At 46.2% G+C, this 72,089-nt stretch overlaps 1 protein-coding gene across 1 annotated transcript; it reads left to right on the forward strand.

The window, feature by feature from the left end:
* Positions 1-7,390: 7,390 nt before the first annotated feature.
* On the forward strand, positions 7,391-33,475 carry LOC146178007 (uncharacterized). Its single transcript, XM_084581666.1, has 4 exons — positions 7,391-8,320; positions 13,177-13,245; positions 14,076-14,165; positions 33,383-33,475. Exons 1-4 carry the CDS (start codon positions 7,391-7,393, stop codon positions 33,473-33,475), a joined length of 1,182 nt encoding a protein of 393 aa, XP_084437792.1.
* The last annotated feature ends 38,614 nt before the right edge of the window (positions 33,476-72,089 follow it).

Here is a 72,089-nt window from a genome sequence, read left to right on the forward strand (position 1 = left end):
AGATCATTCCCAACCCACTGGGGTTGTAGCATGTTTTTAAATAATTTGATTGGCTGCTTCATTTTCGGGGCGGATCACCTAAGGTGACCGCCCTTGGGTCTTTGTTGATGTATGGTATGAAAAAGCGGTCCTCGGACCATGTTCGACAGTCAAGATTGAGGCTCCGTACTTAGCACGTATTTACACCCCCTAGGCTTTAACCGAAACGCTCGGTAGGAATGTAAGGGCCTGTAAAGTGACTTCTCTGTGTGAGAGTCTTCATTTTCTTGTAAGTTACAGTTGTCTGTGTGACTTGTTGTTGTAACTTTGCCTATGCATACTATTTTGCTTCTGTAAATATATATCTCTTCCTGACCATCATCAGATGATCGTCTTCTGCTTCTTCGCTGCCGAATTACCACGTTTGGAGAGGCTTCAGCCCCTCCGAAGATTGGCAACGAACGATCTAAACATCACTCCATCTCACGCGCACCACTGCATCAAAACATTTCTCTCACTGTGCCCCTTGGGTGCGTCACAAGCTTCACCCTTTGAGATGAACTCGCACGAGACGCCGCGACTTGCGTGAGTTCATTCCCAAGCAATCCAGCGTGCCCCGACACATGTAGGAACCTCGCCGGCGATCGTTTTGCAATGACCGAGTAAAGATTTGGGCTTGCGCTCTTTTTCTGCGAGTTGTGCTGGAGCTTGGGACTGTTAGCTTGGTCAAGTCTTTCTTCATGGCAATATTCAGCTTTTGGGGTTATGGTTATATGGTTAGATTTTTACACTGATTGGTACCATTGGTTCCTTATTTGTTGACGCTGTGCCATGGAATTGAAGACTTTCCCTTATAGTTCTCATAATCAGTTTTAGCCAGTTTTCGGCCCTAAGTATGATACACTTGACTATGTTAAGCCTGCTGATTCCATTCCTACCGCAAAAGCTAAGAGATATCCATAAGCTCTTGCATGGGTTGCCATACTAAACTCTTCGAAATCTGATGTCATTTCATATAAATGTCAATCTACATATAAGAAATATACGAGATTGCATGACATTTGTATCAGTTTTGTGGAGAAAATCTCTATGAGGCCACTGCGGCTCGTATTGTTTTACTAGGAATTAGGTGCGGATTTCAACCAATTTTTGTTTGTTCTCGGAGGGCCATGTATAAGGGAAATAAGGCTATAAGAAGCGGCACTTTTCATTATTCAGGGCAAGTGCGAAGCATTAGACTGCATCCACCTTACTGAAAAAAATGTGTGAGGCATAACCTCACATTTTGTGACAAATCTCACTCAATTCACAAAGAAATCACATTTAAGTCGCATATAATTGCATAGCATCTCATAGTTTCTTGTACATCATCATAAATTATGGAAGATATTTTGTGATAACGATGTGCACCGTATGAGAGTGTATGCGATTTGATGAGATTGTGATGTTATTTCCCTGTAGAACTTGGTTTCTGTGTGGTTTTTACGATCGACCTAGGCCACGTATTCACATCAGCACAGCTTGATTAGAGCGGGGCTTTATCTATGTGTGGTGGGCCTCTTATAATTTAGGCGTTTATGACTGTATAGATCAACATGTGAGGAATAATAAAGGGCAAATAATAAAGAAGTAATGATATATCAGCAGAAAAATGACTTTACTTATATGCTAAGGGCACGCAGTGGGAGCAAGTAAGCTGTCGCGTCATATCTTTAAAAGAGAAGCTTGAGTTCTCCGCTAGTTTTGGTATTTTCGAACACAGCCAAAATGACATGTCCTTGATCTCGTACAAGCCGTCTGGCATGTCGAGGGCTGTTTTTAATCGCCTCTTCCGTCGATGTCTGTCTTCAATAACCTGCTATTTACATCCATCGACGAGATGTACTTGACACGGACGAGTCGGTCTTGATACAGAAGATGGACTCCTTTTTGTGTTATGTTCTTTACTTACCGTTGATAAACACAAAAGAAGAGTGTCAGGAGGACAACTTAGACTCTTCAAAAAACAATTGGCACCGTCCAGGAGCACTTCAACGGCCGGATGACTTTATTGGGAGTTATTCTTTCCACTTGGTTCCAAAAAGGTTGGCACTCTCAGAGAATAAAGATTTTGAGGGAATGATAGGTGGTTTTTACTGGTTGCAATGCGATGTTTGGAAATCTGCTCTCGTTGAAGTTTTGATCATGCATAACCAGAAGAACTAGCGTTAACCTCCAGGAATGAGGATATGATTTTCGCTTTCGTGTAGAAAAGGTTGTGTATTTCCAAGGCGGGAACGTGTTCTACCCTGGGCCTGTCGATCGGTCAGAGAGGGCATAGCTGTCTTCTAACATTGCATAGACCATCTAAAGAAAGTGACCATCCTATTTGTGTATGTGTTGATACTGTCTGTTGAAAGTTGTCGGCAGTACCATTCCCAAAATGCATGATGTCTCTTGCGATGCCGAGTCCTCTGTCTAGAAGGAATTGTAGTTTCCTGAATCGAGTCTTCGAGGTTATCAGTATATATGACACCCACGTGAACGACGACCCTAGATAAGAATGGGGCGCTCAGTTATTCATCAATAAAATTCAGGGGAGCTTTATGCTCCAGCAGTCGTTCACCGAAAGTGAAATGACCGTCGATGAAAGGCCGATGCCAGCTCGATGCTTAGTCAGGAAATCTACCCATATGATATTCGTGACAGTCTATTTGTTCTACTTAGTTAAAACTGATCGCGCTTGACTACAGTGTTCTGCAAGAAAGGTTGTGATTAGTATACAACTGGAGAAAATGTCAAAGGAAGTAGCTTTCCTTAGGCACTTTTACTTATGCAGTGTCTTATCGCACAGCCATATGTAAGGAAACATGCTGCGATTAGAATCAGCACTTTATTGTAGCAACACGTTGATTAGATATTTGTTGCATGAGTCGTGAATGTGTTGTAAGCTCTCAATTGACACTGCTTGCAAATATGTTAAAATATTTTGCATGACTTAATTCCTGAAATTCTGCAAGGTTGGGCTCCGAAAACACATCGCATGCCGCTGCTCACTTGCAGTCCGCTCCGAAGAGTTGCATGTTCCCCGAGACTATGAACACAAAACGGGAAAAAAAGAAGAAAAAAGACAAGCACGTGCATGAGAGGGATGATTGAGATCCACATCAAGAATAAAAAAAATGTTATTCGCAACCTGGTTTCAAAAGAGCCTTTCGTAAACGGCAGGAAAAAGAATCTTGCCATAATCTTGAGAACGTGTTCATCTTGTAGCATTTTGTGCGCGTATATTGGCTGCGAATGTTTAATATGCAGGTTATCGGTGTGGTTGTCTTCAATGCCGAACTTTAGAAAACAAAGCAAAATGTTCTGGAACTTGAAAAAAAAAAGCATCAGTGGCTGCTTTTGGTTAGATAGTTCACATCGAATGGCATAATTAGGGTCACTTTAGAAACGTAATTTCCGCCTTAGCAATTTATTATTCACGATCCTTCCGAGTACCGACCACAATCTCAGGAAGAGTAAGCAAGTGCGTGACTCGGCCGTATGTTGGTCTGCCTTAGTGCCGGTGATTTGCACACGAATGCAAAGTGGACCAAGTCCAGCTCAACAACAACGTGCGACTTCGCTCAGCCGACCAGACTGTATTTTTCCTGGCGGGGCGAATGCTTTTAACCCAGGAGCAAGGAGCTAGGCTCTGGTCTAAGGTGATATGAAAGGTAAAGTTGGAATACTTGAGGCAATCAGAAATGCGTTCAGGTCGCTTTAAACCGCTGCAACGTATCCGAGGAAGTGTACAGTACGTAGCTTATGAAAAGAGGATGTCAATGCCAAAAGGGATCGGCATAAACTACAATGTTGATATTGCGGGGAACACACTGAGAAGAAGGCACAGCTTTAGGACAATGAATTTAACTTCGCACGTTTTAGAACACGCCCTTTTGGTAGGATTAAGTGTTTGTGGCACGATGTATCGCTGTTCCTTTTGAACATGCTTTATCTAAGGAGTATGATTGTGCCGGTACTGGATTTGAAGAAAAACACCTTCGGTGGAAATCCGCCTAATGAGGGCCTGTAATAAACGATTGAGAAAATACTAACACCAACCAAAAATATCTATTATAATTCACCACTTCGTGGCAAAACTTGGTCCTTTCAGCAGAAGTGCACTGAAGTGCGAGTCCGCAGTACCAGGAGCGGCCTTCACTTCCCCTTTCTCAACTCGTGGCGGACTCCATTAGAGTGTGCGGATGGTAGTGTTTTCGGTTTCCTTTTCACTGTTGTCGCTGTGAGTCGGATGAACCCTGACTCGACGTGTCGCCTTTTGAAAGTGTTGGTGTCCATGCCCAGATAGATTGGTGGATTTATTAAAAGGAAAGGCAGAGAGGTTGGCCGGAATGATTAAAATCTGGCCTGCAACTCTGCAGTGGGGAAGGGGAGAAGAATGAAGATTATAATGGGTGACGATGTTGTAGAAGACATATGAAATATATATACAGGCACGGCACCTTGTTTTACAACCGTGATTCAAGTCCAGTGGCGAACAAAAAAAGGTAGAGCCCGCACTGCCTGGACACGCTTCTTCTTGTCCTGCCAAGCGCCCAGCAGTAGTTCCTTCGACCGAGTCATCTTGTCCAAAGGCTTCAATGAAGCGGCTAGCACACTCATTGCGCACGCATAGACTAGGCACACCAATAATATATGGTCCACAGTCTCTGGGATGCCACAAATTGAATATTCCGGGGAGTCCACCTGTCCATTTAAATGCAAGTACCAGCTCGTGAAAGCCACCTTTAAACGAAGTTTATGTAGCAAGCATGCCTGATGACGCGTAATATCACGCGGATCCATGCCCAGAGCAATATTGTGGTCGGCACGTTCACATGTTTCGGCGAAGGGGTTGCTTTTGTCAGTCCATTAACGGGACGTCATCAACTATATATATTTCCGGAGTATTTTCGAGTGATCATTTCTCGCAAGCTGAAAAGGCAGCATATATGCGAAAGGAAAATAATTTCAAGAAATTAAGAAAATGTATCTTTTTATTACTCAAGAGAAAGTCTCCAATCATACTCGGAAGCATGAAATATTGTCATATCTCTATTACTTACGAATTAACTCCGGATTTCGACCACAGTGACCTTGGTTACACCGAAAACCGTAGCTACAAAGTACGTGCCGATACGTCCTCCTGGCTTGAATGTACTATACGAAATATTTGTGAAAATGTAGTCCCTATGCACCTCCAATTTTCGGCCTGAACTTAGGGATTAGTTTATGTGTGTTCAATCCAAGCAAACACTGCACACTGGGATAAAGACGAGAGCCTAGCATGCCTCATGCAACACAGAACATTCCATCAGAAGTAGCGGCACAAAAAGTCACATAACTGGACGGAGTCACACGACACATTGCAAGTACAAACATTACATCACTGCGCTGAATTCTGCTTAAGAGCGCAAAAAGCTAAAGTCACTTTACAGGAGTGCTTCACTAACTGCATCGCCATTGTCATTGCTATGATCATCATCATCCACTATTGATACTATCATCATTATCAACTAAATGTACGAGAAATGTCACTAACTGCAGCGTCATTATCATTGCTACTATCATAATTATCACTAACTACATCACCATTGTCATTGTTGCTATCATTCTCATGCAGGCAAGAAGAATTACGATATGTTTCTCACGAGCCCGGCGTGCAGTAGTAGCGCGCGCCGTCAGCTGCGGCGCAGAGATAGGGGTTCGATTCCCGGGGGTAACATAAGGTAAGATGGAGTCCAAAGACAGACTCCGCCCGCACCACTAATGTATCGCGGGCCCCGGTAGTACCAGATATTTTTACTGTGAAAGCAATAATACGCCAGGTTTCGGCCTGTCGCGTAGTCCGTGGCCGCAATCTTGAACGACCTTGAATAACAGTATAAAAGAAGACGAAGAAGAACAACGACAACAACAACAAGAACAACAACAAAAACATTAAAAACAACGCTCGGTCACCAGCAGCTAATGCTTTCGCTCCATATTCGGTTCAGCAGCGCTGAACCTTTCTCAATTTCCTTTTTGGTGCCAGTTTGTGCTGACATTTCGTGCAAACATTTCCGCCGCCAAGAGCTGAGTATGGTTTCGTCTTAAAAGGATAGTAGTAATTGAAGTGGATGAGGGTGTAGTAACCCGTAACAAGAGCTCGTAAAGACCTAATTCCCGTCGTGCGTTGCTGCTCGCTCCAGTGGCTGGCGTCACAGTTGTAGTAGCAGGAAGGCAAGGGCCCTGCTTTGGGCGTATGTCGTTGTTCCACTGGCCGCTTCGGTGGCTGCACAGCAGCAATTCGCCCCTGACGCTTGCTTTCTGTGGCGCGCCATTTGCATTGTAATTAAGGCATCACTAAGGAACCTCCATCAACCGCCAGATTTGATCTCTTGACTGTCAAAATTGCCACCCAACCGCTCTTTGGGCAGCTTAGCGGGCGCTGTCATACCATTTCTCTGCCAACAAGGGATGAACCTCTTGGTTTATATTCGATCGGATTTTGAACTAAACTATGTGCCTCCTGTTGTAAGCTGCAACCACGTTTTTCACTGTGATGAAATCTTCATTAGGCAGACTTGTGCCAGAAAAACAATTAGCAACACGATGGCGGCGCTAGCAGAAATCATGCTCTACGGTCGTGTAACTACGAATTTCCGCGGCATTCGGTGCGCCTCAAATAAAAGTCGGCTAAGAAATATCTACATAAAACGGCCAAAGATGCTAGAGCAGTTTGGAACAACAAAAAAATCAATTGCGCTTGGCTGCACTCTTTCGAGACAAGTGACGGCGTATCTAGCGTTACAACGTGTCCCAAATTTCAGCATCACCCGAGCAGACCTCTGTAGGAAGATAATGTAATTCAAGGCTATAGGGTGATTGCTTTCGTCCACTGTTTTCCTCTGAAGAGGGAACTAATCCTTGAAAAATATGTTAAATAATGTGGTGCTGCTCTTTCATCAATATTTTATATGGATATTTCAATTTAACAGTTAGAAAATATTTAAGTAATATAAATCTCGATGAAACGCGCGATTCTTTAAATACAAGGTAACAAAGTCTTGCACTGTCTGAAGATGCAAAGTTTATCACAGGGGCTCAGTTTAGCCTGTGCTAAATGTACATGACAAGCTATGTGGGAGACACATGTGTTTGTTGTTGGGAAAATATCACAATGCTTGCTCTGTAAACTTATCTAACTGCGGCTAAATTGTGTCTCATATTTTAGGATTGGGATTTTAACAACTAAAATGTTGCTAAGTATTTGCTATTGCTTCAACCAACGTTCTCTTTTCAAATGCTTCATGCAGGCAAAACAGCTACGCAACCATTTGTATCGGCCTTGATGCGCCCTCTTCGGAAACCAAAACCTCCAGACGAACTGACAGAAGGTTCTTTCATGGTGCGGGGCTTCTTGCACCGCGCACGGCTCTGCAGGTTGTTGGGCTGCTTTTACATCAAGAATCTAAATGAAGGAAATCTATCTATGGCAAGAACCACATTAAAGACTCCGTATGTCCTGTATTCATCAGCTTGGGTACTGTTTTGGTTATCATTACAAGGGCTCTTGCTGGAAGAAAAGATCACTAACCTTCTCTCTACGAAGACGTTCACGAAGTTACTTGTGCTCTCAGTCCGTCTTTTTGCACTAGTCAACGCCGTCGTCAACTTCTTGTGCATTACGTTACACTCCAAGAGCCTTCTGCAGTTCTTCAAGACAGCCTCACAATTCGAGCAGACGACAGGCTTCTCTTCTTCGCGTCGGCGTTGTGTACCCAGACACCGGTGGTTCTTCGCATTCCAAAGGCTCGCCTTTTTGGCTGTGCCCTTATCTGCCTTGGGTCTTGTGCTCGCGGGGCTCTTTGAATCACCGTTAAGGAGTGTCAGGAAAGAGTGGAACTTTGCGGTCAAGATGCTTAGCTTGCTGGCCGAATTGGTGTTCATCTTTTACGAGTCCATCATGTACCTCGTTCTGAGTTGCACGTCCGAAGTCCTCGTTCAATACATTAGGGCACAGCTGTGCACTTTCGAGGACTGTCAGCTAGGCTTCAGACGCACGCAGTCCAAAGTCCAAGCGGCCCTGGCGGTGGAAGGAATTCGTAACAATCTGTGCAAGATAAGAGAGATGAAGTCATGTCTGAACGACATCTGGAACCCAGCCATCCTGACGTCCTCCGCCTGTCTCCTGTGGGCGCAATGCATCAGCAACTACTGTTTGTTCGTCGACAGAGCGGCCCGCTTGGACGTGTGGCTCGGGTTCGTTTACAGCTGCTACTGTTTCCTGAGATTTCTCGAGCTCGCGGTCAACAGCCAAGACATGTGCATGGAGGTAAGTGCTTAAAGGGCGGACTTTTCAGACAGAAGCCTCCAGCTGCTACTGGACAAGTGAAATAGTGCTCTTTCCTACATTTCGTTTTTACTTTTTCTTAAGAGGAAGCTATGGCCTGGACTTTAAACCGCGCATTTGCATTCTCTGCTAACGATATTTTAATAACCAGCAACATTTTAATAGAAATTTATGTCATTATTAGTGATCATTCTGCTTTGAGAAAGTGTTTGGTAAAAATAATGAAGTGATTAAAAATTGTTTTTAGGCCACATGGGTAATCAATACGAAGCGCTAGTCCTTGCCACCCAGAGAGCACTTTATTGAGTGAATGTTGTTCAATGCAAGTTTAAAACGAAATCGATTCGGTCAACAAAAGAAAAATAGACACACAAATAGGCTCATAAGTTGTCCGCATCTCTTCAAGAAACAGCCTTGTACTGTTATCCGTTAAATATTCTCACATAAGAAGGTTGCACTGTTAATTATCCTTTCTTATTGCATCTAGAAGCTTATTATAACAGATTTGTGGTAGTGATATTATACGCAAGCTTGCCAGGTTTTTAGATAATGGCTGTCAGAATTTTTTCAATATGCAAGCACGCCTTCAGGAAGTTATCCAATCAGGAGTCACACAGGCATGCAATAATGCAGTGCAATGTAAGGTAAATGAAATAAGCCTTTGCATATCTTGTATGCAGCGAGTCCACCAATTCACCTCGCCATCCTGAGTGGTGAAACGACATTCTGTGCGAGATAATTTAGTGGCCGGGTGTGAACTATACATCTGTCTGAGTTCTGCGCCGTGTACCATGAATGCAGAGAGCGGTCATTAAGGTCTAACGAAATAAATGTTGAGGAATGACGTGTATTATTACTAAAACATTAGAATAATTATTGGGAGGGAAAAATGGCGTCGCACAACGGCGGCGTCATAATACGGCCAGCCAAAAACTGCATCCTTCATAAAGGTGGCGTAATACGAAAACTGCAATGCCAGTTATCAACCTGCCAAAGTGACGTTATTCTCAGACCTTCGTGTCATGGAACGATTAGTACAGAACAAGCAACATGACAAAAGCACTTGTCGAAGAAGCGTCATCATGAAAAATTTTTTGTCTTCATAGAACCGCTTTCCAATGCAGCAACGTCGTCAAAACGTGTCTTCGTAAAACCCACGCTAATTTGGTACCCACATGAAAGATGACATCGAAAACCACCCTCCAATGTGACGTCATCCCACACATGCCAAAGTAATGCATGTTCAAAAAATTCCAGAGATGCACGTGGCCTCTTGTTCAGGAATACCGGACCATGGAACATTTTGGTGGGCCTACATAATTTTGGAAGCCACCTTAGAGTTGGTCGCATTCAAATTAGGTTGGACACCAAATCTGGTCAAACTCGGACGAAGTCATATTTCGCGTGTCTAGGCAGTCAAGTGCTTTTTTTTTTGTAGCCCACTTAGTTTTAGAACACGTCACTAAGTTCGCTATAGTCAAATTCAGACCAAGTTAAATTTGAGGGTCCAGGGGGCCAAATGTCAGACGCGATTCATCCAAATCTGGAATTCCCCGCATGACCATAATCGAATTAGGTAGAGATTAATTTTTGTCTAATTCTGACGAGGCGAAATTTTGGTGGTCGAGGGGAAAAATTATGGCAGGTGACCCATTCAAATTTGGAGGGCACCTTTGAGTTGGCCGTAGGCGTATTAGATTGTACCCCAAATGTCTTCAAATCAAGTTTAGGGTCTCCATAGAGCTAATGTTGAAGGTGCGTACATCCGCTTTATGCGGAGACGTTCTGCGGACACGTTTTACGGACGCGTTCTACAGAGCGTGATTCTGTTCTCTCTACGGTAGGTTCCTCTAAGCAGAAATTTTATGAAAGAGAATGAGAACAAAATAAAAACTCTAATATCGTCGCTTCTGCGTGGGAATGAATTAGTGCTGCGTTTTGAACGTCAAAGAATTCGACTCGAGTCCACTCTGGACATTTTGCAACTCTACTTTTTTTTTAATAAAAAATTACAACATGCAACTGATTACCTACCATATTTCCTCGCGGTGTCCTGCCTTTTGGTTAGCATTATGTAATGATTTACATTGAAAACAGTCGTAACATCAGCGGTTAACGCAGCCGGGAGGCGACATCGTGTTATGGTATATCGAAGATGATACATTTCAATTAAATGCACCGAAATAAATTAACACCTTTCATTGGTGTGTAGTACCTTTCATGTTGCATGCGGGACCCTACTGTTGAGACACCGGATTCACCCTACTGCAGACGCTTTTTTGCACCGATAGCCTATAAATGAGGTTGAGGGTTAGACGGAAACCCGTCTGCTTGTGGATGTACACACATGAAGAGGCAACACACCGGGCAATGAAATGAATGTTAATTGCGAACAAATCTCAAGTGCGGTAGCCGAAAGTCAGGATATTAATTTGTTTGGCCGGTGGCTTGATATTCTTAATGAATTTATTGATATTTACGCATTAAAAGACGTCTTAAAATCCAGCCAGCCAAGAGGGTTCACTGGAGTGAGCAGTATGAAAGAACTAACTGCAAAAGTGGCGTTATCCTGAGAAATGGCGTCGTAAAGCGCTTATCCAGCTGAATGCCACAATCAACTGTATTGTTTAATTTGAGTAGACTTTATTGTTCTAGTCTCCTGGAAACCAGGAGACCTGATTGGCAGTTGCTATGACAGGCGGCACTTGGCAGATGACATAGTCGAGTTCTGATAGGTGCACGCACTTGTGCCGTGATGTGGCCATGTGGCATGGTCGCGGTGACAGGTGCTCTGGAATGTGGCTTTGGCTTGGCCGAACGCTGACTTGTCGACCAGGTATGTGACGTCACGAGACCCCGTGACAAGGACATGCTTACAGCTGTTGAGAACTGTTGCTGTAATAAGGGCTAACAGCCAGCCATGGCAGTAGGTGGCGAAAAATAAACCGAATATAGCCATCAGAATCCTATGAAAGCAACATTTTTTCTCAGACTTTCTCACTCCAATACTGCCCCCCCCCCCCCCCCCCCCCCATTGCTAACACGGTTTCTTCTCTTTATATGTTGAGCTCGTTGCGCCATGTCAAAAACGAAGAAATTGCTTTCGTCTTGCGGCAAATCTGCAGCCCACATTTCTGTTTATGCGACTTTTGTGTATGCTATTTATTTGTTTAAATTTAGAAAACTATGCTTGAACTGCTAATAGAAATATGTCTCTGCTATCTACGCAGGTGGGCTTACAGCGAGATGACATTATGCAGTACACGGTAGCGCTGAATGAATAGACCAATCAACTTTTTATTTTTGATTTAAATGCGCAATAACACATTCTGAAATCGAAGGCTATCAGCAGTATAGGTGTGTCCCGTTTTTAATTTTTTTTTCGGCAGTGTGGCTGGAAATGGGCGCTTCAAAGCTCGTTGAGTCGTATTTCCAGCAGAGCTTCCTGTATGAAGAAAATGTTAGGCGTGTTAACGTCGCCAAAACTTCGTGACCTTCTCCACTGTCAAACACACATAAAAATGTATCTATTTTATGGTCAGGAGACGCCATGAACGGCAGTTTATAAATGTGCAGCGCCCGAAAGCCAACTCAAGAAGCTGCCAAAAATGCGTACTTTTGACGCTCGATAATTCCAACGACGCGGTGGATTGACAAAACGCGGGGCAAACTTTTAATGTTGGCCATGTTTCATTTCTCAATGTCATGTTGCGCCCTAAGTGAAAAAGTGGATAAATAACTTCATAAAATATTCTTGAAATCTCCAAATCGTATCATGTACGTGTTGGTCGTTTTGCTATAAACACCATCTACACAGGCCACACAGATTCATTTACCGTAGGTTTTAAAATACTAGTCTGGGCTTAGTTAAAAAATCACCTTGTCTATCTTAACTTCGAACAAGATTTTCACACCCGATGTTCAGTTTCTTAGGCTTTTTTCAGCTAACATGCTTTACATACAGCCAATTTACACCTGAAGCTTCACACTTCCTTTTTAACACCTCATGTATTGACGTACTTCTTGTTTTGATTGATAGAGGCCACACAAGCTGGAAAAAGTTTTCTTTTTCATCACGGGACAGTCATGCTGAGAATGAGGCATTCGCCAGTAATGATATGCACAAATCGAAATATCCGAAAGATAGCGGATACATTCAGCAAAATAAGGTGAAATATTGGCTGCATGTGACCCGGGCCTTGCTGAGAGAGTCACCTGCGACGAAAACAGAAAAATTGCATACAGAATTTTCTTGCCTGGAGAAACAGTCACGCATGTTGCAGGCGGTGCTCAATGCTTATCAACATTAACTGAAAGAACGCTGGCGGCACGAATGATCCACAGCAAACTTGTATTTCACAAGCGCAATAACGAACATACATACAGTGTTTGCTTGTCTGCTTCAGTCATATAATCTTTTTGATGCATCTCTTGTGTGATTTAATTCCTTTAAGCCAGCGTACATTTTATGGTTATTTTTTATCTGTTGCTGTTACCGTTGTAACCTTTTGCCTTTCCCCTCTCAGGTGTATAATATGAAGGTCGTCTTATTAAACAAAAGTAAGTTCACGTTTCAACAGTGAGGCGCTGCTAGTGCAAGGAATCTGAGGCCATGCTCAGTGTGAGCAGTGTATGCCACACTGGTTAATACTGCGAGGTTCTGTGTATCTGCCATAACATGTAATTTAATTTATAGCAGAGAGCCCAATTTTGCTACCTCTTAGTCATGATAATGCCCGCAAACCATATCCTGTTTCCATTGTTCCATGTTAGGTGGTAGCTCGCATAATTTTAGCCCTTAACTGCTGCACTGCGATACAAGAGAGTGTTCATTCCAGGCGCAGAAAATCAAAGAAGCGGCTAAGACAGTGACCATGAGTGAAGCAACGGATGGCTACTTCCAGCAAGTAAGTACATGTGTATAACTTTTGACCACACTATTTTTACGCTGCTACACTACCGGATTTGTTTTTATGGATGAAGAAACTGAGGGTTCTCATCATTTATCCCTACGTTCGTTCTCACCCTTTGTTATGACGACAGGGACAGAATAATAAAAACAGGAGCTTCCGAAGAATCAAGGCAGTTCTTTATATTGTAAAAAGAACGCAGGAGTTTGATTGAAACATGTCTTTTATTTAGAGCCCTGTGTACGTACTCTTGCTTCAAGAATCTGTGCGGGCAACTGGCCTCACCGCAGTTACTGCGGTCGGGGCGGGTGCTGGTTCATTTGGCGTTCACTGCCATAAAGCATGGCTGGCTCTTTGGCGTACGTGGACAAAATATCCGAGCTTTTACCGAGAATAGCAGTGACCGCGCCGCGAGGGACAGATGAAAGATGCAGTAGATTTGGATGATGCCGATGATTTATGGGTGCGTCAAAAATTATACTAACAAACCGTTAGGCAATAAAACATATTATTTTTTCAACAACGAGTTTATGTCACATGAATCTACGATGTCGTCGAAAGTTTTCAGTCCGAAAAGTGAGTGATTAGAAATCTTATCACGATGTTTACGTCGATGATGCGCAGCACGCATTTCTCGAATTTAGCTGAAAGTTTGGTACGTTCTTTAATGCATCCTCGTGATAAAAAAAAAAAGAACTTCGGCTCAGGCAACTTTAAAGTTCTGTTAAAAATCTTTGACCTATATCTTCGGCTGTATGATTGCCATCGTTATTTGCGCTTTTATTGCTCCTAAATCTGTTCATACCTAATTTTTCTTTGAAATACAGGTCCGATACCTGCATGACACTATCGAGTCTGGAAGCATGTGTCTTAATGGAGCCAGCTTTTTCTGCATTGATAGACCAGTTCTTGTATCGGTGAGTCACTCAATCATACAACATTCGCGTCAGTATATAGTGTTTTGTAAAATAATAATATATCTGTACTTGGTGCTAGGATGTAAGAAAATAATCCGCATTCGACGATCATGGAAAGACGCTGCAAATTATCCTTATAAATCGGAGCACTGAGCGCCACTGAGGAACTGTGTTTTAGATAAAGCCATTATTAAGGGGGCGGCAGAAAGTTAGGTGGGCGGATGAGGTTAAGAAGTTCGCAGGGGTCCAGTGGATGCAGCTAGCACAGAACCAGGTTAATTGGAGAAATATAGGAGATGCCTTCGTCCTGCAGTGGACATAGTCAGGCTGATGAAGATGATGATGATTAAGATGATACTGAAGAATGGATGTCAACATCAAAACAATGATAACTAAAGTCTCCCGCAGCTTCAGCAGTTAGCAGGTGAAGCTGTTGGTTTATCAAAAGGTTGTAACTTCTGCGTTTTTTTCATGTGCGAATAAATATGATGCTGGTTCAAAGCGCTTTCTAACATGTATTCACAATTGCAAAAATACTTATATCGTGATAGCACTTGATCGCATTAAAACCTTGTATGTGTCGCAAAATTTCGTAATTTGTCGAGAAAGGTCACGTGAGCGTATGACGTCAAATTCGTCCCTACCATTCAGCGCTCAACGATCAGGTCACAAAGTCTCATGAGATCATCGGCGATCGGCTGGCGGGATGTGGGGTGTGGGCTTTACAAAAATAAGTGATATGGCCGAGTCAGCCTGTGCTCTGGCACGTGATATGGTCGAGTGGTGTTTTTAGTCAGCGGGTTGTGTGGTATTTGACTCGTGACACGCCAAGTGCTGGTGGCGCTAAGGGTGTGACATCCTGATACCATTGATAAAGAAAGTTTGCAGAAGGCGAGCGGTAGTTTCCGGTCGGATCCGCAGCCGCTTACATACACGTATGTTAAAAATGAAATGAAGTCAATATAAAGAGAGAATGAGCATATCGGGCTGCAAAGAAAAAAACCCTGTAATCGAAGCATTCTTTCTAATGTTCTTGCATTCTACTGTTAAAGTGCTGTTAGCTCCGCAGTAACTTTATTGCACCCACTGTGGTTCTTTTATAGAATCAAATTTGGGACAAGCGTCGCTTGCTTCTGACATGCAGTCTGCAATCTTCTTTGAAAGTTTCTGATGCGTATAAATGTTCGAGGCTCATGCAGCCATGATAGTTCTTGAAACGTTTATAAAAGAGATTTATAGGTACGTATCTTTTGATTGCATAAATATGGAAATTTCCGATCGAAGCCTTGTATAGTTACCCAAACTCAAGCGGAATGTCAGCCAAACAACATTCTTCATTAAAATTGTATGCCTACAGTACCTTCTAATCTCGCACGTTTGACCAGTCTCGGTGAACAGAACTGTTATCTGGCACCAGAACAAACCAAATGAAACCAGAACAAAGCGTGCACGTTTGCAAGAGCGAGAGAGAGAGAGTATATTGAGGTCATAGTTTTGTAGCGGTAGTCAGGCACTCAGCCCGGTCTTGATCTTGTTTTGGGCTGATCCTTAGTCTAGAGTCTGCAGGATGTTGTTACCTTAATAATATTTTGGTTAGGCATAATTGGTTCATGCTTTTCTTAAGGTAACTACCTAGGTCAATCCAAGGAGAAGAGAAGGAATAGCGCCTGTCCTTGCCTCGTCTCTGTGGATTGTCTATTGTCTCTGCGTGCTTGGCTCCCATCCTCAGGGGTTGCTGACTTCCTCGCTAGCAATCACGTCCTCCTCCTGCGCCGCACTGCGAGAGTGTATTTTTCAATACCCAGTACTATCCACAGCTTGCCTAGAAAAAGTATTCAAAGACCTGGAATGGGAACAGTTAACGATAAGGTTTGATGGAGAATATCAGTAATGTGCGATTCGCTGATGACATTGCCTTGATAGGTAACTCAGAAGATAAACTGGAAATAATTATTAATGTCCGAGACAAGAATACCAGAAAGGGAGGCGTGAAAATCATATGCAAAATATTGAGGCAGTGTTCAACCACCTCGGGAGAGAACAACAGTTCACTTAGCTCAAACGTGGAGGCTAACGAAAAGGATTCTACTTAAGTTGAGGACAAAGCAGAGCACGATGGAATGAAAAATCTTGCTGTAACGTTTAGAGACAGCAAGCGCGCAGAGGGGGTAAGAGAAATAAGTCGAGTTAATAACATTTTAGTGGAAATAAAGAAAAAGAAATGGGCGTTGGCAAGGCATGTAAAGCGTAGAGAGGACGACTGATGTTCGATTAGGGTAACAAATTAGATTCGAAGGGAAAGAAAACAACACAGGGAGAGGAAGAAAGTCAGGTGGTCGGATTAGGTTGACGTTTGCAGGGGTCAAGGAGATGCAGCTAGCACAGGGCCGAGTACATGGCATATTCTATCCTTAGCGGGCGGCTTACAAGCACGCTGAGAAAAGAGATGACGCCATGGAACGCACCAGACATACGTACGGCCGGCGGATATGTGGTTGTACCACTGGTTATGTGTACGGCTCCGGTTACGGTGCCAGGCTACGCATTTGCCGCGACGTTTCTTGTTCTACGCGAATGCTCTCGCGATGTTATTCTTGGCATCGACTTCCTTCGTGAGCACGGTGCCACTATAGATCTCTCGAAACGCTTGGTGACGATTTCCTCTAAACCAGCCACCGAAAAGCATGAGTACCGTGGGCCCCGCCGGGGTGGCGCAGTGGTTACGGCGCTCGACTACTGTGCCCAAGGAAGCGGGATCGAATCCCGGCCTCGGCGGCTGCGTTTCGATGGAGGCGAAACGGAGTGGCGTCCGTGTTCTGTGCTATGTCAGTGCACGTTAAAGGACCCTAGGTGGTTGAAATTTCCGGAGTCCTCCCCTACGGCGTCTCTCATAGCCAGAGCCGCTTTGGGACGTTAAAACCAAAAACCAAACCAATGAATACCGTGGGTCCCACTCCATGCTGCGAGTCGCCGATGATAGCCTCACAGTGCCACCACGCGCCAGCATCCTCGCCAGAGTTACCTGCGACGAGCTACATAACGGCCTCCGGGTTGTTGAGCCTAATGTCTCCCTCTCACTCGCCTTGGGAGTTTCTGTGGCAAGAGGTCTTTGTTTCCTTCGTGGAAGAGAGACGGAGGTGCTCGTCACCATTTTCTCCAATGAACATCGACATCTGTTCCGTGGCACTGCGATCGCTTACGTTGACCATCTACAAGAAGTCACCGAATGTTTTGCTTCCGAGGAAGCTACGCCTAGCACCGAATCGGATGAAGCCGTACACGCCGTCGACACCAATTCTAGCCTTTCCTCCGCTGAAAAAGGCAACTCCAGGATCTATTGCTGGAGTTTCGTGCGGGCTTCACGTCTTCGTCTAAAGCGCAGCAAACGTCGGTCATTAAATACCGGATAATAACTCATGAAGGCGCTCGACCTATCCATCAACGGCCCTATCGTGTGTCTCCTCGGGAAAGAGAAGCTATCCAACAGCAAGTCAAAGAGATGCTTGACGATGGCGTCATTCAACCGTCAAGCAGCCCATGGTCGTATGGTCGTCCCTGGTCGTCCTCGTCAAAAAGATGGAACAATGCGTTTCTGTGTTGACTACCAAAAGCTTAACAGTATGACAAAGAAGGATGTCTATCCGCTGCCACGGATCGACGACTCTCTCGGCCGACTTTGCCGTGCCAAGTATTTCTCCTCGATTCACCTCAGAAGTGGTTATTGGCAAATCGAAGTTGATGAGAGGCAGCGTGAAAAAACTGCCTTCGTGACACCAGATGGGCTTTATGAATTCCGCGTCCTTCCATTCGGGCTCTGCTGCGCTCCTGCCATTTTCCAGCGGATGATCGACACTGTGCTCACAGCTCTGAAGTGGCAGACGTGCCTTGTTTATCTCGATGACGTGATAATCTTTCCGCCGTCGTTCACGGAACACCTGCGCCGCCTAAGAACTGTTCTCGAAGCTGTTCGGTCCGCCAACCTTTCTCTCAAGCCTCAGAAGTGTCGCTTCGGGTTCACCGAATTGAAGATCCTTTGCCACATCGTCAGCGCTGACGGCATCCGAGCTGACCCCGAGAAACGTGATGCCGTTGCTGCGTTTCCCATCCCCATCAACAAAAAGCAATCCGACGGTTTTTAGGACTATGCTCCTATTATCGCCGCTTCATTAAACACTTTGCACAGATGGCCAGCCCTCTGACACTACTAACTCGAGATGACGCATCGTTTTGCTGGGGCGCCGAGCAGCAGATGGCTTTCGACGAGTTACGACGCCAGCTCCAGTCACCCCCAATCCTGGCTCATTTTGACGACGACGCCGATACGGAGCTACACACGGATGCGAGCAACGTCGGCCTTGGTGCCGTTCTAGTTCAGCACCAAGACGGGGTCGACAAAGTAATTGCCTACGCCAGCCGTGCACTTTCAAGTGCTGAGTCCAACTATTCTACCACCGAAAAAGAATGTTTGGCGGTAGTATGGGCCGCTGCCGAGTTCCGCCCGTACCTTTATGGCCGATCGTTTCGAGTGATCACTGACAATCACTCGTTGTGTTGGCTGAAAAACTTAAAGGACCCTTGCGGCCGCTTAGCACGTTGGGCATTGCACTTGCAGGAGTTTGATTTCGGCGTTATTTATAAGTCCGGCCGAGAGCACACCGATGCTGATAGCCTGTCCCGCGCTCCCGTCGACCCTCCTCCGTCAGACGCAACCGACGACGATAGCTTCTTGGGAGCAGTCAATACGTCCGACCTCGTTTCCAGACAGCGTGCCGACGCCGAACTGCGACTGATTATCGACCATCTGGAAGGTGAGCACCCTACAATGCCCCGGTATCTTGCTCGGGGGTTGTCGTCATTCTGCCTCCGTAATGAGGTGCTTTATAAGAATTCTACAGCGAGTGCAAAAACATACTTGCTAGTCATACCGGCTGATCTAAAGCACGAAATCCTCCTGGCCTGCCACGACGAACCAACTTCTTGTCACCTTGGCTTTACACGCACCCTAAACCGAGTCCGGCGGAACTATTACTGACCACATCTTACTCCGAGCGTTAGATGGTACGTCCAGACTTGCCGACAATGCCAGCGGCGAAAAAAACCCGCGCTCAAGCCATCCGGTATGTTGCAATCTATTGAACCACTCCTCACCCCTTTCGAACAAGTGGGCATGGACCTTTTAGGCCCATTTTCTTTATCCTTCAACGGAAATAAGTGGATCATAGTCGCCACAGACTACCTGACACGCTACGCTGAAACAAAGGCCCTTGCTCGAGGTACTGCAGGGGAAGTTGCTGACTTCTTTATGAATGAAATTGGCTTAGACATGGTGCACCATCGACCATTATTACTGACCGAGGCAAGGCATTTACAGCTCGGCTACTGCGGGACACCTTAACTATCAGCCATACCGATCATCGCACGACAAAAGCCTATTACCCCCAAACAAATGGCCTAACGGAACGACTCAACGAAACGTTGGCGGACATGATTTCAATGTACGTTGATGCTGAACATTAAACGTGGGACGAGATCCTGCTGTATGTCACCTTCGCCTACAATACGGCGCAGCAGGAAACCCCGCAGTTTACACCATTCCGTCTCGTATATGACAGGGAGGCCCGCACAATGTTGGACGCGATGCTCCCGTGCGGGGATGAAGCTGTCGAACCCGATGCCGCCCATTTCGCGGAACGGGCCGAGCAAGCCCGCCGGCTGGCCGGCTTGCACATCAAGGAGCAGCATGCCACCGACGCTCGATACTATAACCATTGATACAGGGAAGTCCACTTCGAACCAGGGGACCAAGTGTGGGTGTGGACCCCGTGCTTCACAAAGGCTTGTGCGAAAAACTGCTGCACTGGTATTTCGGACCCTATAAAGTCCTGCGCCGCTTAAACTGTGTTAACTACGAAGTTGTTCTAGATGGAAGTGTGAACGTCAGTGTTCGGCGTCAGCGACGTGAAATTGTGCACGTGGTACGCTTAAAGCTGTACTTTTCACGTGACTGAGCGCTGTGTCAACTTGACTTATTGAACAGTTCACCTTACCCCTAATTTTTTTTTCTGTTCTCACCTTGGCATTGGGACAATGTTTCCCTTTCGCGGGGGGTTTAATGCCACGTGCCTAGCGCCGCGCGCCCGCCGTGCTTGGTGCCGACGACGACGAAGCGTTGGTTGGCTCGAGAGGCGCGCTGGTGCTGGACACTGTCACTGCAGCTAGAAGAAAACCTGACTCTCGGGTTTTACCTTCACGGTACCGTGTACCTTCATGGCTCCGTGTCTTGAGTCGTGGCTTGAGTCATGACAATATGAGAGGTGTTCGCCATGCAGTGGGTATAGTCTGGCTGATGATGATTTAGCTATCGCACTCGTATCCTGACACTCTCAGGTTACGTGCTAGAGCGATAGCATAGCCTTTCACCATGGACAATTATTTTTGTATTGCGTCGGATACGTAATAGGTAGTCTAGTAAGATGAGGATGCTGTAACACTGTAGGATACTACGTAGGACACAGGCACAGCTACACGCGCAACACCGACCCAACCGTACTTCTATCACTTCTCTACGCGCTCGTGCCGCCCTCTCGCACTGCGCTTCGCCTTCTTCAGGTTTTCCATAGGGGGGAGGGGGACTGGGAATGCATTAAATTGCCCGATCACACACATATGCGGAAACGCAGACTGCACAGGGAATGGACGATAACAAACGCCACACTTGTCTGGAATGTCCAAACAAAATCTGAATCCAAGTACGGAGAGGCCTTCTGAAGCTCGCGACGTAGCCGCACTTCACGGGATCGCTAAGTAAACGGCTCATTTGTCTGGCCCTTGAAACCTCAGTGGCTGTTGAAGTCGTCGTGATTCTGTGTGCGCTTCATTACCTGCTGGTCACTGGCTCCGATAATTCACCAACGGCGTCACGAGGTCCCTTTGCACCCGCAGAGCACTCGCGAGAGGCTTCATTGATGGTACGCCGATGGCATTGGAACTAATAAGCGTGGCATGGTAGCTAAGTCGGGATCACTGTTCGCGTTTGAGAAATATTGCTTCATGTTTGAAACGTGCTCGGGAAAAATGCGGTGCACACCGCGAGGGCGACGCTCGGGCAGGTCTTCGAGATGGTACGTCACGACACCGAGTGGAGTAACGACATGGTAAGGGCCGCGGTATCGGGGAAAAGGCTTCGTGGAACGGCCAGTTACGCGGATAGTGCGGCGAACGCGGACCAAGACGTCGGGTCAAAAGGAGGGAAGAGGCGGCGCCGCTTCCCTGGCGTCTTGGGCACGCGCATGAGCTTTTAGAAGGTTTCACTCCTCATCGAATCGGGTAATCCGAAGTCGTTAGGCAGCGTTAGACGCCGACAAGTTATGACGAGGCAGGCCGAACTGTACTTTAAGAGAAATAAAGAGTGTCCGACCACGCACAACTGCGAAAGGGGAGATATGCGTTCTTTCCTGCGCCGCAGTATTGATGGCTGAAGCTGCTGACAAAGCGTTCCCAGTTGGTTTGGGATGGAGCTGCGTAGGACGCAAGTATATCCGTCAGGGTGTGATTGACTCGTTCCATAAGGCAGTTGCACTGGGGATGATTGACTGATGTTGGAGAGTACTGAATACCAAAAGAGCAGAAAGCTTGCGCCAACTCATGTGACGTGAAGCAGCTCTCCGGTCCGTTACGAGGCGACGGGGTGCGCCATCTCGGAGAACAAGATGCCGTTCCACAAACAACACGGCGTAGTATCGGGAACGGGAAATGCTTCTACCTACTTGAAGAAGGGGTCAGTTGCAACAATCACATGTCTGTTACCAGTGCGCGTGTTTCAAAACGGGGCCCAAATGGTCTAAACCAACCAATTCGAATTGCGAACTCATTGGCGGAAAAGGTCGCAGGGTTACCTTGGGCGCCTTCATAGGCAGCTTCCTGTACGGGCCCGTCTCGCAGATGCCATGTAATCCTTGACGCCTCTATACGTATTGTTACGTGGTGACAAGCCAGGAGACAGCACAACATGGTGACCGGATGAACGATGGATTTATGTCTGGCCTAGCGCGAGGGCTCCTCTCGCGCCATTGCCGATCTTCTTCGCAACACTTCCCGGGGCCACCGAGCGATCGTCCCGCTCGTTTCGTTGAAGTCAATGGTGACTCGCTGGTGAACCTGTTCAAGAAAAGATAGAAGAAAATGCAGCGCTTGCCATTACGATGACGATGAACACGATGATGCTTAGGTGATCCGCCTCTCCTGGAGCTGTTCAACCATGCGCCACCAGAGTCCATGGAACCGGTGGCTCGAGGTCGCGACTAGTGGCTGAGCGGGGGTTGCGTGTACAAGTCCGGTTCCTTTGGGTCCTTCGGGTTCTTCGTCTCGGGTCTGGTTGGTCTGTCTGGTCTCCTTGTCTTCAGATCCGGGCTGGAGGCTGGGCGGTGGTAGTTGGTCGGGTCTGGGCAGGAGGGGCTGAGGCGAAGCTTCTCGGCGATGTCCCAGGGCCCTCGTTCGATAGTCCCGGCGCAAAGATGGCGTCGATGCTCCAAGGCGAGTATGCGGATGACATACGCCGCACCTCCAACCAAAACGTTACGTGGTGACAAGCAAACAAACGCCACACCATAGTGACAGGATGAACGATAATTTAATGTCTGGTCTAGCGCGAAGGCTCCTCTCGCCCCAATGCCGATCTTCTTGTTCGCAACAATATGAGGCCACCAAAAGCGCTCTATCATACGAGCATACGTCTTGCTGCGACCAAGGTGACCTGCCATGGAAGCACCGTGTAAACCGGGCAACATCTGCAGCCGGAAGGTTTCAGGAACCACCGGCATCCACACAACAGGCCCTCGTCCACGCGGTAGACCCGGCGCAGCTATCGGTTGTTTCTCTAATTATTGGAGCTGGGGGTGCAGATCATGGTAGCAACATTTGTACCTTATACTTGGCAGTGCGGAAGCCTGTCAAGGACTTAATGCAACAAGGATAACGAAAAAGAAAATCGGCGTTTTGGTCAGCAGCGCCTCCCCGATGCATGATACTCAAATCGTACTTTTGAAGTTGCAGAGACCCGCGCGCTATCTTTGCATTTAGATGTTGTCAGACTGTAGCCAAGTCAAAGTGATATTGTTTGTTAGAATGGTAAAGCGGTGGTCTTAGCGGTAGAGCTGGAACTTCTCGATAGCCAAGACAACGGCGAGACATTCTAGTTCCGAAGAGTGGCGGCGGCATTCAAGGAAGGCACTGTTGACGTCCAAAAAAACACGATGTTGGGTGGATGTCCAACTCCAAGCAGCATTCTTTCTTGAGAAGTGCAGTTAATGGTACAATTCGCTGGGCAAAGTTCAGTATGAAACGATGCAAATTGGAAGCCAACCCGAGGAAGTTTTTGTGTTCTATGGGAGTGGTTCGGGGTTCGTAAGTCAGCGCTCGCAGCTTATCAAGATCCAGATGAATGCTACGCTGGTCGACAACGTGACCTAAGTATGTTCCTTCGGAGAAACCAAAAAAAGCACTTTTTGGGCTTTAAACGAGCCCCGGCTGTGGTACGTGCTTCGAGGATAAGGGTCAGGCGTTTCTGGTGTTCCTTAAACGTAGTTGCGTCGACTATAAAATTGTTCAGGTGATCTAACATCATATACCATTTCAGATGGTCCAGTAGGTGGTCCATCAGGTGCTGAAAGGTGGCCGGCGCATTCTAGAGGCGAATGACACGTGGCTGAAGAGGTAAAGGTCGTCTGGAGTCACAAATGCCGTTTTTCAGCGTGGTCGGGGTGAAGGGACACCTGCAAGTAGCCGGAGAGGAGATCCATGGTGGATAAGTAGCGTTATTCGTTCAGGCAGTTGAGTGCATGATCGACCAGAGGTAGTGGGTACATATTAAGATGAGTAATAGTATTACGCTTACAATAGACAATGCAGAATCGCATTGTCCAATTACTTTCTTCCATACCAGGACGACAGGAGAGCTCAAGGGACTTGTTGAAGGGGAGATGATGCACTGATCTAGCATAACTGCCACGGTCTGCTGGATAACCCGCCATTTGGCCGGGGCTACGACTATACGACTAGGTTGGCGGTGAATGTTCTCATGGTTCTTAGTGTTGATGTAATTCTGAGCGCATGGAGTGCCCTCAAGTTCGTGGCATGGACAGCAAGACATCCGCGGTGTTCCTGCAGCAAGGCCTTCAGCGAGGGAAGCTCCTTGGTTGTGAGGTTGGGATCAAAATTGAAAGTTTCCCACGGCAGCACTGCCTGCGTTGTGGGACATGGCCGACAATTCAGGACTCAGAACAGACGCTGTACCAAGTGCTGATCCGTAAATCAGCACATGGGTCTCCCCTTTGACTACAGAGAGCAGGCTTCGAGGTGAGGTCATCTCGCGAGTTGGAGCCGAACATCGCATGGGTTCGTAATCCACGTTCGCTGTGACTGTGCTGTCCAGCTGATCACGCACCCAAGCTGCCGCACCTGGGGTTAGAGTAACGCCGGACGCCGTGGTCATCACGAATAGAATAGGCAGTTGCACATTGAGACGGGAGTACGAGACAAGGCCGCGTAGGTAGGCGGAAGCACGCTTTGTCGCCGACACCAGAGACTAACACAGGGCCATTCTGAAGATGAAAACCCTAGTGAGCAAGTGGTGTGCCAAAGAAACTCTGCACCTCCATGGTCATGGTGTCGGTGTCGAACGATTGTGAATGATTTCAACTTGCTGGCATCAGCCGCACCAGAGGACCACCGGCCAAAGTGACTGTCCGCAACCACAAGCTATGTAGAGAACATCTTGCCGAGTGCACGGACACTAATAACAAGCCGTTCCGCTTGATCTACGTAGGCGTTGTTGAAAGCTAGCAGTCGGCTTTATGAGGCTGGCAGAAAGAGGTGGGGCGTGCGTGAAACTAACGACTTCCCCAAAACGTTGACAGTCGCTCCGATGCTGACCAAAGCTCACAAGCTGACCAATAGTACGAGGACGTAAGGCCCATCGGGTGTACATAAAGCTTAAGAAATGTGGAGATGCGGAGATAATTCGGCCTTCTTTTCATTGATCCCCCTGCAGACGAGCGTGCGCAATATTGAGAGCCGGGAACCGTGTCGCTGAGCCCTATCTCTTCCTAATTCGTGTTGATTTCTGGCCTGTTCTTGGCACCGTGCTTCGCCAGCGTAGCTGGCCTCGAGATTTACATCAGAACGTGCACTCTGTTCTGCATACCTTCGGTCGTCGTCGAATTCAGCCCGCACAGGATTACCGCGCTGTCCCCGATGTTCAGACTTAGTTTCAGAACAGGACTCCCGGAATTCTACCACGTTGTTTTGCGACGAGGAAGGGCTGACAGTCCCTTGCATAGTGGCCCCACTGGCCGCATCAAAAGCACGTGACACCGAGGTGACTGCCAACACGTCGGGTAGAGGTCACAGCAGTGGCCGCAGACCAAACAGCCCGTACCGGGACGCTGCACCTTGTAGATGGTGACGACCCTCGCGTGGCCAGCTGTCATTTCAGCTTCGATATCAAGTGAAATGGCGGTGCGGACGGAATAAAAGCGCTCAAAGCGGACCAAGCAATGCACCTCAAGATCCCCAATCCCACCAACAAAAGCCTCGGTGCCAGTAAGGGCCACGGCATACTGAGGTGACCCCGGCAATGACTGCGGCGTGCTCCTAGTATGTCTCCCTTGGCTCTTTACGGCGGGCCCGCTGGTGGGGCACTGTACCCGTGGGTGACCTGAGGCACCGTAATGTTTAGCGAGGAGGCCTGCCAGCAGATCGAAAGAGCCTAGCTTGTTAGGCGGCACTTTCTGCAGGAGTTTTGCCACGTGGTCTTTCAGTTTGGAGATGAGCATCCTGGTCTGCGTTTTATCGTCCCAGCCTCTCGCCATCTAAATGACATCCTGCTGTATTCGCTAAGCATCCTATGAAACAGTGCCGTCAAATGTATGTAGATCCAATCCACAAGCCGCATGATTACTGCTGCGAGGACGTACCCGCGCCGATCACATCATTGGTAGCTGCTGTGTTCAAGTCCGCTGCCGTAAGGAGCTGACTCACGCAGTACCGGAGGATTTCCACCTCCTAGCCTGGGCAGCCAGTCGGCCCCCCAAGTGTCCAGCTGCTGGCTGAATATATGGAGGGGACGCTTAGGATGGGCACCGCAGTACAGCAGTTGGGAGGGACCGAGCCCCTCCGAGCGCCTAGGCGTAGCGGCGCTGGCCGCTGCGTCTTCGGCGCCATCGGCTCGTGGTGTATAGTGGTCGTCCGCCATGCCAGGAGCTTGGCTGTGGGAGCTTGAATGTGTAATCTTCCCACCGCTTCTACTAAAATGTAATCATGTAGTATGCCACTTAGGACTCAAACACAGGCGCATCACCGACCCGACTATTCTGCTATCTCCTCTCTACGCGCTTACGCCACACTCTCTCACTGCGCTTCCTCTTCTTCAGGCTTTCATTTCATTTCATTTATTGAAGCCTTAAAGGCCCGAGGGCATTACATAAGGCGGGGGCAATAACATTATATAACAGCATATGAACACCAGTTCAAGAAACAAAAACAAAGAAAGAGGACGAAACCAACAAACAAACATTAACAAAATATACAAGAGCAGACTAGTGTGCATTGTCAAATAGAACACTGAAGGTGACTCGTTAGTTTTGCTCGGAAAATTTCACGGTCTTTGCATGAAGCAATAACGTCCGGTAGAGCATTCCATTGGGCTATTGCATCTGGAAAAAAAGAGTTATTCATTGCTTCAGTGCGGCCAAAAATCAGTTTTAACGGGTGATTGTGATTAAGTCGACGGGACATTCTTGAGGGAGGTTGCAGGAGAGGGTGCCGGTTGTGAGGATGGTAAAAAAAGAATGAAGGAGGCAGAGACAATATGTTCGGCTTTGTAGACTTCTCCTGGCCACCTCTTTCTCATTGCCTAAATTTCAGTGTGGAGCTGGATAGCGCTTTCGGCTTCCTCTGTAGTAGTCAAGGATGCCCGTGTATATGGTGTGCGGCATTTGTTCTGGTCAGCCGTTGAGTGTTGTCGGTACGTGTGCCCTCCTGCCATCTTGTCAGCCCATTCGTTACCCTCAATTCCTTCCTGCCCCAGAATTCATACTATCTAACCCTTGAGCTCCGTCTTCTAATACGGTACTGTCTGCAGTATTTTTGGCTAGTTTTCTAACTGTACACAACATCTAATTTCTGCAAGCTGGCTTGTAGGCTGTGACAATGTTAGTGCCTGTCTTTTCATTCGTGTTTCCCTCAGCAATTGCGAGTACTATAGGCACTTTATATGCTGCATCTAGGCTCTATTTCGTGCTATGGACCCTAATGACATTGTAGCACCTCGGGAACAGTGTCTGGCTGCGTCCCTATACACGGTGTTCAAGTTTGCTCAGTGTAGTTCATGTGAAGTGGTTGCCTTGCTTTTCCTTCTCGCTTGATGCATTTTCGGTTTCATATGGAGTGGTACTGATTTCGCTCTGATTGCTTTTCGCAATTCTCTGATCCTCTTCTGCCTCTGCGTTCCCACGGAGAAGCCGAGTCTTATCAGAGGAGCTCTCCCTGTTTTTGTCAGCGCAAGTCTGTCCAATGGCGCCTACCTCAGCGCTTCTTGTACCTCCCTTCAGGTGTTGCTTAGTTGAGTTGAGTAGCTGTATGCTACAGATGGAATTAGTCTTTCTTATCCCTCCGGAAACTGCTCAACCGTAGCAATTCTCCGAGTACCATGAGGGTCTCGGTAGGAATCATCGGCGGTAGCTGAGTGCTAGTTATAGAATTTGCAGATGATAGAGTCTCCTTGTTTCAATTCTTGCGTTTTAAGTTCTTGATAGGGTTGGCAGTACCTGACTCTGTTGATGCCCAGAATGCAAACCGCCCGAGCGTATCCGCATGATTCATTCCGGATCATTCTGCCAACAATTATGGGGACCTGTTTGTCTTGAAATTTGTGAAGGTTGGCGCATTATCTTATATGTTGTAGCCACAATGTCAGGATTCGTAGATATGTGTGGCACGTGAGCACAAAACTGGTCGTCAGGTCGTGTGACATAACCAGAACACATGTTCACGTTCGCAGGAGTTCTAAGCTCGGGCTTCACTTAGGGTCACTCGATAACTTTCAGAGTACCTTGAGTATCCCATCGCGTGCTGGCAACCATGACCGGCGCAGCCATGAGGCTTCGAACTGCTCCAGGCGGGCCTCTGGCGCGGCTATATTCATGTCAGACGCAGATGACATTTCAAAAGCAGCATGGACATTTGCCTATGCGTTGCCTTGAAGAGCACCGCAGCTACATTACAAACAGTACAGTTTGCGAACTGTGAATGGTAAGCTTGTATAGAAGGCTGAACGGCTGTCTGTATGCGGGTCATTGCAATCCTGCCAAATAGCTTTATGGATTAAGCCGGCACCTTGCTATTCTGTTGTTTCTCGTGGTATTGTGATCACTTGCACTTTCTTGCCTTCCTCGATTATCATCGTAAACGATCACATTGAGTGATTGTGCATGACGATGAAGATGCCAATTAACTGTACTTCGTAGCACATGTGCGCCCACACTTTGACGCAAGCTCACCCGTCCTTGCTTGATAAACATCTTTGTGGACACAATCAAAACCATTGTCATTAATCATTATCACTCATCGATAAACATTGTTACTCGTTCTCAGTCAGTCGCAGTCATTCAAATTGTCGTTTGACCTATTGCTCGTTTCGCGGTCATGATGAGACATACCTGCTCATTGTAGTCATTACAATTCATTGCTAAGCTTTTTTCGTTTCCAACTAGCTGTAGTCATTACAAGTCATCCTTTGACATTTTGTTTGTTTTGTAATCATTAGCAGTTATGATGAGTTATTACTAATTATTTTAGTCACTACCACTCATCGCTAAGCATTTGTACTCATTTCCAATCAGTTGCGGTCATTGAAAGTCATAGTTTGACATACTGGTAATTACAAGTCCTCATTCATTATTAGTCAGTAGCATTAGCCATTAACTATATCGATGTCTATAACATTTATTTATTAACTCTCACCAACTGTCGTTTTCATCCTTATTATTCCTCCTGAAACGTCCGCTATTTGCGAGCTACACATTACCGCTCAGGTGCGACGCATAGATCACGCGCACACATTTTTGCTACACGAGCTAGCCTAGAAAGGATTTCGCCTTAAAATTCTTTGCGGACTCATGTAGGTTGCTGCAGTCGAAGCGGCTGTAGCCCGGCATTCTGCCGCTAAGCACTTCTTGAAGGAAAGAAAACCCGAGCAGCAAAACCCAGAACGAAATACTGCAATTTCCGTACACGTACTGCGGTGAAAGGCGTTCTCGCTGTGACAGTTTGGAAGCTTGGTGGCGAAAGCTGGCCATGGCGCACCACGTGACCCGTGCCGACCAATCGCCGGCGCAGCGGAGCGGGGAAAAGAATCGCGGTACTCTCAAAATTATCGAGTGACTCTAACTCACTTTGAGCTGTGAGAATGCAGTTGCAACTACCCTTGGCTTCTATACTAGACACGCTGTGCTTGGCCCACGTAGGTGAAATTGTACGGCTTGGTATAGATATAGATGGTCATAAATATGAGCGTATCAAAAAGGGGGATTTTATGTCTCTATCAGTATTTTCTATGTTTTATTGTAGATTGGGACGTTGTACGCTAATGTGTACGTGTGCGATAAAACAGGCGAAAATTTAAACATTAATGAACAAGCGAGTAATTAAGTGCATGTATAGCGGGATTCATGATAAGGAGCCTTTCGGGAAGGGGTATGAGGACGCCGATTATTGTCAGGACCCTCTGCCACACTGTGACATTCCATTGGCGGCGAAGTATGTTAAGGATGTCACAGTTGCCAGAACAAAGAGGTGCGATGGGCGCCAAGGAGAACGTGCTGGCACTGCCTATATCGCTCCCTCCCCGCGGCCGCTTTACGTACGGCCTGTTTGGACTCGGTAGCATAATTAGGCAGGATAAGGGACACCGACGCCGAAGACGATTTTACAATGACTTATCAGGAAACTTTATAGAAAATATGTGCATGATTCATTCAATCAAACTATGAGCATGAAGACAAGGTGAGCATCCCAATCACGAGACGAATTGACTAGAGTGCACATCCCCGCTTTTCTGAATGTTTCCCTTATCCCTGCATTACTATATAAGGACAGTAGTCTCTAGACAAATGTAATAAAATTAACTCAATTTAGTTATCTCACCCCTTGTTACCAGTGTTCTCTTTCCAACCTTTATTTATTACTCGTGGGATTATACAGAGGATTTGTACACCAAATGAGATTTATTAGAACGCAATCATTACATGTAGCATATATCAAATGTCTCCTAATAATGATGCATGCGTCGCAGTTTGAGAAAAAAAGATATAAAAAATTACGAAAACAACAAATTCTAGTGTCAGACAAAGAAACGCGTTGTATCAAAGGAATAAGCTATTGCAGCTAGATATCTGTTTGAAATGGTTTTTATCGTCATATCATCTATGGCAGGAATGTTTCGTTTTTTGGCAAGTTGTAGCGCATTGATCGGGTGCGATAGGCGGTGCTCAGTGGTTTAAAAGACCTGAAGTTGTGGTCTTTGCAATTAATATGCGGGCGTCTGCTATGCTCAAATTGACAATTTTAAGCATATAAATACTGCCACCTAAAAGGTAATATTATATACTCATAAAAGCGATTCCGCGCGTGCCGTGCTAACCTTCTCGTCTCTGTCCTTGTGTTTAACTTTCAGCTGTTTATTCATTATTATGCCAATAAAGACTTGAAAGTATAAAGGGTCATTGATTTGAATAGGGTAAAAGTATCAAAGTCTTCGTCATTTTACACGTACCGCGGCATGTTAGTGGTTACTCACATACGGCGTCATTATGGAATGAATGTTTAAACTATATTCTATTTAATTATCGTATTTAAGCGCTATGCAGTACATTATAATCGGCAGTAGCATTTTCGCTCTCTTGCACGACCACACCTGTGGAGGCATAGAGTTCATGTGGCTTCGTATCTTAATTAAATTATCTCTATTTTTGCTCATTAGCCCACACTTTGTAATAGCTCCCGCACCTAAGTATTCATGTTGTTTTATTGTACTGCCGACGAACCAGGTATGAAAGTGGATTCCAGTGTGAGAGTGTGTACATGAGCGTGGGAGTGGAGGCCGTGCCTGCATTGTAGGGTGCAATTTGAAGAAGCAACCATGGCCTTTGCGTTCATGGCCGTGCTTGCGTATTACGACATCAAAGCAGTGTTTAATGCCTCTGCGAAATTTTGCAACCGTGGAATGGGAAGACATATTTATTACATTGTTCTCGCTTAAACGAATAGGACAGTCGTTCATTGCTCGAATGCTTGTAGTGACAACACGCGTGTTGGTTGGCGTGCACTGGCGTGCACGATCTTGGCGCCATGCGTAGGTCTTCCCTGTGGACGGCACCAGCGATGACAGCTGTGCAACTCAATAACGAGCTGTGAATGATTACATCTCTCAAAACATCATTTTATTTGAAGATACAAAAACAAAACAGTAAGCCGATGGGGCCACTAAGGCACACTAAGCAGGAACCGAGAATACATACGCATAGCTCAAGCAAAGGACTCGTGCGTGGCCGATGAGCAATGCCAAACGCAGCTCGGGCTTCGTTTCAGAACGTCCATTACAGCTTGCACTGCGGAAGGCGCCACCTGTGCCACCTATGTTACCTATGCCAACGACGCGAAACGACCGAAACTTATCAAGAAGCTAAGATCTAAAGTCCGAAATGTTGAGACCACTGGCAATATAAATTTTCTCGATTCCTAACTGTAATTTTCATAAACGGGATTTTATCTCACATATACCCATATCTCATCATCGTCATAGCTCATCATCGTCATCATCATCATTGGCCTGACTATACCCACTGCAGGGCGAAGGCCTCTCCCATACTTCTCCACTTAACCCGGTTCTGTGCTAGCTGCATCCACTTGACTCCCGCGAACTTCTTAACCTCATCCGCCGACCTAACTTTCTGCCGCCCCCTGCTACGCTTTCCTTCTCTTGGAATCCAGTTTGTTACCTTAAGCGACCATCGGTTATCCTCTCTTCGCACTACATGTCCCGTCCATGCCCATTTCTTCTTAATTTCCACTAGAATGCCGGTAATTTGAGTTTTCTCTGACCCACTCTGCACGCTTCCTATCTTTTAATGTTACCCCTACCATTTTGCGTTCCATAGCCCTCTGGGTTGTCCTCAACTTAAGTAGAACTTTCTTGATTAGCCTCCACGTTTCAGCCCCATAGTGCTATGGTCCCCTAAATTGCAAAATACACTGCTTTGCGTAGTGATATTGGGCAGAAGTTAGTCAAGATATATTTCAAGATACCGCTCTTATATATTTTGTTACTGTTTCTTTTGTTTTCTTTTCTTCGCTTTGTTTCTTGAACTGGTGTGGATATGCTGTTTTACGACGTTATTGTCCTGACAATATGTAATACCCTCTGGCCTTTAAGGCTTCAATAAATGAAATGAAATAAAAACGAACTTAATCTGCCTACTTCTGTGTGAATAGTTATATGTTTTTGAAGTGAAAGGAGCTGGAAATCAGCTTTCTCAGTTTTACAATATGTTCGTTTACGCTGCTTGTATCTGCCATGCGACTTACTGCGAACATTAATGTCATCACCGAGAACAGTTTCATTAAACATTTCATGGGTCTCCAAGTTGCGAGACCAAAGTCCACTATTAGGTTCAATTACTTTTGCTACCATTCGTTTTGCTGTGATTACTTTTAATTTACGTGACAATTTCCTCATTCCTTCGTTGTCTTGCGAGGCGTTTGTTTTGCATTGTATTGAGAACGAAAAAAAAGATAGTATGCAGTTGAGTTTCTTCAATTCCATGTACCTGCCCACTCCTCGATACAACATGGTTTGGTTTATGGGGTTTGTATTCCAAAAGAGACTCAGGCTCATTGAAGGGCTTGAAAAGTTTCGACACCCTGCGGTTCTTTAACGTGCAGTGACATTGCACAGCACGCGGGCACCTTGCTTTTCGCATCTATCGAAAAGCGGCCGCCTCCTCCAGGATTCGATTCCACATCCTTGGGCTTAGCAGTTGGGCACGCACCCTAACTACTGCACCACCACAGCGGGGCTCCACAGTATATGATTTTCGTCCTCTAGAATGCGTAATTCAAGAGCTCCTTTTTCTGATGAAACTTGAACGTTGTCTTCTATCTAGATCGCAGGCACAGTGATAACCTACACTGTTATAGTTGTCCAAACAAGGGAACAACTCCAGGAAGCGTACGGCAACGCCACACCATGCGGATAGTACACCCAAGGCAATTACTGGTGAGCAACATTTAGTCTAAAATCTCGGTGTTCACTCACTGAAACATTTATTCTAATCTGTGGAATATTTGATTACAGTTATGACATAAATAAGGCGACAAAGTGATGAACACATAACCTTTTAAGTTCACCACAGAAAACAAAATCGTAATGCGCACAAGTGCATCATAATCCCAGCATCATTTATATGAACGGGCTTTTATATCAGCTTAGTTTGAAACGTTTTGCTACCAGTATAAATGCAGGTATAATCACTCTGGATGAGAAAGAGTATATAACTGCAACACTTGACAATACTTAACCAATTTATCAAATAGCAAGTTGATATGCCAAACAGAAATGTTCAGTAATGTGACACTTACTGGAAATGTTTCTTTGTCTTTCAGAAAAGACGGCTACGAAATATGGAGAATCCTCTGCCGTTATAAGGATGCTCACTTGAAATATATATAACAGCTTCCAGCCCGGCACGGAGGACTGACCCTAAACTAGAAGTCTAATGTGGAAACCCCACACGAAATAAAGCGCTTTAAATGGCTATGTTTATTACGGAGCATCTCTATGAACTTCTACAAATGCCTAAAACGCTCGGACAGTCTACGATTGGAAATGTCCAGCAGTAGCGAAAAGGGGCAGGAAGACAGGAAAGAGAAAACAGCTAGAATATCTACCCAGTCCTTCTAGCATCGGCATACAGAAGACCATAGTCGTATGTTTGAACATATAGTTTTTCAGGAAATGCTGAGTTTAAGCAATGAATGCTGGGACTGTCGCGAAAAAGAAATCGGTATCCAAGGTAAAAAAATAACGCTGAAAACGAGCAGACAAGTTGAAAATGAGCGCGATAATGCATGCGATGGAGCGCACATCTGAGCAGTTCGCCCAAGGTAAATTTGAAGCGCTAAAGACGAATTTCAGAACGTTCCTTCGCCTACGCTATTTCCTTACTTTTCAAGAGGAGCCCTCCATGCTTCCTCAACTCAATGAGGTTTTTAAAAGAGGCATCCAGTTTTGTAACCATCCTTAGTGTCTCTTAGGCTAAGGATGCACTGCAATGACGTAGAGCCACTTGAATACGCCTAATATTTGAAGTATAATGGTTCAAATGTTAAAAAAGCAAGTACACATTTATAACTTTGAGTTTCTTTCGAGGCGCGCTCATATGTGCTCTTGTCTTTATATTACACGTTTTGTTTCAAAGGTGTCCTTGGCTTGACAGAGGAACATGGTGGGCCTGGCAACACTCAACTGCTCACAACGGTCCTGCAGGAGCAGCGGCGAATGTCCACTCTGCGCGCTTTTCCGCTCGCAGTAGGCGTCGGCCGAGCCGATAGAGACGCCCTACTGCGCGAGCATAAAGCGAGGTGTTGTGCAGGGACGCATGCGTTCTGGTGAAGGAGCGATCAAAAAGAACATGAAGGCAGTCCCCTGCCTAACTAGGTGAAAAGGTGTATCAAGGGAGGCCTCAAGCGCTCCTCACTAAGGCGTGCTTAAAATTTCACCGAAGGAAGGCGAGCCGCTCTTAAGGCGTCCTCACTCAGGTAGGGAGCATTTCAAAATTTGGTCCTAAGTGATGAGTGCTGGCCTACTATAGGATGCCTCATTGCGCAAGCGTCAGTATTAAAATTGTGGCGCTGGGGTCAAAGCACGTTTAAGTGAGACGGCTAAGCAGACGCCATCCTGCAGAGAGAAATCCTGTGTCCCCATATGTTGTCGAAGGAAAATGACAGTTTTTTGTTGCCTACAGACAGAAATATCTTCCTTATTCTGAGTACCCAGTGCGACCTGCCTTATTGATTCAGTTAAAATATAGAAAAGCAGAGCAAAAGTATTGAGATACTATAATCATACCCAATTTTAAGCTGTCACATGACGGAGATGGAGATGTTAGCGCAGTTTTTAATTTTTATTGATGTGGGGTTACTTTCTGTGTTCTAGTCTGTATTAAAAAGAAACTATGGGTTGACTCTAGCGGGCAATTGTGAAATATAGGGCTGGTTACAAGATGTTGATCATATGATGGTTCTGATATTTTCAACGAGCAAGCTTCTATTGAAGTCTTGAGTGGCTAATATAAAAGAGGTATGATGAATGAATCGAGTGAGGAAACAAAGCCCGCACAACGTATAGGCTGTGTTCATCGCATCGCAACATGTGTGGTGGGAACTGTGTGGAGTGGGCTTTTCTCCAAAAAGAGGAAGGTCTCCTGTGTTTTCAGGAAATGAAGGTACATGCTACGTTTCTGGCCTCATTGACAGCGCAGGAACACCTCATCAGAGTCAGTGCGAACCACCTGGTGAATGGATTCGACGTGCCGAAGAAAAGTTATAAAACCTTCTAAATTTCAAGCCTTTCCACCGACAGCTTCCCACCAACATCAACGCAAAAATGGTTGTAAGGGAAAATGGCTATTGCTTCGTGTCCGGAACCTGCCGTTTGCCGCTTGTGCTTAGGGTGAATATTTCAATTAAAGATATATAACATCTTGCAGATTTTTTTTTTCTATTTTCAGAAGCCTATAGCATGCTTCCATTAGTTAATCAGAATGGTTGCACAGATTTTACCTCCCTCACACTTACGCACGGCATTGACTTCATGTACGCAAGTTGTTCTAAGAGCAATACCTTCATTTTTTTCCGAACTCTGTTCATTAAAAATTTTGACATTTCAAATATTCTAGCCTCATATCTTCCAAACCTACAGCAATATCCGTGGAACCTTTTCACTTCGCAGTACAAACCAACAACGGTAGTCATGCCTTCTTTGCACTAGCTTATTCATTTAATTATGGTCCCAACCCAGGTTACAATACTGGTATTTAAAGCAGCATGATCAAAAAATAAAAAGGTTTCCGGACCTGGCTAAATTGTAATTCCTTAACCTCCTTATAGCCATGGCTTGGCAATGCCTGGTTTCTTTTTTTGTGCTTGAAGGATCTAGGTTTCAGAATGGCGAGAATGTCATTCACGCCGTGAGGACCTGGTTGCTGTGCAAAAAAAAATTATATGATTTTATTTTACAGCCTATAACGTCCCATACCAACTGAGGCTGTGCAAATCGCCTTAGTGGAGATTCCCAACTATTTGGACCATCTGGGCTCTTCAACAAAGATGCATGCCCTTGGTCACTGATGACGCTAAGGCCAACAAGCTGACCAAGATTGCACTGAAAACTACTGCATATATAGCAGAGGCACCTACGTTCCTTGTGAATTACATAATTAAAAATAAGTGCTTGAAATAATATTGGCAGGCATTACCTGTGGAACACCATTTGGATGTGTATTTTTATTTTCGGTTTCCTACGCACAACTTGGCTTGGTGAATAAACCAACAAAACTTTTAATGTGTGAAACTGAATCCTCAACTCGCTTCTTTGAAACAGTCCCCTAAACAGCGTTTTTATTGAATTGCAAGATATTGAAACATGCTCGGTTTTGTGAGTGCATCCAATTATGGTTATGTCATTGCACCTATTCCCTTTTTTAGTCACTGTATATTTCAGCATGGGTAAGCACATCACGCTATTTTGTATTTTCTTGAAGCGTCTGTGTTAAAGATCTCGTAAGTATTCGTTACAGCACTGTCATTTCTTTTGTATTATAATCCATTAGTTAACCGCCTGTTGATCACTGTGCATTTTGTGTTATTTTTTAACCTTTCAGACAAGCCTTCAATTATTTCTATACGTTGCAGGCCTTCAGGGAGGCACTGGTGAGGAGGTGCAATATAGATATACTGTGTACATATATGACGGCCAGGATAAGAAAAGCGTGCTGTATAGAAGCAAATATTAAGCTGAAATTTCAATTTCAGTCATTTCCAATAGAACTGCCAAACCGGAAGAATAATACGCCATTAAACAAATTATTTAAGATGGGAGAATACACAAAAGTATCTAGGCACTAAAAAACGAGTATAACTATAGGAATTGTAATAGCTGTAAGCTAGCAGCAACATGAGGTGTAGACATTTTCATTTTTATTTTTCGGCGAAACAAAAGTTACTACTATTGAATATCGATTTTGTAGAAGGGCTAAATATATTTCTCAATAAAATGTTTCATTATGTTGATTGAATGTGTCATGGTTGCAGTGCAGGGCAATGCGTTTTGGATTATCATTTCATAGCCGTATATCGCGTGACAGCACTTATAATTTAAAAGCATGAGTACTAGCATAAATGCGTGAGTAATACAAGAGAGTAAGCGAGCTGGTTGAAGGTAGGAGAGTTGTTGCATGTTCAATAATAGCTTTCAGTTATGGTCAGTTCTGCATTTTTGTTATTTCGTCGAGTGTATACTCTGCGTTACAGCTTTTCTTGCATTTCACCAGCCTTGTCGAGCACTGGCGCTTTTCAGGGTTGGCTCTCCTTTGCTCTTTTTTTCATCTTACAAAGCCTGTCATGTGGACTGCTTCTTATATTCTTCTTCGGTCGCTGCAGTTGGCAGGCACTGTGACCCTCGCCAGCCTCTTCCTTTTCTCTATTTCTGCTTCGTTTACAGATTTTTACACATGAGTAATTAGCTATTATTGGAGTACTTTGTTAACTTACACACTAAAAACGTTTACATGCCTTGATTTGCGTTAATAAATAATATATATAATCTGAATATCTCTGGAGCACCAAAAACATAGGTATGGATTGTAAGATACGAACAAATGCTCGTAAAGGTCCATTTGAACAATCAATGTTTGGAAACCGGTGATAGAGATGAAGGTTTAGTTTCAGTCGCACTGAAGGACACAAGAGATACAACGTGACAGGGCAGCTGCATTATACACCTTGCGTACTAGGTCCGAAAGAGCTGCAAAAAACAAAAGAGGATTTCGCACCTGAGGTAAGGGTTAACGCAACCAGTTTGTGAAAAAAAGTAGTGACCGATTGTTGGAATCATATCTTTCATTAAAAGCCTTGCCGGTGCACTTTACTGTGGTCATCTGGTCTGATTCGTGGTCTGATGGTGGTGTGGTGAGTTGTGTGGTTATTTTAGCGTGGACTGCCCTAAAGCTTGGTTCCCATGGCCATTACTGTTGTCACGTGCATCACGTCATTTAAAGTTGTCCGATGCCGATAACGTTGTGGTATGCGATGTATATGTCAGGAGCACGATATAGTTTATCGAACTTTTCAAGGAAGGCATCACAACTCAGCTCGCGCGACGGTGGTTCGCAACACTTGGCCATAACGCTCGATATTGCCGCGAAACCTTCAAAACAGTATTTGTTGTTTTTTAACAGCCGCCGGCATACAGGCTTATCACTCTGATTCTGGACCGCGTATCAGTTCCGTAATCTTTGTTTGTTACTGCTCGATGTCGCGAGTCACACCTTTATCAGTTTTGTTGTAGCGCAAGACGCACCGAGATCTGTCTCGAAGGTTCCGGCCACTCGCTTGTCTTTCCACAATGTTCCAGCCCGTGCTGGTAGCTGCTTGCGACGTTATCTAGATTGTTCTGTGCAGCCGTTAAATTGAGCGTTGCCGAGTGTGACGGGCATTCTTTGTTCGACGATCGACGAGCACGTTTGTTTCTATCGCCGCCGCCGAGTTGCTTAGTTCTTTTGCGGGCGCAAGTCAGCCCAAATAAAGAGTTTCTTTAGTGCAATCATCGACCCCCTTCATTTGTGTCGTCAACCTCGTCACCGCTACGTGACATCTGGTGGAGGTGCTGCCTTTTATCCTTCAAGCGAAGACCCAAGCCGTGTTCCTGTCGCCCTGGAAGACCAGCCTACAGGTCACCGAGCCAGCCGCCGACTTCAAGGCCTACAGCCAGAGCACGGTCTGCTACCTGACCCCATTCGATTTCGGAAGACATCGACGCTGACAATGGCCCAGCCTACAGCACCGGTTGTTTTCGTTCAACCCCGTGAGCCCCCTGCTTCCATAGACGACCGGACGAAGATGCAGAAGACTGGATGGACCTTTTCAACAGTGTTGCAGAATTCAATGGCTGGAACGACGCCGCAAAACTCAGGCAAGTCTACTTTGTTCTTCAAGGACATGCCCGAGTTTGGTTCGAAAATCATGAGGCAGCTATGAAGGATTGGGAGATTTTCAAGGAAGCGTTTCTGACTGCCTTTTCAAGCGCCGTCCGAAAGGAAAGAGCCCAGGCCCTCCTTCAGTCAAGACTTCAACTCCCTAACGAGCCTGTCTTGGCGTATGTTGAGGAGATGAAGCGCCTCTTTCGCCGCGCTGACCCTAATATGACCGAAGGTGAGCAAGTCAAACTTCTATTGCGAGGCGTTAAAGAGTCGCTCTTTGCGGGTCTTGTGCGAAATCCGCCAAGAACTGTGGCGGAATTTGAAACGGAGGCGTCTACTATTGAGAAGACGTTGGCCACCCGAACGCACCACTACGAGCGACCACTTCAGCCGGACTGCTCCACTACCCCAGCGCATCTACAAGCGGAGAGAACCTTTGGCACCTCATCCGGGAGATCGTGCGAGAGGAGCTCCGCCGACTGATGCCATCATCGCAACAACCGCAGGTGGCGACGCTCGCGGACGTCGTCCGTGAAGAAGTCCAGCAGGCGCTGGGCGTTCCTCAAGCGACGGCTGCGACTGTTCCAGCACACGAGGCAACAGCGATGAACTACGCTGGTGCATTACGTCGCCCTCCGCCCCGACGTAATGACTTTCCGAGCCCTCGCCGCAACCGTCCTGTTCCTGAAAACCGCCCCTTGGCCCCCGCCCGCCAAGCCTACCAACGACCCCCAAACCCCAGGAAGTGCGACGCCTGGAGGACTGCAAACAACCGGCCATTATGCTTCCACTGCGGTGAGGCCGGCCACATTCTGCGGCACTGCCCGTACCGACGAATCGGTCTCCGCGGATTTGCAGTCGACGCTCCACGACCACGCCCAGGTGAACGACCACAAGAAATTGACAACTATCTGCGTAGCGGTGAGATTGCGCCACCAATCCGTCGATTCAGGTCTCCATCGCCGTACAGGGCCCGCTTTGCGTCGCCAGGCCGTACCTATGATGAGAGTATGCGCGGAAGGTCCCCAAGCCCGCGCAGGGGAAACTAAACAGAGCAACCTTTGGAGGTGAGGTTGCTCAACGGCGAAAAGACGAACATCCTCCGCCGCCGATGACCACTAACGACGACGCAACCATTTCATCGCCGCTCCACACGACGACAACACGACCAGAGTGCAAGCAGACACCGCCGCCCAGCGAAGTAACAACGGTATGCCCCGGCCATGACCTGAAGAAACGACGGAGCCGAGATCGGACACTAAGGCCCACGTGCAATGCGAGGACGCGAACAAGTGACCTTGAAGTTGATATCGACGGTCGCAGAGTCACTGCCCTAGTAGACACCGGAGCTGACTATTCAGTCATCAGCGGACCGTTAGCCTCTCAGCTCAGAAAAGTTACCACCGCTTGGGATGGCCCGCTGATTCGCACCGCAGGTGGCAACCTGATTACTCCATCGGGACGATGCACTGCAAGAATAACCGTAAATGGGCGTACTTACCCCACCAGCTTTGTGGTCTTGCAGCAGTGCTCCCGCAACGTGATTTTAGGCATGGACTTCCTAAATGAACATAGGGCTATCATCGACCTGCGATCCAAGCTCATCAAGCTCTCTGCAGACAAAGCCATTCCTGCTACGACGACGTCGATGCAACACATCGCTCTAAACGTCCTCGATGAAGAATTGACCGTCCCGCCCCGATCAAGCATCGCAGTCTGCGTAGGTAGCGCAAACATCGAAACCGCTGAAGGCATCGTCGAAGGAAATATCCAATTGCTCTTAGAACGAGGTGTCTGTATCGCAAGAGGCATCGCGAAATTCCGGAGAGGTCAAACTCAGGTGCTGGTAACAAACTTCACCGAAGAATACCGGCATCTCAACAAGGGCACAACGATCGCTTTTCTCGACGAATTAGCCGACCTCAAAGATGTATTCGCCCTCCACGACCAAACGCTGGAAGACTCACCAGACCAATTCCGTCAGCCCAAGTTTGACATCAACCCGGCATTGACCCACAGCAGGAAAGACCAGATTCTTAGTCTTCTTCGAAGCTACGGGGAGTGCTTCTCGTCATCATCGAAGGTACGACAAACACCACTGACCAAGCATCGCATTATAACGGACGAGCACGCCCGACCTCTGCGCCAAAGCCCTTATCGTGTATCGCCGCGAGAACGCCAGGCCATTCGCGATCAAGTTGAGGAAATGCTACGTGATGACGTAATCCAGCCCTCGAACAGCCCCTGGGCGGCACCAGTCGTTTTGGTCAAGAAGAAAGACAGCACACTTCGCTTCTGCGTTGATTACCACCGCTTGAATAGCATAACAAAGAAGGATGTCTACCCGCTTCCCCGCATCGACGACACTCTCGACCGGCTCTGCAATGCAAGGTACTTCTCATCGATGGACCTGAAGAGCGGATAATGGCAAATTGAGGTCGACGAAAAAGATCGCGAAAAGACCGCATTCATCACACCGGACGGCCTTTATGAGTTCAAGGTGATGCCATTTGGCCTCTGCTCCGCACCAGCCACGTTTCAACGAGTAATGGACACAGTCCTGGCAGGCTTGAAGTGGCAAATTTGTTTGGTATATTTGGACGACGTTGTTGTCTTCTCGTCAAACTTTGAAGACCACCTAAAACGACTGCAGAAAGTGCTGGAAGCCATCAAGTCATCGGGACTAACGCTAAAAGCAGAGAAGTGTCACTTCGCCTACGAAGAACTCCGGTTCCTAGGTCACATCGTTAGCAACGACGGTATTCGCCCAGACCCGGAGAAAACAGCTGCAATCGCACAATTCCCACCGCCTGCCGACAAGAAAGCTGTGCGCCGATTCCTTGGGCTGTGCGCTTATTATCGACGATTTGTCAGAAACTTTTCGCGGATCGCCGAACCATTGACGTAGCTTACAAAGGCTGACGTACCTTTTAAATGGGAAGCGCCGCAAGAAGAAGCCTTCGACGAACTTAAGCGCCGCCTGCAATGCCCTCCTGTACTTGGCCACTTTGATGAAAACGCCGAGACCGAAATTCACACCGACGCGAGCAGTGTGGGCCTAGGAGCCGTTCTTGTCCAGAAGAATGCCGGACAGGAGAAAGTAATCGCCTACGCTAGCAGATCCCTCACAAAAGCCGAAGTCAATTACTCGACGACCGAGAAGGAGTGCCTTGCAATCATCTGGGCCACTTCTAAGTTTCGTCCATACCTATACGGCCGACCATTCAAGGTGGTAAGCGACCATCACGCGCTCTGCTGGCTGGCTAATTTGAAAGATCCTTCCGGCCGCCTTGCCAGATGGAGCCTACGACTTCAAGAATTTGACATGACTGTAGTCTATAAGTCGGGCCGGAAGCATTCCGACGCAGACTGCTTATCCCGCGCTCCCGTCGACGCTCCCCCGAAGGACGATGACGACGACGCCTTTTTGGGACCGGTAAGCGCCAGCAGTTTCGCAGAACAGCGATCAGACCCTGAACTGAAAGCGCTAGCCGATTACTTGGAAGGAAAGACCGCTTCCCCTCTTGGTGTGTTCAGGCGACATTTATCATCGTTCGCGTTAAGCAATGGCCTCCTCGTGAAGAAGAACTTCGCACCCAACAAGACCGCGCAGCTTCTCGTAGTGCCTAAAACCCTCCGGCAAGAAATTCTGCAGGCGTTGCACGATGAGCCCACAGCAGGCCACCTCGGACTTGCGTGCACGTTGCATCGAATCCAGGAGAAGTACTACTGGCCGCGACTGCCTGCCGAAGTTACCCACTACGTGAAGACGTGTCGTGAGTGCCAACGACGCAAGACGCCGCCGATCAGACCAGCAGGACTACTAAACCCGATTCCGCCACCAATCCTGCCCTTTCAACAAATTGGGATGGATCTCCTTGGCCCCTTTCCATCTTCTTCTATGGGTAACAAGTGGATCATCGTGGCCACTGACTACCTTACCCGTTACGCCGAAGCAAAAGCCCTACCCAACGGTACCGCAGCAGAAGTCGCCAAATTTTTTGTCGAACAAATTCTCTTGCGACACGGCGCCCCAGAAGTGCTCATCACGGACAGGGGAACGGCGTTTACGGCAGAGTTGACGCAAGCCATCCTGGAATACAGTCACACAAGCCATCGACGAACAACTGCGTACCATCCCCAGACCAATGGCCTTACGGAGCGCCTGAACAAAACGATCGCTGACATGATCGCTATGTACGTCGACGCTGAACACAAGACCTGGGACGCCATCTTGCCGTACGTGATCTTCGCGTATAACACGGCAGTCCAGGAGACGACCAGAGATACTCCGTTCAAGCTTGTGTACGGTAGGGAGCCCACGACGACGCTCGACGCAATGCTACCGCACGTAACCAACGAGGACAACCTCGACGTCGCCGCCTACCTGCAGCGTGCAGAGGAAGCCCGACGACTCGCACGGCTGCGTATTAAAGACCAACAGCGCACCGACAGCCGACGATACAACTTACGACGACGCCACGCAGAGTACAATCCAGGAGACCAAGTGTGGGTTTGGACACCTGTTCGCCGTCGCGGATTAAGTGAAAAGTTGTTGCGTCGATACTTTGGGCCGTACAAAATCATTCGCCGCGTCGGCCCACTGGACTATGAAGTCATTCCTGACGGAATGTCAGCATCACAACGGCGACGCGCACGCCCAGAAATTGTACATGTTGTACGACTGAAGCCATATTACGCGCGTTAAAGTGTGGTGTTTATGTTTAAGTTGCTTTGTTTTGGAACATCGAGGCGATGTTTTTTTTTTAAGGGGGGAGTAATGCCGCGAAACCTTCAAAACAGTATTTGTTGTTTTTTAACAGCCGCCGGCATACAGGCTTATCACTCTGATTCTGGACCGCGTATCAGTTCCGTAATCTTTGTTTGTTACTGCTCGATGTCGCGAGTCACACCTTTATCAGTTTTGTTGTAGCGCAAGACGCACCGAGATCTGTCTCGAAGGTTCCGGCCACTCGCTTGTCTTTCCACAATGTTCCAGCCCGTGCTGGTAGCTGCTTGCGGCGTTATCTAGATTGTTCTGTGCAGCCGTTAAATTGAGCGTTGCCGAGTGTGACGGGCATTCTTTGTTCGACGATCGACGAGCACGTTTGTTTCTATCGCCGCCGCCGAGTTGCTTAGTTCTTTTGCGGGCGCAAGTCAGCCCAAATAAAGAGTTTCTTTAGTGCAATCATCGACCCCCTTCATTTGTGTCGTCAACCTCGTCACCGCTACGTGACAATATTATCCATGTCCGACGTAGGCGCCGAGATCAAAGGATACCGACTGTCACAGTCAAGGACATGGGGAAAGAAAAATAGTTATCCGTCGTCATGCCTGCTATATGACAGCCCTCTGGACATCCCAGGTCTTATCGGAGTTGTTCACCTAGCAGTAACGAAAGGAAAGTAGGAGGACAAAATCCGGAACCTAGACAACATTATCGCAGATGCGCACGGATGAGCGCCTGATTGCAAGGTGTTTTCTTAGAGACTAAAGGGCATTTTCTGCAGTTGGACGGTTTTCAATATTTCAATGAAACTGTTGCCAATTTCGAACAGGGGATATCACTTGAGATACTGAACCACCGCGCCGAATGCGACACTAAATTTACCTAGCGTGCTAGAAATAGCCGCATATTAGACTATGCGCTTGCATCACAGAGACGGGCACAGCATGTTTGGAAGGCACAGGTTGACGAAGCGGGCTCATACAGCCAGAGAGTGGCCACAACCGCGTACGGATCACTATCTGATCATCCACATGAAATCGAAACGTTAAGGAAAACCGAATGCCGGTGAAGCGACGCCTACCAGCAGCTGCCTACGAGGATATCGCCGTAAACTAGAACGTAGTCTGGAGAAACAAAAACTTAATAGCTACAATGCCTTGACGGGCATTGTTAGGAGCATTATACGGAACCACGAAATCTGCAGGCGTTCAAGAGGAATTTGCATACCTCAAGGGCTGGTGGGACGCCGAGCTCCAAACGGCAATTGGTTCACTCAGAGGCCGACAGCCTTTTTTGCCGAGCCTTTACAGAACGCTGACACGGTGCCAACAAGCCTGGAAGGCCTACCTGCAATGCACACAGACGTTGCAAGCCCTGATGCAGAGGAAGATCAGGCAGCATGACCATGCTAAGTTCCAATCCAGCAGCGATCGGGACAGAACGGTCCGCAAAAATTCTGATCATATGTGGCATGGGTGGACGGATGGGTGTTAGGAGCGTCTCGTTTGAAAGGGATATGGCGATTATCATCTCCAAGCCCAACCTTGCTTTATACTTGGATAACACTCTAATCTACCGAGTTTAGTTTTAGACCCGCGTTACCTTCAAATACCCGTGTTTCATTTCGACTTACCTGCCATGCGTCCCCTCCCTGCTATTTATCGACCAATCTTCCAAACATCGCTTGCCAACCTCTACCACCGATTCGTTCGCGCTTCCTATGTTACCTCTCATCCCCAGGGCCCCGGCAAGCCCAGGTAGCACAAAGTGGGCTCTGAAGGGTGGGCCCCGGTGGGCCCGATGTAGGCAATGCAGGACAGCCCCGGTGGGCTCAATGTGGGTGCTGCAAGAGGGGCCGACGTAGGCCCGAAGGGGGCTGTCGACAAAGCCCCAATGGGCCCCACTAGGGGCCGATGCAGGCAGCCCTTGCGGGGCTGCCCACATTTTTCCGGCATTGTTAAAAGGGCACATCCCGCCAACTCCCCGCGATGGTCCTACTTTGGACCGATTTGGGCAGCCGCTTTGGAGGAACATTTTTTTTATTTCAGTTAGCCCCTCAGATAATGACATAGGACCAATGCGGGTTCTATAGCGCTAGCCGCACTTGGGCTTGCCCACATTATTCTCATAGGGGTCCGACGTAGGAAATTGATGGAAAGCCCTAGTCCAAGTTTTCCCAATCAATATTTATGCACATAATTAAGTAATTATTTTATACATGTCTGCACTTTGTAAACAGCCACAATATTAAATTTTACAATAATTCATAACATTCATCTAGCAGAAATGACTTCATGTGCATTTTGTCCAGGCTATGGAGATGTGTATTCTGAACAGTAATATTGTGCTGAGAGTTGCAGGCTGTCCAAGCAACCACATAAGAGGCAACAGTTAGCAATCAGTTTGTTTTAGTATTTGTAGCTCAATTTGCATGAGCGCGAGAACTAAAGCCTTGTAAATTTCTAATCGACTAAACATGTCAACAACTGTTATACAAATCATCTATAATAGTAATTTAGGGCAACATCTAATGCAAATAAAGGTTGGAAACAATGATTACGCAATTGCACGCACGCCTTCTAGCCCCATTACGGCCGATGTGGGACCTACAGCGGTTTTGTGTGGGCAGCCCTAATTGGGCTGGGTGTTGGTTTTGAACCTAAAGCCCACTTGCTGTTGCACGTGCCGTCAAATTCCCCACAAGGGACCAATGTTGGTATCATGCGGGCCCTCCCGCCTTGCAGCCCCATTACGGCCCATGTGGGATATAAAGCAGTTTTATGTGGGCAGCCCCAATTGGGCTAGACGTAGTTTTTGAACCTAGAGCCCACCTGCTATTGCACGGGCCTTCAAAGTCCCCACAAAGGACCGATTTTGGTACCATGTGGGCACGCCCGCCTTCCAGCCCCATTACAGCCTATGTGGGACCTGAAGCGGTTTAGCTAAGGCTGCCTCATTTGGGCTTCACGAGGGCTTGCCCAAATTGAGCCCTTATTTATATTTCACCTGCCCTCAAGTAACCTACAAGGGGCCGATTGGGGCAGTATGTGGGTATGTCCGTTTTCTTGCCCCACTACGGCCGATGTTGGTCCCACAAAGATTTAATGGGGGCGGCCTCACTTCGGATCTATGAGGGCTTTCCCATAAAAAGCCCACATTTAGGTTGGATTGCCCTCAAATATCCGGCAAGGGACCCTTGTGGTCTGTATGCAGGAATGTGCTCTGCATTAGCCCAAGAAACGCCGCTATGGGACCCATGCAGAAGGAGCAGGGGCAAGCCCAAATGGGGCTTGCCCACTTTTGCCCCATCGGGGACCGATGCAGGTTTTATGATGGTTGCCCCAGCCCCACTTGCCTACATGGGACCTACCAGGGCCCCACATTCTGTGCTACCTGGGAGGGTAACTATGTCCACATCGACGTCTGTATAGATACTGCCACACTTACAGGATTCGGCAATAAGTGATACAATATATCCTATAGCATCATCCCTCTCTAGACATTTTCCCTCGATGTACAGAAACTGTTCCTGCTCCTTAAAATTTATATGGCCCAGAATTTATTTGCCACCTCTTTAGTTGAGTCATTCACTTTGGTCATCCAGTGATCAGTATGCTGTTTTATTTGACTCTGCACAAGTATCTGAACTTCCAGTTTCTTTTGTCGATAAGATTCCAATTTTCTGCCTATTTAATCTTTGATATAGCTTCGCTTTCTTAGCTTTTCAGCGTTCTCTGGAAGCCATCCGTCTTCGTTCGATTGACTTTAAATTCGCGTAATTTCGTCTCCTCAACGGTAAGGTCCCGCAACTTCGTTCCCTCACTCGTTGTCTCTCAGCGGGTTAAACGGCGATTGTTACCGAAAGGTATCTCTGAACGCAACCTAATGGTAACATGCACTCACTGAAGGCAGAAAATGATTGCGGTGAAGGTAATTGAATAGTATGTACCGTTGTCACGTAGTCACTTCGTTTCTCTCTTCACGGCTGGTTTTGCGGCTATTAAGAATCAAAAACATCACATAATGCAACAAACCGCAGGTGAGGTCTTAGTAGCTTACCTTAACATTGCGACTTAAAAAATAAATAAAGTTGCACTCACAATATTCGAAGAGGTGTTTTATTCGCTCAGTGATTAGGTAAGTAGTGTCAATCCATTGCGCCACTGAAACACAGCAGGCTTTAAATGCGCTCCTATTTATTTTTACAATATTTAGGCTATCTGTCGCCAGGTGGCGCTGCTCAGAGGACCCTAACGTTGAGAAAACGGAATCGCGCTTTAAATTCACTATTACTCCAGCTACGAGGAGTCCTGCTACTTTGGCGCCAATTTAACTTTTACTTCTCGAATTTTTGTACGGATCAGTTGTGCTAACCTATTAAATTCTACTCCTTGTTGGGGTAATTCTCTATCGTTTCCTGAATGCCTGATTTTATTATTTCTAGTTGCTTATTGGTTAAATTTTCGTTTGCTCTCCTTGCTTCCTGATTTGTCCTTTCGACATAGTGTCCCACCTTCAGGCTAATACGTTTATGGTCACTTCCCAGACTGTATGCGCCTTCCTCATCTATTTCCAACCTAGCGAGCTTATCGAGACTCCTGGTGACATCAAGCAGTAATCAATGATCATCTGCCTATTCCGAAGTTCCCCGTGACCTCTACTTCACATTTACTATCTATATTGACAATAACTAGGTTACACTACTCAAAAATATCTAGCACTAACTTCCAGTTTCCGTCAGTGTATCCATTCAGATCCTCAATGTGTCAAATTATATCACCCAATAAGACTTTCTCGGCCCGTCTCCAAAGTGTTGGATATCTTCAACTAGATATTAAACTAGATCCCTGTTTTCCTATTTGCATTGTCCCCTGTCCATACATAGGAAGTCCTACTTCCCCTCCATCGACAAAACTAAGTGCTTGCAGCAATGAATGAATAAGTGAGGCTCTGGAGCAAAAGCTCGTTTCGCCGCGCGACGGCAGCGCCGCATCCTTGGCGTGGTGGCGAAATGTGAAACGATGGGGCTTCGCCGGAGCAGACGCTCCGCTAGCTTCCTGTGCATGCGCAGCGATCGCGTTGCGCCTGGCGGTTATTTGGCGATACAAAAACGCTTCCACTGATGCGAAACGGGTGTACTAAGTAGCGTTGTATCATGGGAACCTACAATAGTAGGCGAAGCACCAAAAGACGAGGCTCACGTGTGAAACCTTGCAGATATCTTTGGAAGCGTGTCCTCAAGACCTGTTTTCCAACCGCATGACGGCGTTCTGAGAAGTCTTGCGTTCTTTGTGGAAACGAAAAGAGCCAATTTCCCCTTTATTCGTAAACTCAGAAATGTTGACAGTTTACAAAGACGGCTTGGAGAGGCATCAAAAAAGTACAGTGGTTTAACACCATGCATAAAAAGTGAAGAGGATGCAAGATTACCTTGCTCTTCGCTCCCGGTGTGTCTAGTTTTACCGATTTTCTGTGCTCTCTCCCTGCTTTGTGGGTGCTCTGAAAGCAACCAAAAACAACAGATGCGACGTCCGCGATCGAGACTGATGTGTGAATGTGCCCTAAGTGTCCACAGCTGCCTTTTCATTTTTAGATTGACCAAGAAAATATCTAGGAACGAGGCCTTTTTTTTTCGGGGGTCGGGGCGGCGTTGGAAAACATGCCTTCTAAGACGCTTTTACAGATTTTCGCAAATTGGCCAATAAGTGAACCAATTATTATTATTATTATTATTATTATTATTATTATTATTATTATTATTATTATTATTATTATTATTAACGAAGATACGTCGAAAGTGCAGTAAAAAAGGGATCTTAACTATGGCTCGACTGACACTACTCGCACGGAGCATCCCATTCGCGTCACAGGGTTCGTGAGTGCAAACCAAATATTATCATAAATGAAGCCCAACCATTTAATAAGAATTGAAATAAAACACTATGTGTACAAGCTTAGATTTCACCTGCCTTCCGAGCCAGCGAGCCGGTTATGTAGCGTGCAGCGCATGGAGCACGCATGTGCTTGTGAGATATTGCTAGCGTTCTTGTCTTTGAAGAAACACCTCCTTCGGACGATATACTTATTCTTCTACTGCAAGATTTCCTTTGGTAACGTCGTAATAATAAAAATACAAATCCTTATATAGATCGCATGCTACAGGCCAAAACGATGGTCAACGAGCGGGCTACTTTATTTCACAGTATTGATGATACTTTAGAGTTTTTAAACATATTATATACGACAATATAATTACATAGCGGACATAACTCGAGATGCATTTCGTACGTTTTTGCTAACGTGGGACGCATTCACAGTCAATATTTACTCATCCCCGTCTGTTGTCTGCTCTACAGTGCAGGCGTGAATAAAAAGTTTCCCGCCTATAATTAAGTACCCTTCATGAAAATACGCGTCAGGTTGCCCAATCAAGACGGAATGCAGGTGGCATGTCGCGGTGCGCCTGCGGGGGCGCGTCAAGGCTCGTGCTCGTGCGAGAGAAAGCGCACGGCGCACGCTGTGAAGGCAGCGAGCTGAGCCGGCGGCGTCCAGTGTGTGCTTTTCTGTCCGCGCGACAAAGCAGCGCGAGACGTCTGCACGTGCGCGGAAGCGAGCGAGCGAAAGGAGAAAACTTGCACGGGATGCCTAGGTGGTGCCGCCGCGTGCATCTCCAGTTTCTATTTTTCTGTCAGAGATGGCGCTCTCTGTCAGGAGCAGCAGCGCCGCTCGACGGTGCTTTGGAAGCCTATAAGGAGCTCACATCGCGTGCCAAGAATTGCAGCGCACATCACCACGCAGGTGGAACAGCACCACGTGAGACGGGAGTCCTGCGATGCCATAGCCTCGTTGCGAAAAATGACTTCATCTGGGCGAAGAGCGTGTTTTTTCGCGCGCCTCGTGAAGCGGTGCTCGCAACCTCGATCTTTAGATAACACTCTTGAACGGCTGCGCTGGAGTGAATGACCGGGCATGGGAAATATAGGAGGCTATGACTTGGTGCACGGCAAAGCTGACAGTGTATTTGCTTGCATGAATGCCGTCCAAGAATGTGTCGTAAAAATGCTAGTGACAAACAGCAGGATTTGGAAGATGAAGGGATTATTCGACATGTGCAGTGTTTTACCACCATGCCTTAGGATTCTGTCTTCACTTTAATATCCACCTTTTTACGGCAAAATTTTTATTTCTGAACCGGCGCTGTATCTGAGTCTGGAACGTGTCCGCAAAATGTAGCCCCCGGAAGTGGTCCCAGTCCCATGATCACAACAACCCAGATATCAATTGATGGAAACGAGATACAAAGCTAACGAGTTGCCAAAAACTGATGAAAAATAACTATCAAGAATAAAGATAGAAACAATAGTACATAAAATGAGGTAAATCTAAAATAAGAAATAAAAATAAAACTACTAAAATAAAATATATCAGATAATATAATAAGAAGATACAATGAATAAAAATAAGAAATAAAGAAATAAAAGTTGCAGGCGTCTGTACAGCAACGAAACCCTGAAGAAGCTCATAACCGACCTGGGCACTCAATTCGCAGTGTTTTAGCATGTCTGCACGTAAGGCACATTCTCGTCGTTCCGCTGAAGGGTTGCACCTATACCACGCTGTAAGATATACAGGTGGGAACACAGCGGGCCGTGCCAGTGCCAGATAAAGTCCCCTGGTTCGTCTAAGCCGTACAAGATGGCAGTTCGCTCAGCGACCTGTGACGTAGTTTGCCGCAATGCTCTTCTATGGGGAATACAGGCTTTTCGAAGGCCATTTTCCCGGAAACTGGCCGATGAAGGGAAGAAAATATTTTGCCGCATAGTTTTTTTATAGATTCATCACTAAAGACTGTTGCCTGAAGCAGTGGCTTCGAGCACGCTTAAATAAAGGCGTAGAAGGCGATGCAGTTTTCGCGCGTAATTTGAACCCGCTGCACGAATAACCGGCGGCGCCTTCAGAACGAAGCAAAAATAGTCACTCGTCTTGTTGGTTATCTGACGTTGCCGCTTTGACTCGTGAGTCAGTGTACCGGCTGACTCCTTCACTCTCCCTATGGCCACACGTTTTCTTCCCTAGTTCGCTCATTACTTTGTTCCTTAATTTAGAGGTTCTCAATTGGATTCCGCTGGCTTCCACTGAACTACCCCTCTCTCACTTCCTCTCTACATATTCTTGCTACGCTTATGGACTAGGCAGAGTGTCTAGTTCGTTGAAACATATTTTGCAGCCTTAACGTTTCTTATCCTAACTATTTCGTCTGTTTAGCGCAGTCAGCGTAGGCCAAGATGCTGTGCGCCGACTGCATGTTAATATGATGACGGAGCACCGGCGCCAGCTGCCCAGCAGGCATACTTAACAGCGGGCTAATTTGCTTCATCATTACTTGTACGACTACAATCCTGACCAAATGTGTAAAGGGGGCAGGATGCGCGCACTAGGTCGCCCGGTTTGGAGTTCGTGCTATCGTGCACATGCGACCGAACGTCTGAACCGCTCAGCCGAGCTAAGTCAAGGTAGGGAAGCGCGCGCTATCATCGAGCATTTTTGCAGGCGTTTCGATGGCGGCGTCGGGGACAACTTCTGCCGCCTTATTTTTTAGTTTAAATGTCCAAGTGGACGTGGGAGGCGGGCATGTAATAAAAAATACTGCGAAAAAAAATTAACACATGCTTACGAAAGCGAACTAAGCGACAGAAATAAAAGGACGGGTCCATGCACACACATCGCCCGATTATGTGCGAGTGCGGTGTGGGGGAGAGAAAGCTTTTGGCAGATATTAATCGCGGTTGGGGTTCCTTGAGGCAAACAATTTTGAGATGCCCCTGCCTTAGGTCACTACAGCATTTGTTCTGGTTGTCTTACAAACCACTCGTTCGCACTTTTGTTAGTTAGCTCATCGCATTGTTCACCCTGTCGTTTGCATGTTACTGATTTCTGATATATAAGCGATAAAGGTTAGGGGGAGGGGGGTGGTGTTGGATCTTTTTTTGCGTTAACATGTTAAGATTGCATTCGAGGTGTTTATATTTTCTCGCGTTCGCCGCATCGAATGCGGCAAAGTTTTGAAATATATGCTTTGAACAATTTGCTTTGCTTACTTACTCTACTGGAGTAAGAAAATTACTCTTTCCCATCGCCTAAGATTAATAACCATGTCTCAATGGTCGTGTGACGTTCTCACGCCAAGTTAATGCTACCTAAATTGAAACTTCAACCTTTTCGGCTCTACATTGTTAGGAATTAATTATTTTGGTCATTACTTCGACACTTATGCAATCGGCGAACTGAAATTTTAACCAGTCGAGGAGGTGAATTGAAATGGGAGGAAGACCCTTACTTTTGAACTATTTTTTGCTGCAGTGTTCTTTGATACCTCACTTTTCTGCGCGTCACATTTACGTTATCATGTTTCGTTAGCCTTGACGTACTTAAACATGCAGGAACTCACCTCACTGCTCTTACAGTATATTTATATTTTCTACACGTAAACAAACAACAGTTTAGGTTCACTTTTACTCTCCTCTACTTGAATACGCCCACCATCAAAGTTTTCCTATCGCAATGAAAAGTTTTCCCTGAAAATCTATGCTATCCGAAAAGGTTCTCTGTTTAGTTTTCGAAACGTTTTTCATTGCTGCTGGGTGGGCTGCAGTTTCAGCGAAAGTTAGCCAAACACTGAAATTAAAACAACGGCGTTCTTAGTGAAAGAATTTTTTTTTCTACTGTCTTTCATATGCATAGTTAAGCTACAAGACGCCATACATCTAGAACATAAAATAAAAAGACACGTAAGACATGATGGCACGAAGCTGTGAAGCGTTCTCTCGGTTACAGAGCCGCGACTGCTTCTTCTTGCTGCTGCTTTCTTTTATAACATTTCGTGCTTTCTGTCTGCAGTACTAACGCATTCTCATCAGAGTGTAGTACCGAAGAAGTCTGGCTATAGCGTTATGTTTATGATCATCGCAGGGAAATGTGATATTCTGGTCAACGACGTGATCACGTGTGTTGCATAAGACGTGAGGGTCAGCAGCATTCATCGAGTTGTAATCCTCCGCTGCCTTCAGGAGGCAGAACAATTTGTAATTTGGGTGGGTCAACCATCCTCTTGACTTCGTATTTGTGAAGGCAGCTTCTGGCGCTTTGCTTGATGATACCGCTAGGCTGCCTCTGAATACAATTTATAAGAACATTGTCTCCAGCCTCCGACTAAGGAAACCTGACACATAGTATAATACACACTCCGCTGCTTCTGGTGTCGCACTTTTATCGGGTAGTACATCTTCGCATTCCCATGCATCTGTATCGATTAGACCGTACAGTTTTGCACGAATATTTTCAAGTTGTTTTTGAAGGACATCCTTCTCTCTGCTAAACATTTTCTTGAAAGAGCCGAAATCAAGGATCGGAGCTTCTTCTTTTGCCTCAAAATTCCCATACTTCGGTGGTCTAAGGAGCGCGTATATGCTTAACGATATGTCAGAATGGTCGTTCTCTCGCCCCGCCTGCCGGACTTTGCCAAAAAACCTTTCCAATAGATTTTCATTAAACTTGGATGTTAGAACGTATCGGAATTTGCATTTACGCAGCAGTAAGTAGCAAAGATCAATAGCTGACGACAGTGTGACTGATTCCTTCAGCGGTCTGTCGTGTGAGAAACATGTCGAAAGTTACAAGGCCAACCACAAGCTCGTGCTCCCATTCATTCAGCTACTTCAGGCTTTCCTTCATAATTGAAATATCCCTGCCGCCATCTTTTACTCCTTCTGCTGGGTGCCAACGATTTAGAGCGTCAAACAAATCGTTAAGTCTCATTGTGAACTCAATGGTGCCCTCACAGTTATGCAAGCTATAGCGACATCTCGCTCTTTGTAGTACTTCAACCTGCAGCTGCCATGGATGCGCTACAAACTTGCGTTGCCTACTTCACGCGCATCGTGTCCATGTTGGAAGGGTGTAAGTGGTGACGAGTTATTCGAGGGTAGGCTTTGAGTTCCCCTGAATTGAATTTATCTTCTTTCAGTACTTAAAGGTTGTCTGCCTATTTAACTTCCTTCCCATTCACTTTAAGGCATTTCTGCTTGAGCAGCCTATTTAGATGAGCACGTCTGAAAGCATGTACACCTTCCTCTCCTCGTCGGCTGGGTGCTCTAATAAGCTCCTGCAGTAGTTCATACCACCACTAACACCTAGAAGCGTGCCTCCACACGGTGCTGCGATTAGTGCTGGCTCCATCGCACACAACGGCGCCAATAATAGCTCCAGCGTCTTCAATCAGCAAAATGGCCTGCAAGAGAAGTTGACACAACACAGGGCCTTCGGTGGCATTCTTAGATGCAAAAACTGCGACAGGCTGCGCATAGTTCTCGGTAAACGGACAAAACAAAGACGAGCACATGATCAGCCAAATCGGTGATTAGTTTTTTGTGCGTTCCGTCGTTAACTAAGCCGTCATAAATTAAGGTTTGCGAGCTAACGCGCTTGAAGTGCCTTACTCGCATTTCATCAAGCAATAGCATTCCGCGCTTGCAAAAAGTGGATTTTTCAATAATTTTTTCTTGAAAGCTGCAAAAAGCTGTTTGTAGAAACCACACTTCATGCCAACCGAGGATTTATACCTTCGAATGGTTTTAACAGGTGGGAAGGGAAGCACGTCACTCAATCTGAGAAACCCGTACCCACACGGTGGCCGAATGTGTAGAAGGAGACACAATAGAAGTCAATTGTCAGTGTACTTCCTTCCTTTCCTCGACTTCGGTTGTGCTGCCGACAAGCATTCTCGCACTAGCATTTGCTGCGCTACGGACAGGTTGTCCTTCTCACAAGCTTTGAGCTTTGCGTCCTCGTCAACCTCCCTCAACTTTTCTCGGCATGATAACTCCTACAGAAGAGTCTTTTTAATCTTGAGGAGGCGTGCCTTCGTTTCGCAAAAAACAATCCGCTGCTTCCTCAACGTTTCAGTCGACTTTCGCTTCGCCGGACTGAGCGGTGCCCTGACTCTGCGCTGTTTGGCGCGCTTTTCTTTCCTTGCATTGTGAATTCGAAGCGTGTTCTCCAACTTACATCAATATGCGCAAGGCGTTTTCTTTTCTTGAGTTAAAGGGCAGTGGTTATGCCTCCAAGTATTGCTTGAGTCAATGTAGCCGCACTCGAGGTGTAGACCTGTGTACTTCTTATGACATGGTCCACCAAGACAGAGGTGCAGTTCATGAAAATGTTGCAGGGCTTCGCTAACAACTTCCCAGTCATCTTGACAGCGTAGCTGGCGCGCATTGGGAACTACTGTTGTTTCAGCTTGCAGCCTAATACAAAATTGCTTAAAGAAAACGTTGTTTTTGTCACCTGTTGAACGAGCAGAGTCTTCAAAGGAACGGGCTGTCCTAATGGTGGCAGGCCAACTTGCATGAAGCAGTAGCTGTGAAGGCCATTTTGATGCACACGGTGGTAGTTACAAGCGGCGGCTGGCAGCTGAGAAAACGATGGATCTTCATATCCCTGTAGAGCCCTTGCTGGGGATAGTGTCAAGATTTCTGGTAGGGCTTTCCTCACAAAGTCCATTTTTACGGCGTCTGTACACTTGTCCTTATCATGCAAGAAGTGCTTTTCCGCGCAAGCCACAATTGGGGCTTCAGATACTGGAGAAGAGGATGCGTGCTACTCATCATATTGCTATGTTTGATAGCCATCACCATTCGTGGTCGATTCTTCTGCTTTCCGTCCCTTTTTTTCAGGGGCTTTGGCGGTGGAGGTGACTTCCTGCTCATGGGTGGCTTCCGTTTCCGGGCGTATGGCGGTGGGAAGATGCAAGGTATGGCATCTTCTGCCAGGACGGTTCTGTTTGGAACGTCAAGCAAAATTTCACGACGACATTCAGCGAAGTACCCTTTCCCAATGATCATTTCTCTCATAAAATGATAGACCCCTCAAAAACCAAAACGGCCACAAGAGGAACCCTCCACACCATAGCCCATAAATACCCGGGCACAGATGCAGAGTTGATCACCGCCATGCACAAGAAATACATAGGAGACCCTACTCAGGCTTGCCAAACTTCATATGCGGGTCAACCAAACCCCTCCCTTGGCTCCCCCATAACACTGGCGGAGGTCTACTCAGCCGCCCGTACATTTACAAGAAACACTGCCCCTGGAGGGGACAAAGTCACCTACGCCATGACTAGGAACTTAAGCACCGAACATCTGCAAGACCTAACGAAGTACATCAACGAAGAACTGTGGGAGAAGGGACAGGTCCCATCAGCTTGGAGACACGCGGATATCATCACCATACCAAAGGCTAGAAAGCCACCGGCTGTGGAGAGTCTCCGTCCTATCTCCCTCACTTCTTGCCTGGGAAAACTCTATGAAAAAGTACTCCACCTCAGGCTCCAAAATTACATCGACGAAAACAACATCTTTCCTTCCTGCATGCTGGGCTTCCGCAAGGGACTCTGCACGCAAGATGCTTTCCTCCGGATTAGGGAAGAAGTCATCAACACCATACCCCAAAAAGGAGAAAATTTCATTCTGGCACTAGATCTCAAAGGAGCATTCGACAACATTGGCCACCAAACCATATTGCACGAATTAAACAATATCAACTGCGGGGAGAAAATCTTCAAATACGTGAAGGCTTTCCTCTCAGATCGCACAGCCACCATAGGAATTGGAGAGATCCGATCACCAAAAGTACCCACGCCGAACAAAGGTACACCGCAGGGTTCTATAATATCTCCAATGCTATTTAACGTAGCAATGATAAATTTCTAAAAAAAACTGTTGACCCGCAATAATATTGGCTTCACTTTTACGCGGACATCACCATCTGGGCTACTCAGGGATCCTTGGCGCAAAAAGAAGCTCTGCAAGCCGCTATAGACCTAGTCGAGGAATTTGCCTGGGAGAGCGGTCTTCAATGCTCCCCAGAAAAATCCGAACTTATCAGGCTACACAGAAGAAATTACAAGTCCCCAGGAGAAATTCAGCTCTCTCTAGGAGACCAGACAATTCAAGAGAAGGACAAGATCAGAGTTTTGGGGCTGTGGTTGCAAAGCAATTTGAGAGTGGATTATAGAATCAAAACACTCAAAACCACAGTCAATCAAATTTCCAAAATGATTAGAAGGGTGACCTGGCACCGGAAAGGGATGAGGGAAGAGGACACACTCCGCCTTGTACAAGCCCTAGTCGTTAGCAGGATTACCTACGGGCTCCCATATCACGAAATTGGATTCACTGATAAAAGGGCCATTGACACTATCATAAGAGGAGCCTATAAAACGGCCCTAAACCTCCCGCCAACAACATCAACGGAACATCTTTGGGCACTCGGAGTGCACAACAACTTCGAGGAGCTCAAGGAGGCGGTTCTAGAGAGTCAGAAACAAAGCCTAACAACAACGCAGGCGGGTAGGGAAATCCTGGCAAAACTAGGGCTATGGCAGGCACTAAGAACTTCCGAGGTCAAATCACAAATTCCGACATCCACAAGAAACAACATCTATGTGAACCCGATACCCAAGCACATGCACCATGAGTTACAGAAGGGTCGAAGGAAAGCCAGAGTCAAATCATTGGAAAAACAATTGTCTAAAGACGCGGAGGTTGTCTACGTGGACACAGGGGCTTACGGCGAGCCTGGCAAGTTTACAATAGCTGCAGTTGGCCACCAGAAGAGGCCAATTATTCAGGCTTCGATCTATGCCAAGGATCCTGCGGAAGCGGAATCACTAGCAATAGCCGGCACCATAAAAACACAAGACCACCAAAAGAAGTCATCACAAGTAGTGACAGACTCCCAACCAGCCTGCAGGGACTACCTGGCCGGAAAACCTCACAGAAGAGCGTGTGCAATATTACGTTCCATCTCCCTGACGCACACAATTACATGGACACCTGGACACGAAGGCCTAGAAGGAAATGAGGTAGCGAATGATCTAGCCCGAGCTCTCACAAACCGGGCGGATCCCCATCCCTACCCCACCCCTCCCCTAGGACCCTACGGCGACAGGCTGGAACACCTACGGTTAGAAAAAATTTTCTCACCACCACACAAACAACTTCCTTCCTCGGACGGTATAGACTGGAGAAAAATACAAACAAACACATTCCCTAATCTTCACATTTTAAATAAGATAAGCCCAACAAAATACACGAATTACTGTCCTTGGTGCGGTGCAAGCCCCACACTCTATCACATCTCTTGGGAATGCCAGGACAAACCTGACGTTAATAGTGCCATGCCCGACACACGAGCAGTGGGAGGCGGTCCTGACCAGCGACAACCTGGACCAGCAAGCCTGGATTATCCAGCTAGTCCGCAAGTCAGCTGCTGCCAACGGAGCCCTGAACTAGGGGCACCGACCACCCAGCTCCTGCGAAATATTATGCTCATTATTATGCACTTTAAAAGTTTTCTCTCTCTCTCTCTCATAAAATGCTTGCTACAAACAGCATCATTTAGACCCAGCGCACGGTCTTTACGAAAAATAACTTCTTCCCAGTCTTTTAACCGCTTCTGGTCGGAAGGAACATTATATAAAATCCCCTTTTCTTTACAGCTTGCGTAGCCACTGTTGCAATTTTCGAGAAAGCACTTGCGGCCCATAGCTGCAGATTACTGCACCAATGACGCAAAATCGCACCGCTTGCTCACAACAGTTACACAGTGATGCTTCTGGCGGCGACGGAGAAACATTTCTGGCCACGCCACCGGCTCGCGCGGCAGAAAGGCGCCGTGCGATGCCAGCTAGTTGCTATCGCAATGACCTAGTTCATGTATGTGTTTTATTCCAGCGAAGATTCACCGCTGCAACGGCGCTGACGCTGCGATCAGCAGCCTGATTCGGAGTATCCTGGCTGGTATCTTTATCTGGAAACTTGCGTTCAGTGCATCGCCCGTGCTGTGTCCCCACATAAATATTCTTCCATCGTGGCCTATACTACGTTGAGCGTCACGCCCCATCCATTGCATACACGTTGATTTCTATTTAGTTTTCCGCACACGTCAACCGACAGCCACTCATTGATCATACCAATCGGTCATGGCATCAGGTAATATTGATTATTCAGCGAATTGTGTTTATTCTTATTTAGTTGCTTATAAAAATTATTTTAACCTTCGTAGCTCAGGAACTTGATAACTCGTAACAAAGGATGTTTTAGATGGAATTTGCAATTGCGCTAAATCACGGAGTAAGCTGCACAGGAACACCGACTCCGCTTTTGGGAAGGATGAAATTTTGCTACCGCGGAGAAAGTTTGGTGGCGGATCCGATAAATGGCGCTAGGATTTATCACCGATTACGGCTGTTACCGTTCTACAACAGTCGATGACATTCTCTGTTTTCTGCCACAGCTTTGGAAACAGTCATAACGAATAAGCAAATTCCGGACAGCTGGCGGCAGAGTAAAATGAATTTGATTCATAAAGGAAAAGGAGAAAGGATGCACATAAAATCCGACAGGCCGATTATCATAACATCTGTTACGTACAGGTTGGCTATGCAGGCGGTGAAATTAAAGGTGCAAGCATGGGTAGAAAGTACCAAGATACTTGGAGAACTAGGGAACGGCTTTAGAAATGGTAGGCGCTTAGATGATAGCCTGTTCGTGCTTACCCAATGCATCGAAATATCTAAGTGGAATAAGTGGAAAATAGACCTTTGTGTTTCACCTTCCTGGACATAAACTGGGCGTATGACAACGTAAACAGAGAACTCCTGTGGAACATATTAAAAGAAAAAGGTATCGGTTATGAGATAATAGTGTTCCTACTGGAAATATACCGGGTTAACAGAGTAGAAATTACATGGGAATGGTTAAGAAGTACGGAAGATGTCAAAGTATGCAAAGGATTAAGGAAAGACTGTCCTCTATCACCGCTGCTGGTCATGCTTTACATAATAAACCTGGAACGTCTAAGCGCCGCACTTTCTATGCCATCTGCTCACGACCTCAGGGCTCACAGAAGGACAAGCACAGAGGTCTGTGGAGGCGATGAGGATGGTCTGCCGGATTACATCACTGGAACGTCGCCACCATTCAAGAGACACTGTCTGCATCAAAGTACACATAACCACACAGACGGCCCAATCATACGCTTTTGTGGAAAGAACGGCGTTGTTTGATTGTTTACTATAATTGCGGCAATACATGAGCAGTGCCAAGGGGCAGAGGGAAAAGGGGATGAGAATAATCGCTTCACCAGGCTCACGTCCCAGCAAAAGCTTACAGCACAACAGGGTAGCCGTACTCACATAGCAGGGCGAAATTAAAACTTAAAAACCTGAAAACAATGAATAGGAGTCTTATAGAAAGATATCAGTCATCAAATGTAGAAATTTATACACCAAGCAATAGAGACATTATTTATAATAATGAGTTTGTAAACATAGCAAGGACGGCAGATAAAACAAAATTTGGAGGACGCTTAAGCTTCGCCTTCAAGAGTGGAACGCGATAGCGTTATTGCAAATCGTCGAGAAAACTTACTAAACGCTAGGGTATTGGGGCATTCTCGCACCAGTACCCGCGCGGCCCGAAGGGGAGAAGCGGGTGAGCGAAGATAGTGATCTAAAGAAAGGAAAGACGCTTGATTCTACAACCTGTGAGGGTGCACGGCGAAACGTCAGGGGCGAGTGGCGCGCCACGTGTCGGGGCAGCGCCGCACATTGCGAGGAGGGGTTCTTCTGTGTTTGCCGCAAGATGGCTCTGCATGTGCGCAGAGCGCAGAAGAAATGTAGCGGAAACGTACTTCGCTACTCGTATAACGGCGATTTCTGTAAGTAACATGCTCATAATTACCGATATACACTGCTGTATAACGTTCTACGGCATATTTCTAAGGCAACACCGCATTCACTAGAAGCGCTTTTGTACCGCATTGAAGCATCGAAAAAAAAAAAAACTCGTGGCTGAGTGGTAGCGTCTCCGTCTCACACTCCAGGGACCCTGGTTCGATTCCCACCCAGCCCATCTTGGAACTTGCTTTTTATTTATGAAGTGCATGCCGGGATTTATCGCTCACTGGACGCCGACGACACCGGCTTTTCTGCGACACGAGCTCCTTAACGCTACCGCGTTAAAATATCGCATGAACAGATAAAATCTGTCTTACAGAGAGAAACAGGAAGGAAAATCATATATTGTTTGAGGGCTCATAAAAGCCTGATGCACATGTCTACAAATATACGCTGTAAATTATTGCTCAAGAATAGTAGCATGTTGAATAAATTGCAAATAGGCTAATTGCACTTGCTTCGTATATAACCATCAGAATCATGGCAACATCAGTTGGACCTCTTACCTCTTATAGGTTTACATATTCTAAGATTCAACGGCAGTGCTCAACGTCACCGACGTCTTGCTTTGCATACTAAAAGTATTAACGGTGGGAATTCTAGGACTGTGGATTTATTCAGACGATCGGCAAAGCGATGAGTGCTCTCTCTGTACCACATACCCAGATGACCATAATAATTACGCCACTGTCACATATAGGAAAAAGTACAAAGGAGGAAGATACATCATATTATTGATGGCGATAATAGTGACGTAGAAAGAGCAAGTACAAGCCACCTTCGAAAGGCGTACAAGACAGTAATGATTCTACCAAATAAGAGCGGAAACCGCAAAGATAATGGGTGAAAGCTTATCAAACAAATTTGAAGAGCGCAAGAAAGACCAACCTGTCTCTCAGTAGATGACCCCACAACAAACGACGACACGATGAGCTCTCCTTCATGGGACAGACTATCACTACAACATACAGGAGATTACCGGGTGGCAAAAATACCATTATTTTCTAATGGGGGCATTTATGGTAGCGCCCATCCCTAAGGACAGGCATACTGCCGTTACTTAAGGCATGCCTGAGGCCTAGGACAGTAATCACGATTAAAACGCACTAGAACCACACCACCTCCTGCATAGCTGCGGCAACGTACAAAAAGGAGGAGGTGCGTTAGTGACGATTGATCAGCTGTAAGCTAATGAAGATGACCTCACCGATAAAAAATTCCACTATCTCCAACGCTTGGTAGCCCCCCGCTGTTCTAGCTTGAGCCGAGTGCAACAGATCCGGAATTTCGCTAGTAATTATCAAACTCTCAAGATGCCTGCTGGTGCTTCAGCAAGAGCGCGATAGCTGGACAAATTTAGAAGCTCAACTATCTTAAAACCATGTTTCAATCGGCGCTAAAACTTTTGGTCGCTTCCACGCTTCGTAAGCTTCTCGGCAGCGGGCTAGTCTGGCTACTATTTTTTCGGTGGGCTTGACAGCGGCACGGCTGCGGTCTGTGTGTTGAGAGAGATTGCGTATGTGTATAGGGCATTTACCTAGGTTAAATGAAGGAGCAGCGGAGTTGGAACTTCAAGAAGACTATGTTCAATGTACAGCACGAAAGTGTTTTCTAACACTAACTTCATGAAGACGACAATGTTTACTGCTCAGCGCGACAGTATGTCGCAGCTATCCACGAGACGTGACCGGCAGTAGCAATAGCATAATACTGTAGTGCCTGAGCACGACTATGAAGACAGCGATTCTCTTTGCTTAGCACGAGATGACGAGGACAGTATTTTGAACGAACGTGCGGTACACGAGTAAGTGGCGCAGTCTCCGCATCGCATGAGGTATTGAAGGGGGGAGTAACATGAAACTCGCAAATAAATGCGGTAGAGCTAACGTTTTAAATGCGGCCATCGTCAAACAGCGGCGAAAATGAAGAATAAAAATGAACCGAGTAATTGGGGCACATACCTTCAAGCGCCTTCAAGCGCCTTCAAGCACAACTACCTTCAAGCGCAAGACAATCTTAACACCACCTTAGCCGAACGAAGCCATAAGGCGGAGAGCCAGATGGGGTGACCTGTAACTAGGGGGCAGTTTCTAGAAATTCTGAAAGCCAGAACATGATAGCTATTGCTGCGTCAGAAGTCCGACCGGCAACAGTCTACGTCTTTGCGGCAGATAGACGCAAATCGATATGTCTGTCTCTTTTAGCCCAATGTAACTCCCACTGTGTAAAGGGGCACCAATCCCTGGAGTGGAGAGCTCGAAGTTTGTCTCACCACATGGGGATGCCAGCAAGTACAGGCAGTGCTCATAGTACGCAACTCCACGCCGGACCAGTGGAAGGCTGCAATGTCCACATGAAAATCAGAAACTGAGCTGGAGCTTGAGAAGGTGCAGGCACGGAAGGTGTATTAGAAGGGGGTAAGTGATTTTGGGGCACATAAAGTGTTACTTTCTCACTCATACACTTTCACTTACTGTACTTGACGGACCTAAAGCATAAGCAAAGTACTTTGGTCGCTATGAGCAAAGGTTCGCTTTCATGCGCCGTACATTCATTCATTGTGCACTAATACACGCATTCCTAAAACGTTGTTTGAATGTGCAATCTCAAACGCCAACGGTGTGACTCTGAATAAACAATCAGAGGTGCTTCATACCAGAGAAGTATATGTAGAAAAGTGCTCAGGTTACCTTCATTCTAGAACTTCGTTACCTGTGTTTGTCTTGCTCTGACCAAGATTTATTACAGCATTTTAAAAGATTTGTAAATTGCTCATAGAACGTGCTTTATTGTATATATTTCATAGTTGCAAAAGCGAACAGCTTTCGTGCACTGAATACGTGCCTGATTGCCCTCCTTCTTAACACCGCTTTCATCCCCACTGCACAGGGGCAGAGTTTTTTTGCGATTTCAAGTTTTACTCTCTTTTGGTGGGTTTAATCTTTACGTTGCCACTGAGGACGAACATTTTGGAGCTTAGGTTTCAATACGTTTAGAATGCAGGCAGCTGTTATTGTCATTTTTAATTGATAAATTTACAGGCCTTCGTGGAATGGTAGCTTCGGCGACATTTATAAACTTGCTTCAGGCTTCCTCAGGCAGCTTATGTTTCCGACTCGTTTTATTTGTTTTAGTCCCCATGGGTCTCACGCTCATCAATTTGACGGCCAAAACGCCAGAAAATAGCACACTTTCGAATCTACAGACGCCAATGATTTGCGGCACAGAATTAGGTGTCACGCGTAATTCGGTACGTCAGGCACAGTTCAGGACCTCTGGGGAAGAGAGCTATAGGGCGATGTCAGTGGACGTCGATAACAGCCATCTCACCGTTATTCACGCGGTAGTAGTCAAAGCGAAAGGATTCGCTCTCCAGACACTTCAGCGTCTTCACTCAAATCTCGTAAACTCGGCACTGTCGAGTTCCCAGGAGAAAGACGGTGATAAACAGGCTGTGTCATTACCCCGTGGAAACAAAAGAAGCATTCTGCGACGCTTGGCGTATGATAAGTGGCGTAAGCACTGAACAGGGTGTCCGAGCAATTATTTTTCCCATGATAAGGCTTGACGCGGACCCCGTGATAGAGAGAGGGTGATGATCTAGGGGGTCCAGCGCACAACGCAACTTATATTTCGCTCACAAGAGCAGGGTGTTCACACATTCGATGCTCAACTGTCTCTTCACAGCCGCAATGTTCAAGGCAGAGCTGTTAGCCAGTCTAGTCAGGAAAGCATATTTGCTTGTGAAAGCAACATCGAGCCATAAACGGCATAGCAACGTTCTCGCCGTGCTATCTTATGGCAAAGGCGCAGCCCACGGTCCAATGCCCTGAGGCGGCGGTTGCACAAATGCTCCCGGTTCTACGCTGAAGTGTGAGCACCAGGGCCAAAGAGCGAAGCGGACACGCTGCGTCAACCACCGATATAGGAATTCTGACTGGAACTCTGTTGTTAAAAAGAGGACTGGCAGCCTCGTCTTCCTGGTGATTTCATTTATACAGCAGTGTCATCGCAGCCACTCAAAACCATCGTGACCTTTGGATATGGCGCTGTGGTGCAGGTGGCTGATCTTCCCAGCGAGTTGGTCATGTAGCGGTAGTAGTGCAAAAACTTTAAGTTACATGCGTTATGGATTAAGGGCGGGGTCGGTCGGGACCTCAGTCCGGAACTCCGCCTTCTGCGGCATAGTGCAGCCTGCAGAACTTGAAGAAAACTGTTTCAGAATCTGTGAACGCAGCTTAGTCATGTGGATGTTCTTGGCTAATAAATTCAACTGCAACACGTAGGGCAGCTAGTTCAGCAGCAGAGAGAGACGATAGGACGTCTAAACGATTTGTCATGAAGTGAATAGTGAACGTTTGTAGCACAAGGAGAGAAAGAGGAAATGGAAGAAGTGCTTGGGATGGTAGCCAAAGTTAAGGAGCGTAGGAGCGGGCTCGCATGAGCTTCGAGTCTCACTGGCTACGGCTTTTGGTTACTTGTCATCTCCAAACTCAATGTATAGAAGTCTCGGGAGCAAACCTCCACGCGTCCGCACCGCTGCTACAGCCGCGTCTCCGCATCCTACATCGTGGCACCGGCAGCGATCCGGCGCGGAGCGAACCAGCAGGCGAGTAAGAACTCATTCTCCTACCTCCGAGCGCGGATATAACGATCCTGGGTCCTTTCTTCTATCACACCTTTATCAAAATGGACTTGGACAGTATTAATACAAACCCCGCGAAAGGGGTGGGACTAACTGAGCCGTCTGCGTAGATATGAATGCAAAGTTGATGCTTAGAATTCAGGTACAGGGTCATCCAATTCTAGCTATAACAAGGTCACTCCTTTCAAAGTAACATTGCGTCCGATGCAGGCGCATATCGAAGCAAAGCGATACAAGCACATACGGACAAGGAGGTGGTACTTCGCATGGCCAGCCCCTTAGCTTTACTTCATTGACGTGTCGGATGCAATGACCCTTTAAAAGCAGTGACAGTGTTGTAGCTAGAAGTGGAGGAGGCTGTACCTCAACGTCATTTCTTGAAACACCAACGCTGGCATACCGGCTTTCTTTGTAATTGCAGGAATCTAAATTTGTATCCGACTTTCATGTAGACGCCATATGGGTGAGTATCATCGTGCGGCAGGGGTGAACTGTGAAGGGATACAAGGCGCGATGATCTTCATTGAGTTTGGCGAATGCAGTGTTTTACCTGATTATTGGAATAGCTGCTAGAATACGACTGAAGAGCCGTGTTCGGTGAGGAATATGTGTTCTCAGGCTGTCAACATCAATTTTGTAGCGCAGCATGTTCCCAGTCAACAAGAACAGTCGCTGCTGTTAAGACACATTCAGGGAGCTCGAGGCAGATTCGAAGAGCTTGGGTGTATAGACATTGGAGTCTGGACGTTCGTTTTTTTAATGACGCTAAATAGATGAAGCTGTAACGCATGGATATCCCAAAAATAGGGATCAGTAACGGTAAAGCATTGAGTGCACTGGCGCGCCCCCTGCTTTGGGGTGCGCCAGTGCACGCGGTGCTTGGACAACAGCTACAAGTTTGTTTCTCATGGTGACATGGACTCCACTAGGAATTCCCATCTATGAAAGTTCCGATAACTTATCTCATAGGGAATGGCTTTGCCGTTGTTAGATATGGAATAACGTGGCCTAATTGTTTTACACATGAATGCCATAGTGAACACATCTGAGTCGAAATATTTAGGTTGTGCTGCCAATAATGTTGTAGGGCAGCCACGCATGGAATTTGAAGTTCTTGCGTAGCCAAAAATTTCTGATTTTGTGCTACATGGCTTCGTTAAGCTATCAGGTTTCTAAACTAGGTACGTATTTCCATTAGTTAACTGTGGGGCTAATTAGTTATGATTGATTTTCCGTCTTAGGACTGGTGTTATCCTTTTTTCTTTATTACTATGCAACATTGAAATAGAATGCTGCGTTTAGGTGCTACACGAAAGTTTAGAAAATGGATATAACATTTTATAAACGCAGTTCGGAAAACAACTGATGCATTCTTGTGGTACATCTTTATTTGCATTTTCAGTTCGCAGCGAAGGCAGTGCGGAATGGACAGACCTCTGGGTGAAACATTCCGCCCTACCAGATGGCTATGACCCTAAATGCAAAGAATGGTTCTAGAAGCTTGTGAGGGAGGCCAAGAAATCTTGGAGACTGCCATACTCTGATGAGTGCCAAAACATAACAGACTTATACAAGGGATGGAAATAAAATATATCTTCATGCCTCGATTTCTCGCTGTTGCATGAACCCTTCTGCGTGTCGTTTGTGTGCAGTATTAGACGCACGCGAAAAAACGGGATTTCATTAATTACGTTCTATTTTCTCAATAGCTTAGCGTAATTTTCCTAGATTTAACCAAGAGAAATGTACTTTGCCAATAAAAGTGCTATTTTTTCATAGTGTGTTTTGTATAAAACCAATATCAGCAATGTATGTGAGAAATTCTAATACTTGTCGGCATTTTAAATATTTTGTGAAGGAGAAGATGGACTCCTTCGCTGGAAGTTGATGAGAAAGAAGCAATTGTAGAATTGCCATCGCGCAGATCGTGTTGGTCTTGATCGCCCCGCTTCCCCGCCGACCACGACGCCGTCCTCAACATGCTTCGTCTACAATTTTAACATATTCCACATACTTCATATCGTTATGACTTTTCCTGTTGTGCATTTGAAAACTGTATTTTAACATCCCTCCCACAGTAGGAAATTTGGTTTCAAAACTTCTTTACTTTAAGGCGAGGGACGTTGGTAGTATAAACACACCTTCTCAAGACTGTATCGGAGTAAGATAAGACAAGAGCGACGACTCTGGCGCACTTCAATGCATTCGGCATAGGCCGATTTTGGCGGACTCTAAGAAACACCCTCTACTTCTCTGAGCGGCCTCTATTTGTCTTGATCATGCGCTTCGTGTTTTCCCGGTATACTAGGAGCCCACGCATAGCTGCGTCTTTCATTTCCTCTTGAAACTTTACTGCAAATAAGAAATCAGGCGAGTTAGAGCGATTCGAATTTGTGACCTGATTTTTATGAGTCGAGAGCAAAACTTAACCACTCAACATGATAGGGAAGCGCTGCGTGTCAGAGAACAGATTCCGCGCCCATAACGGCAGTGTCCCAGAACTCATGTGGGCTTCCCTGGGATTGTAAAGAATGGGGCGACGTACAGTAAACAGGCGAGAAACCTCTAGCCTGACAGCTTGAACACAGGGGACCACTGCCGTTCTTACATACTTATTGAGCACATGAGCCCTTTCAATATATATCTTTATTCAAACGAGGCGAATACAAAGTAGGTTTGGTTAATTGGACGTTATTCGTAATGAAAAAAAAAACTGGTCGCAAACATAAAAAAACGCACAAAAAAGATGAGTTCCTTCTAATAAACCAGTGGCAAAATCGGCGCATGTTCTGTCTTTCTTTTAATGTGTCCTATTACGTTCCTGCCGAGTTCTTGGTTTTTTATTATGAACGAAAATAAGTTTTAAATGCAGCTATGGGATAGCCACAACAAATTGAGAGGGAATGAAGAGGCTGCCTGACACAATCACAGCTGACGCGCAGTAGGAAAATCGGGAACAACGAGCTATTTATGTTCAGTGAACGTTCAGGTTGGTTCAGGGCAAACTCTACCGCCAACCTCCAATGGCGCTGGCTCGGGGCTCCTATAGCTGATTCACGGAGTCATTATTGAGGCATTTCAGAGTTAACCCCGAACCTTCGCGTTTGAGTTCCGTTGCCACTGATCGCAAGGACAGTATCTCCCATTTTGCTTAGATTTATATATTAGACTTTCACTTTATAGATATTACTAACGTCGCATATACTCGAAAAGAAAACAATCGGGAAAGCAGCAGTACGTAAAGAAATCATTTGAAATTGACCTTCCTAAATGTTGACGCACTCTTTGGCTCATTGCATGACATGTTTTTCGTGAAATACCTTTACCAGTTTATATCGCTAAAGATAAACGTAATATTAAATATTAACAAAGTAAGGGAGAAAGCATTATTAACAAAAGTAAGGGAGAAAACGTCCTCAGCTTCAATTCGCTGCGAGCTTGCAGCTCGACAACAAAATGCAATATGAAGCGAACAGTAGTTCTCTCAAGATCTCCACAAGACAACCCTGTCTATTCTTGCGATTCTGGCCCACTTGCAGATAAGGAAGAAATTGCGAAATGAAATCATTTGAAAAGTTTTGGATGGATGCAATTTACGAAAACACCACCACGCGACAAGCTGCTATCACTCGCCTTTAACTAAACAGTTCAAGGCGAGATGATTGAAGCTACAACAAACAACGTAGCAACGTTGATGTTACCACTGCAAAGAACGTTTCATTTTGTATGCATTAAATTAAAGAACAAGACTTAAACCACCAAACTACCTCCCTCGTACCCCAACACAGCGTTCACTAAACATGTTTCATCAGAGTGCTCGAGATCTCACAATTCAAGTGCAGAATTTAAAGGCGCGATTGTGGAAGCTCGCCAAGAAACATCACGCATGCTCTGAAGCAGAACTGCAGCATATATTTATTTATTTTGTTCACCAGTACCAACGTGCATCAGTTATATCCTGACAAGTAGGTGAGTAGCAAGGCCTCGATTTCTGCGTCGATTTCTGCACAAGCTTGTCGAATTCCTGCTTGCAAGCTTCCGAGGGGGCTCCAATGGATGAATTTCTTACACGGAGGTCGATCCATTGCCCGGTACGCTGAGTACGAACTGGAATTTTATGCATAGAACCATATTATGCAAATATATATATATATATATATATATATATATATATATATATATATATATATATATATATATATATATATATATATATAAGAACGTTTTCCACTTTGGCTTGATGCATAAAATACACATTTTGTTTTTCTTTTGTTCGATGTTTTGTATGCTTTCTTAAGGCAAAAATATTGCCATACTCCAAAGCTAAAGCCAAGAAAGCACTTCAGTAGGCAAACAAATAACGAAAGCCAAATAACGAATCACAATAGCAATAGAACGACGTTTAGGGACGCATTTCCCAACGCAGACCAGAGTATATCTCAAATATAATAATCGTAGGTTAGTAGGTAAGCAGAGTGCAAGGATGAAGCTATCTTGACAGCACGAAATTCACAAAATATGGAATTAGCCCCCCCCCCCCCTTCCCGTCCTTCAATCCTCTTCATGTTTTTTTCTTTCTCATATTGAGCTTCTCAGTGTTGACCATGGAGCAGAAAATTTCATTCGAGCAGTAATCTCGAGATTCACAAGAAGGCGAGAAAATTTATTTTAAACATGAATATCAGCTCATTTACATATATTGGACATGTAAATCTATATTGCTTAAGGGATTCTTTGAAAGTGCTGCCTTGGATGTCCGGTAATGGTATGGGTATAAAAATCTTCAATAAGAAGGTGCTTGTTTACATTTATGCTGAGTATAGTTGAATCTCCTTTCAGAAATCAAAGCACGAGATTTTCTTTAGTTCTTGTTTTTTGTTCAAACACGAAGATATTTCCTCCCGAAAAGTTAAACCAACTCGTCAAAACGTGCACATTTGAAATAAATGCACCAATGCGCTATAGACAATAAAAACGTGTGTCCCATACCGTAGTTCGATCCATTTACTGTATATGAAATTCATGACAAACGGCATGGCAAACGACATAAGGATGACTATTATCGCATCTTTGTATGCTCTATGGAGATCTAACTTCTATAAAATACGCCGTAGTGTAGTACTCCAGATAGGTTTGAATAAATTGGGTTCTCGAACCTGCACTTAGAGTAGATGGGCGCAGTGGGCCTAGTTCCTTCGAAACGTGGCCGCTGCGAGCAGCATCAAACCTGAATTATTCAGCTTAGTTGTCGACCGGTGTTTTTCAGACGTTAGTTCTGCGAGAATGTCGGCTTATAACAGGCCGAACAGCTGCGTCAGGCTGAACGCAAGTGAAAATAAAGTTTCTAGCGGCTTAAAATTCGAATAAAAATTAATGCAAGTGCTGCCGCATGATGTATACAGCACAAAACATCAAATACCCACGTAGTCAGTTTCCCCGA

This window comes from Amblyomma maculatum, chromosome 10 (genome assembly GCF_055883805.1).
Source record: "Amblyomma maculatum isolate TAMU_Amacu chromosome 10, ASM5588380v1, whole genome shotgun sequence".
In the NCBI taxonomy this organism is placed as follows: Eukaryota; Metazoa; Arthropoda; class Arachnida; order Ixodida; family Ixodidae; genus Amblyomma; species Amblyomma maculatum.

Excerpts from the sequence above, each read along its gene's own strand:
- LOC146178007 (XM_084581666.1), top strand. The coding sequence starts at position 7,391 with ATGGTGCGGGGCTTCTTGCACCGCGCACGGCTCTGCAGGTTGTTGGGC. Across the intron at positions 8,321-13,176 it reads GCCAAGACATGTGCATGGAG|GCGCAGAAAATCAAAGAAGC; the intron begins GTAAGTGCTTAA and ends TGTTCATTCCAG. Across the intron at positions 13,246-14,075 it reads CGGATGGCTACTTCCAGCAA|GTCCGATACCTGCATGACAC; the intron begins GTAAGTACATGT and ends TTTGAAATACAG.